The sequence below is a fragment of the Pteropus medius genome, unplaced genomic scaffold (assembly GCF_902729225.1).
Source record: "Pteropus medius unplaced genomic scaffold, Ma_sr-lr_union100, whole genome shotgun sequence".
Lineage (NCBI taxonomy): Eukaryota > Metazoa > Chordata > Mammalia > Chiroptera > Pteropodidae > Pteropus > Pteropus medius.
This window is the reverse complement of record NW_024342466.1, coordinates 393,598-464,311: the sequence shown is the minus strand read 5'-3', so window position 1 is coordinate 464,311 and position 70,714 is coordinate 393,598. Positions and strand designations below refer to the sequence as shown.

The 70,714-nt window shown below is 50.6% G+C and overlaps 1 protein-coding gene and 1 long non-coding RNA gene across 5 annotated transcripts; one reads left to right on the top strand and one right to left on the bottom strand.

The window, feature by feature from the left end:
• Positions 1 to 23,873: 23,873 nt before the first annotated feature.
• On the bottom strand, positions 23,874 to 35,641 carry LOC120600572 (uncharacterized). Of its 3 annotated transcripts, XR_005652221.1 has the most exons (6): positions 33,935 to 35,641; positions 31,756 to 31,863; positions 29,507 to 29,684; positions 26,190 to 29,394; positions 25,924 to 26,102; positions 23,874 to 25,451 (listed from the first exon to the last, which is right to left on the bottom strand). It is a non-coding gene; the product is annotated as an uncharacterized LOC120600572 (long non-coding RNA). The 3 variants fall into 3 exon arrangements; XR_005652219.1 differs by lacking the exon at positions 23,874 to 25,451 and having other exon boundaries at positions 25,834 to 26,102; XR_005652220.1 differs by lacking the exon at positions 23,874 to 25,451 and having other exon boundaries at positions 25,834 to 26,102; positions 29,228 to 29,394.
• Positions 35,642 to 35,925: 284 nt separating this feature from the next.
• Positions 35,926 to 40,861, top strand: ARL4C (ARF like GTPase 4C). 2 transcript variants are annotated; one of them, XM_039859972.1, is made up of 2 exons: positions 35,926 to 37,164; positions 40,497 to 40,861. In XM_039859972.1, the coding sequence occupies exon 1, from the start codon at positions 36,154 to 36,156 to the stop codon at positions 36,730 to 36,732; it is 579 nt and encodes a 192-aa protein (XP_039715906.1). In that variant the 5' UTR covers positions 35,926 to 36,153; the 3' UTR covers positions 36,733 to 37,164; positions 40,497 to 40,861. The 2 variants fall into 2 exon arrangements, with proteins under 2 accessions (XP_039715906.1, XP_039715901.1); XM_039859967.1 differs by lacking the exon at positions 40,497 to 40,861 and adding an exon at positions 39,278 to 39,635.
• Positions 40,862 to 70,714: the final 29,853 nt, after the last annotated feature.

Below are 70,714 nucleotides of genomic sequence, written 5' to 3'. Positions count from 1 at the left end.
TAAAATTTATTTTAAAGGGTTGACTCTCAAAGACTCCACTCAGGTTACTCTGAGAAACTGTTTTCCACTAAGACGTGGCAAAGAGACCTCCTCCATTCTTTCTAACAAAAAGTCTGCAAAACGCGACGCTGTGACGGGGTTTCAAATGCCTCTTGGCATCTGTTTCCTGCCGTCGTGTGTTTTGCCCGGGATCCCTTGAACGTTTTCAAGTGCGACATCTTGGCTCCCAAACACCCTTACATGGAAGCTCTGTAGGGTGATCTGGGAGATTGATGTCGGATTTGAAAATAGAGGTGCACGATGCTCAGCGGCCCCTCGCATTCCTAGGGAGCCGGATCGGGCCCCGATCGATTGCGTTAGTCACTGACACTCACGTGTGACCAAATCAGTCCATTGAAAAAAAACAGCCCTGTCGGCGGAACCGGAAGACCCCATTAAGTGGCGAGATTCTGGGGCAGAGTGAATGTCACTGCTCCGCTCTGTGACAAAATCATTTTTTTAAATCTCCATTATCATATCTCGCTCTGGCCTCTGACAGGAAAGTAAATTAAATGCTAATGGCTCTGACAGAAAGAATCTGTTTTAATAAAGAGCTACTTTGACGTTCATCGCCACTTAGAGCAGTCACGTGACTGTGGTAAAAACCGACCATGGTTGAGAGGACATTAGAACAGAAACAAAAACCTGATTTTTTTCACTCGGATGTGGCAGAACACTTCAGATAGATTTTGCCTTATGGATTACTGGAATAACTCATCTAAAAGGCAATAAGTGTAGGTCCAGATTCTTCCCGTGCCAAATAATGGCTAGAATAAGATCGTAGCTGTTGGTTTTAATTTAGTATATATCACATGCTACGTGACTCATGTGACGAGCCCAACGGTCACAGAAACTGAGGGCAGAGTTTCGCCTGAGAGGGGACGCCGAAGCTCACATCATGCGCGGGTCCCTCTGACCCCCGGGCTGCACCCTCTTCTGGCCCTTGCGACCCCTCCTGCAATGGCACATGGACAATCAATGGCGAGACGGGTCTAGAATTCATGGCAAATACGGGTGAGGCCAAAGCAAGTGCTATTTTGAAGAGGAAACTTCAGTTTCATGAGTCGTCAGCCCGTGTTTGACTCGAGTCATATTCACGACAGTTGCTTGCTCAGGAAGCCCAGCCTGCCGGGTTCAGACCCCAGCTGCGGTGCCCACGGCTGGGTGACCGCATTTGGGCCACACTACCTCCCCGAGACTCAGGTTCCCCACCTGCAGCATGGGGACATTCATGGATGTCCTGTGAATACCTTTAATTCGGGAAAGTGCGTTAGGTAATGCCGGGCACACAGCCATCATTAATTAATATTTCATTTCGATCAGTTATCGTTAGAGGATGTCATTCTCTGATCGAGGTCTGTGATGGCTTTCCTTCTCAGACTGGAGGCCGCCTCGAGGCCGCTGCTGGGTCTGGTCCCTCTCATCACTCTTGAGTCTTCTACTGCACGTCCCTGCTCTCCAGCCACATGGCCTGCTGAGTGTACTTGAACATGCTAAGGGCACCTCACCGCAGGGCCTTTGCACTCACTGCTGTTTCTGGTCCTGAAACGCTCTCCTCCCCCGCAGAGAGCCAGAGGGCTCACCAGCCCACCACCTCCAGGTCTCTCATCAACTGTCGTTTCTCTGTGAGTCTTTTCTTGATCATTCTATTTAAACTCTTATCACATGTTTTATCACCCTCTCTGAGCTTGATTTTCTCTGTCCCAGTGGGATACCAAGCCCGGGACTCTTGAGGGCTGAGTTTCGTATGAGGGTTGCAGAGTGTAATAGTTATCTATTGTGGTGTAACAAATCACCCCCAAACTTTATGTCTTCAAACAACATACATTTATTATCCCACAGTTTCTGTAGCTCAAGACTTTGTAGGAAGCTAGATGGTTCTGGACTTCAGTCAAGGGGTTGGCCAGGGCTGAGGTCATCTCAAGGCTTGAAGACCTGATTCCAGGACAGCTCACTCACATGGCGTGGAGGGCCTCAGCTCCCTGTTGGCCGTGGGCAGGGGACCGCCATTTCTCTGCAGACCTGCTTGAGCTTCCTCACAACGTGGCCTCCAGAGACAGTGACCCCGGAGACAGACCAAGGCAGAAGCCACAATGTCTTTTATGACCTATCCCTGGAAGCCACATGCTGTCACCTCTGCCATACTCTGTCAGCTGCACAGACCAGCCCCTCACAGTGTGGGAGGGGACTACGCGATGATGTGATTATTACAAGGCGCCATCCTGGAGGCTGGCTGCCAGAGCCACTATTCTTGAATCTAAAACCTGGTCTCAACAGAGGGAGGTTACTAAGTCTGGATTTCTGGCCCTCATCTACTAAGCTCTCGTACTAATAGTGGTATTTAATGGTGTTTCTGTGAGAAAAACTAATGCGCATATTATCTCAGGAACATGTCTGGAGCAGAGTAAGTGAGCAAAAAGTAATAGCTACACTTTTTCGCTCCACACTGCAGGTACAAAAGTGTTTTACACAGAATGCCCAGACTACGTTGTTCCGTAAAACACTCATTCTGGCTGCAGCATCGAGAGTGGCTTAGAGGGACCAGCCTAAAATAAAAAGAGCAGGGAGAGGTTCTGGTGACACGGACCAAGATGGGTACGTTAAAATAAATGGAAATTGGTAGATTTAAGAGCATTTCAGAAGTCACCTTAAATTTATAATATACATAGCATGTGTCATCCATTGGTCACTGACCCACTGGCTTGGGCAAGGGAGGGTGGACAACTCGATCTGCCTTTCTGTAGAGGAAGGGCATGCTCTGCTCTGCCCTGACGTGGCTTTGCCCCTGTGAGGGAGCAGGGCAGACGGCACTAAGTTCCCAGGTGTCTGTCTTCCTGTGAGACGACAGCTCCACCCCGAGGTGTTGAGCTTTGCCACGTGACTCGCTTTGATCAATGGTAGATGGAACATACGCATGCTTTTTGCCAGATCTCTTGAATTTTTTTTTTCCTTCTGCCAAGAAATCAACTTGAGGCTGCTTCCTTAGGCATCTCAGGAGGAGAAAGACATGTGGAATGTGCAGCCAACCAACATGTAACTTAATGAGAAATAAGATATAAGTCCTACAGTGTAAGGGGTTGTTCGTTACACAGCATCACCTAGTGATAGCTAACTAATACAAAGGAAACACATTTCTCTAGCTTCCTGTTTCTATGAGGAAACGTCCCTCTACTGGGTCGAAGGGAGCACACACACCCTCTATCTTACACACACACACACACACACATTCATGTCTTCTTCAGGAAGATCTCATGACCTGCCTGGATGATGAGTCCAGGGAAAGCCAGACAGCCCTCGGGAGTGTTGGTCATGGGACAGAATTACTCCATAAAACCAAAGGCATCACAGGCTTTAGTTTCTACACAGTAAACCGACCAGACAGCGCCTGCCTCTGTCCGGCTCCATCAGACCTCTGCTCTCTATTCGTTTTTCAGCCTGTTTTTGAGCCACTGGTCTGGGTGATGAGGTGTCCAGTTCTAGACTGAACAAGCGATATCAGATTCTTCTGACGCAGCCTTATCAGAAGGAACAACTCAATATTCTGGTTCCTTGCGTCCGTTCTCAATCAGTTTTGAAACTGGGGGAAAACCGAAAAAAGATTGTCAATTAATTCACACCTTTCAACAGCCCCCTGAAGAACAAAAGCCCAGATTTAATTGTTTCAAAAATTCTCTTCGTGGTCGAGTGGCCCTAACCTCCCCTCACCTCTGAGTCGCGCCATAAATCAACTTGCCCAAAATGTCATAGCAAGCTTCTGCTGATGTCTGTGCTTCTCACGGAGGGACGTCGTCTACTAAAACACACACACACGACGTAGTGAAATAGACTTTGGAGACTGAAGATGTGAGTCGGTTGTCGGCCTCGTGGGCAGCCGTGTGACCTGGAGCACATAACCACTGGTTATCTCGAGCCTCCGTTTGCACATCTGCAAACAGGGACAGAGGCAGTTTGTACACCCCTGGGGTGTTGTAAGTGTCATACAAGACGGTGTTCATGAATTTACTTGAGGGAGGCCCAGCCCGGGGCAGAGCAGCAAGGATGGGTGACATGAACCCTCTGCGGTGTGAAATTCCACAGACACGATTAAACCCAAGTCTGCCCCGTGGGCAATGGCCCCATAGCACTGCACTCCGACCCTGGGCTGCTCGTCTCTGAGACAGGAATGATAACTGGTGAATTGTCGAATTCAACGAAATGTCGCCTGTAGAACCCAGAACACGAGCAGGTGCTGTGTTAAGTCTCCACCCTTTTCTGACGAACAATGAGGATCCGAAATGAAGGATGTCTGCGGAAGTGACGGATGAAAGGTTGAAAGAGTCGCAGAGTGAAACTCGAAATTGTCCTTAAAAAATGGACACTCATAGAGACCAGTGTTGACCAACTACAGCCCATGGGCCCAATCCGGCCAACTGCCTGGTTTTGTAAATAAAGTTTTATTGAAACTCAGCCAAGCTCATTCATTTACACGTGGTCACTGGCTGTTTTTGTGCCACGATGGCAGAGTTGAGTCGCGACAGAGACTGTATAGCTCTCAAATATTTGCTGTCTGGCCTTTTTGGGAAAAGTCTGCTGCCCCTCGCTCTAGGTGAGAGAGGGAGATGCATGCTCTCGGGGCAGGGAAGATGGAAATGATACTGAGTGGACGTGGAGAATTTCAGTCAGACTGAAGCTCAGACAGGAGCCGAGTTGGGCCAGGAGAAAGGGCGGAGCAGGCACGGTGGGCCGCGGGGAGGGGAGGCTTCGAGATCCAGAACAACGAGGTAATTTGTGAGGTAATGGGAGCCATAGTAGATCTTGGAGCAACTCAGTGCAATGATCAGATGAATTTAATGGCGATCATCCATTTTTCGATCTAATGGTGGGGGTTTCGCTTGGACATAGACAAAACGAATGGGAAGCGAGCCGGGCAGTTGCTTCTTTGGAGGGGGCATTGGCTTAAAGAGGAGCAGCTGTGGCTTGTTTCCCTTCCTGTTGGCGTGGGGGTGGCCTCCCTAGGAAAGAGTAAGCAATTCAAGTGGAGAGGCAAACTCGCGGTTGGCTGGAGCCGCGCTTCTGAATGCACGCGCCCCAAAATGCAAGAAGGCGTTCCGCCGGGAATAAGCCTTCCCAGACCTGTCGCCTCCTGGGAACGCTGCATTAAATCGACCCAGGGGAGCCTGTTTCTGTTCCCAGGACCTCTCAGAATCCAGAATGCACCAACACGCATTTTGATTTTCCTAGAGGGGATATGAGATGCTATTGCTCTGAAATTCATTTCACTCTGTGTGTGTGTGTGTGTGTGTGTGTGTGTGTGTGTGTGTGTGTGTAGCACTTATTAACAACTATTTCTTGAAACATTTTCATTCAGAGAAACGCATTTAAAAGCCCTGGCCCAGAGGCTTTTCAGAAAGCTCAACAATAGGGCGCTTGGATAATTTGGGAGGAGTTTATCTGCATTAAGACATTGCTTGTTCTCTGTTCTATTTACACCGACTAGGAGATGCCATGTCTTTTACAGAGCTTTGCAGTTTTCCAAATAATTTATGTACACGTTGATTTCTATATTTGCAAGCGGATTCAGCTTGATTAGCAATTTAAATGGAAATTTTCTAAACGTTATGAATTGGCACCTAATTTGCATTTCTTGTCAATTATCTGCAGACCTAACTCACGGCCCCGAAAATATTCCAGCTGTGGTAAATATTCCTGGCTCTTCCCATGCTAGGGGGGCCTGACGCGGTCTGGGGGATGGAAGTGATCGATGGATATCTTAGTTACTCTAATCCGAAGGTCACGGAGGCTTCTTGGGTGTAAAACAAAATTGATAAGACTTTTTTTTGCAGTTGGCAACCATCCAACAGGAAATGGCCCTCTGGGCAGCCTCTCAAGTCAGAGCTCTCTCTGGATTAAGCGATGTCCCAGTTGTCTGCCGTACCGTGCTATGTGAGTTACAGGCCTTGTCAGCTTCTATTTTCTTATCTGCTCTGCAGAACCACGCGATGCTGGGCTGAATCCTCCCTGTCTGAGGACGTGGAGCCTGCACCTCCCCGCAGTTGTCAAGTAGAACCCCTGCGATCTGCATGTTTGCTGCTTCTATCCATACTAGGTATGGGCAGGCCCCGAGGATACAGCCAGCGCCCGGACATCTGGTAAACCTGCAGTGCCGCTGGGCTCGGAGGTTCTAAACGCTAAGAGAATGCAAGGCACACGCTCCCCAGCTGCAGGCAGGTCAAGTCCCAGCCTGACTCCTCTCTGATGGCGCCTCTGTCGCCTGGCTGAGGGCAGGCGGCCGAAACCGGAAGAGTCTGTGAATATTTCCGAGGGGGGAGGGACCTTTCGTAGGGGTCCCCAGAATGCCTGCCTTTAGAGCAAGGTCACAGACCTGCAGGTATCACTGGCCAGTGAAATCCCCTTAGTTCTGCGGGCCAGTGTGGTATCCACCTCCATGGAATTACCCCAGGCCGGCTGGAGGCCAGAGCTCCGTGTTATTACCCAGTTAGTCTGTCCGCGGGAGCAGAGCCGAGAGGAAACATGGACGGGCTTGTTCTTGGACGAAGAAGTTTATGATTGGGACACGAAAGCGGGGCCCGTGGTTCTGCAGGGCAGAGGATGGTGGCTGCCAGGAGCGAGGCCTGAGAGGCGGGGGCGGGGAGGGGCGGAGGGCGCGGGCGATGTGATGATGCTCTCCAGAGTCTTCCTCAGCCGCGGGTGCTGCTGGGTGCGAGCTCCCTGGCCACGGCAGGCTGCTGGCCAGCGGATTCAGGGCCTTCGGACTAAATAGTCTCGGTCATAGCCTCTCTCGTTGCTACCCGAAGCCCAGAGGCCCCTGGACGTGAGAGGGTTTGCTCACACCCCCACTGCGTGGTTAACATCCCTGAATAGAGTTTCTGCCTCTGTTCCTACCCCGTCCTCTGCTTCTCGGCCCCAAGCCGAGGCCCGGACGCCTCACTAGCCTTTCTGTCTGTCCTCTCGGCTCTCCTGGCCCTGTCGCCAGCCTAACCTACCGCACACATGTGCTCCGGGCCCGTGCAAAGCAGAGGCCCTCAGACACGCACAGCCACCTGGGCGCACCCCGTCCCGGCTCCGACCTGCGATAGGCCTCCTCCCTCGCTTCCTGCCCTTGGTCCTCACTGAACACCGTGGACTTGGTTTCACTGAGCTGTAAGTCTGGGGTCGCCTCCTGGCCTCTGCTTCCAGCACGTCTCCCACTCAACTTCTATCTCCACTTCCCCCCGCCCCACCCCCCAGCCCCCCGGGAACCGAAGCTCAACCCAGACAAATTGGCCATCAGTGAAGCCTGCCTAGGTCGGCCTCTGGGCTGGAACCTTTGATGGGCCGTCTTCTGCTTCCTGGTTTTAGGTGCCTTCCAGAAAGGTGCGGTCGTCAGACGTTGAGTCCCATAAAGGTGAGATTCTAACTGTGGTTTTCAATTCACCTGCCACAGGTCTGAGACGCAGCGTCGCAATGTGGTTGGAGCACCTTGGTGTCTCAGGTCGCGTGAACTGGATTCAATGCCTGCTACTTCTTACCGGCAGCATGGCCTCAAGAGAGTTATTTTTACCGGCTTTGAATTGCTACCCCAAAAAAGCCCAGTCGGCATACTTCATAAAGGTGTTCTAAGAGTAAAATTTAATCCTATGTCTGAATTGTAAAGCATGATATGAATGTTAATCACTCATTCAGATAAAGTTATTAATGGTAGTCACTAGGCAACACAGCCACCCCAGTGGCATAATGAAGTCATGACAAACCACGGGCCTTCTGGTTTACTTAAGTAAGGGAAATTTAGAAGGCTTTTGGGGAGCACAGCCAAAGGTAATATAGGCATCAGCACGGACTTGCCCACGGGGAGAGGGGCCCGGAGGGCCCTAGTGAATACCTGTGACAGCACGCCTTGGTAGTCCCAGCCTCGCTGGTGGTCCCTCTCATTGCCATAGTGCGAGGAAAATGCATAAGTGGCCTCAGAAGGGACCTGACATTAACAGCCAACCAAAGTCCCTCCGTTCCTGATCGGCCCAGAGAATGACTGCAAGAGACCCAGCTCCCACTCTGCTCTCGTGACAAGTCCCTGTGTGAGGGAAGCGGGGCGGTGGCCGCTGAGTAGACTGCGAGCAGGCAAGGTGTGCACGTTGCCCGAGATGCCAGGGGGCCCCATCCTGGGGAAGAGAAGACGTGGGTTCACCCAGCCCCCACGAAGAAACGGGCTCAGCCCCATCTGCGAAGGGCTTGTGAGAGGCTGTGTTGGAGCCAGACCCAGGCTCTGGCAAAGTGTCTTGGGGCTGTATGAAGACCGGGTCAGGGGTCATAGCGGGACAACACAGGGACAGGAGGCCAGTTAAGAGGCTGTAGCAGGTGACATGGACGAGAGGGTGGCAATGGAAATAGAGAAAAATGGACCAAGTACAGAAATATTTAGAGGCAGATTCAGCAGAGATGAGGAGTTGGTTGGACATGGAATACAAAGCCAAGCGGGGACCCGAGGATGCTTTTCGGTTTCTGGTTTAGGCATCAAATCGGTGAAGGGTGGTACCTCACGGAGGCCGGGGAGGGCGAGGGCTCTAGGCAAACGTGCTGAGTTTCATCTGGCGTGGGCTGAATTAAAGATACTCGCGGACATCGTGGGGGATGCTGAATAAGAAGTTAGGCATACGAAGAAGAAATCTGAGCTCAAGACCTATCCGGTGGCCATCAGCATGTGCATCCTAATTAAAACCAAGGGCGTGAATGAGATCTTTTTACGGAGAGCACAAAGAAAATAGCACAAGTCAAAGAGTGAATACTTATTTTTTTAGTTACTTTCTTATCGAAACGTAGGAAATCTGTATTTATAAATGTCACTTGTATTTCCAAGGGCCCAGACTCTGAACAAAGAGGTGTTTGGTTCCTTTGGTTCCGGCCGGAGCTCTAATCCTATCACTTCCTGTGTCTGTCTGTTCTCCCTGTGCCTTTCTCTGCCCTGGACTTTGTCACCCGCAGAGCGTCAGCTGAGTTAACATGGAGGAGACGGTCGAGGACCACAGCCTCTTCATTTCAGGAAGCTCCTGACACTGGCACTGGAGTGATCCTGACACTGCTTCAAACGGAGGAAAACATTCTTTCCTTCTGTGACCCGCACATAAGCAACGTCCCACGTCAGCCTGTCCGTGAGCATGCGGTACCGCAGGCAAGGACGCACAGGCCAGCCGCCGGACGGAACTCAAAGCAAGTGGTGTTTCCTGAACAATTTCCAATTTGTAAAACACAGCAGTTCTTCGGAAAGTTCTCTCTCTTCGTTTCTGCCGCTCTCAGCTCCTCGTCACCCCTGCAGCTGCCCGGACGCCTCCCCCTCCCTGCTCACTCCTGACCTCGCATCAGAATTCCTGCCCCATAACGCCCTTGATTCCCAAGGCCTGCCTCTCTCCCCCCGTGTGCCCGTTCCCTGTTATGTCCTTCCTTGCGAGTCGAATTTTCCCTCTTGCGTATCCATCCCACTGAGTGTCCTGATGATCCGTCGGAGGGACGAAGCCCAGGTAGATGGCTGGGCAAGTCTGAGTCTCACCTAGGAGTCGGGTGATATAAAGCTGGGGCAGAGGGGGAGGTGGGGGAGGGGTAGTGGGAGAAATCTAGAGGGCAAGATGATTTCCGTGGGGTAACGGGGAAGAAGGGGCAGGAAAGGACTGTAGGGAGTTACAGTTTAATACCTTTTCCAACTCCGTCATATCTCCCAGCGCGACTGCGGGGCCGCTGGTCTGGGCTGGGGCTCCCCCTCCTTCGGTCCATGTATTAGTTTCCTAGCGTGGCCAGAACAAAGGATCGCAAACTCTGTGGCTTAAAACAGTAGAATGTTACCCCCTCACAATTCCGGAGGCTGGAAGTCTGAAAGCGCGGTGTCTCCCAGGCCACGTTCTCTCTGAGACGGGTCCTCCTCCCACCTTCCGGGGATCACCAGCAACCCTTGGTGTCCTCGGCTTGGGAGGCGTCGCTCCAACCTCTGCCTCCATGTTCGCGTGGCCATCCTCCCTCTCTGTGTTTATATTTTTCTCTTCCTATAAGGACACCAGTCATTGGATGACTCATAATAAATAGACTAATCCAGTGTGACCTCATTTTAAATCAATGATGCCTTCAAAGACCCTACTTCCAGGGAAGGTCATAGCCACAGGTTTCGGTGGGACGCTGGTCAACCCAGCACAGACCCCCAGGTATCCTCGTCCTGACACCCCAGATCCTCCACGGGGATGGTGCTGCAGAGGGGGGTAAGCAGAGGAGAAAAGGGAAGAGGCGTCCCAAACAGATAAGCAAGGGACAAAGGTGGGGCTGCCTTAATTGCCACTCTATGGTCACCGTCTGGAAGTCGAAGGACCGAGGAACCTCAGGTGACAGGTTTACAGGCTGATTCACCACATTCTGTTTGTGCCCGATGCCTCCAGGATCTCTGGTCCCGGCCCCGACAGCCTCTGCAGCCCACATTCCAGGCATCGGCTGCACCCACTTCAGCCAAGCATCGCCCTGGGCCCTGGACACGTAAAGGTGGTTAAATGGCCACAGTCTCTGTCCCCACTGAACATGCATCCTAGAGGGAAACAAATAATGGTAAATAAGTAAACAATGATGAGCACACAGAAAGTGACATGGATGTGTGTGTGTGGGGGATCATCATCTAAGCTAAGAAATGAGGGGTGGGAGCGTGAGGGAGGAGGAAGGGGCGCGGTGGGCATCCCATGGAACAGCATGCCTTGAAAACGGGTTTCTCATTTGCGAGAGCTAAAACCGTCCGGCGGAGGCAGAGCGGAGCCGACCCAGGGAGAGACGGCCCTTGGGACTTCAGCACGGGGAGCTCCGGCATCCTGACAGGTCGGCGTGTGCGTGTGGTGCGGGGCTGGAGGGCAATGGAGCTGCTTCCTCCGTGCGAGCAGGTGAAACCCAGTGGGGTCTGTGGTAGGTTCACAGACTTAGGGACGAGGCAGAGTTGGTCCCTCAGGGGCTGTGTGCCTTGGGCAAGTGGCTTAAAATGACTAAATATGTGCTTCTTCACCTGGGAAGTGGCCACACGGCTGTGGGCAGGACTAACGGGTAAACGTGCCCCTAGCTCTGGGCATAGAGGAATTGCTCAATAAACAGCACGTAGTGGGATCTGCATTATACGAAATTCTCCCATATTCAAAATTTTGGAATTCAACCTGTCCCAGCCAGTCCGACCTCCCGGATCCGGAGGGGCAGGTGGCAGACTGAGAATGGCCTCTGCTTCTGTTCTCATTTTCACACACGTTTACCTACGAACTGCCTGTCTCTGTTTTAAATTCCCCGAGTAAAGAAAAGAAAAGATTTGTATTTATTTCACGTGTAGGATCAACAGACGTTGATCGGAATTGTTCTCTCGGGTTAAAAAAAAATGTTATCACAACATCTTAACCTGAGGCAAATTTCAACTGCACTAAGGAAGTTAGAATGAGCTTATTTGTCAGTAGAAAACAGAAAACCAGCTGAATCTTTAATAATTTAAGTGTGATGCGGCATTCATAGTTAATAACACGGATTTGACAAATTTTTGTTTTTATGCTACGGAAGAGTAAGCGAGGCAATGACATGTTAAAATAGCAAAGGACTGTAGGAAACCAACTTCACGGTCCCTTGTTGGCGGTAGGATTTTGTAGACAATGTTTTTAAACAGTGTTAGTTGATAGAGACCTTCGAACCCACTCGAAGATGCAGGAATGGAAAACGAGCTTTGATTCTGAGATTACGTGCTGATCGAGCAGGTGGACGTGGTCTCTGGCGAATGACGGCGGAACCAGAGAAAAGACGAGCAAGTGCTGGAAATCCCTCCTTCCCGTACGGGGAAGCGACGAGCTCGTTTATTACGCCCGCCCACAGCAGGCCTGTTGGTGGCGGTGAAAGCCTGCGACGTCTCCAATGCCTGTCAGTGGACGAGGGCCATATTCCGTATCACGGGGAGAAGGCGAACATAAATGTGAAGGAGCAAAGGGTACACGTATGAACGCGGAACAGTGTCCTTGGTATGGTCAGCGGATGCAAAGAATCATGGAATCCTGCGTGTCATTAGGAAAACAAGCCACACTGGGCACTGAACAGAGAGAATCCTATACGGGGAACTAAAGAGTTATCGGAGGACTAAGAAGGCACAGGGGAAACTGTGGTGACAGAGGAGGCAGCTACGACGCCTCAGGCTGCAGAAGCTAAGGGCAAACGTGGGGTTAGCAGGACCCAGGGGCTTAGAGCAGCAGCCCGCGCCTTGCAGTGGGACCCGGGCCTCCCAGCGAGAGGCACCAGGCTGCCGATAGGATCCAGTGCTCAGAGGAGGCCTCCCGGGGCTGGGACACGGTCCCCTGAAGGCTGGGGACTCTGGATCTGGTTGCAAAGCCATCTCAGGTGGAGGTGACGCCACCAGGCACAGAAAACATGGAGTGATGGCAGCCCTGGGGTCTGCAGAGCTCGGAGCTGAGCTCCGCGGAGCGGGGTCCAGAGCTGGACGTGGAGTGGGTGTCCAGAGCTGGAGCACCGGCCCACGTGTCATCTATGACGGGAAAGGGACCGGAGAGAGGCAGCTGCAGTCCAGGGATGCTGGCGCCGGGGGCAGCAAAAGCAGCTTTTACGTTTGCAGCCGATGCGTTTGCAGTCGATGTGTTTCTCCGTTCTTTCCCACGGCTAGTGTGCATTCATGAGTGCGTGGCTTCGATTTCACAGACATTTCCTTGAAAAAAACATTTGTCACCTAGCTGCCTACGAAAGAAAAACGTGACAGTCTGACCTAGCGAGAGAGCAGACTCTCGGGAGCTAGGTCTCCGTGGAAAAAGGGTCCGGTGAGAATTTTTCCCTCCTGCCGGGTCAGCCGCAGACGTGGAGCGAGCCGCGGCCGCGCTCAGCCCACGCACGCTCGCTCCTGGCCAGCGTGTGCCTGACCCTGCGACAAACCTCGCCGGAGCATCCCGTGGAATCGGTGGCCATCTCTCCCTCCAAATCGGCCTGCTCTGTTGCCATGGTAACTGCAGGCTGGGAATCTGAGCGCGTGGTCTCCATGAAAACACCCTGGAGGTCAGGTGCACAGGCCACAGGGATGCTCCCACCTCCCTCTCCCGAACGTCCAAACACGGACAGCCCCGCCCCGGGGCGGGGGCGGGAGGCTCAGAGGCTGCCTGAGAAATTGTGCTTCACCCTTTACCGATTTGCTTCCGCCGCTGGGGGTTGATTTTGCATCTGCCTTTGTCTTCTGCCTTAGCGTTTTTCTTCCTTCTTTCTTCCCTCCCTGCTTTTCTCTCTCTGGCTCTCTCTCTTTCTGTCTTTCTCTCTGTCTCTCTCTCTCTCTATCGCCCCTCCTCTCTTTTTACGAAAGAAGGAAAAGACCAGCTTGTCATCCACAGCCCTCCAAGCACGGCAGCCTTCGCGTTTTAATGCTCCTGGAGGTGTCTGCAGGATTATGGCCACCAGGCGTCTTTAGTACTGATTATTTTCTTTAATAGCGCTGAAACCACAAGTCCTAACACATTAAAGCTGGCAGCTGAACACGAACCCCGGGCTGTTTACTGCTCAGCAAATTCCTCTAGCCTCTGTTGTCGCCACCCCACCCCGCTGTGCCCCAGATCCAACACAGCCTTAGGAGTTTGAGTCAAGGCTGGTGGAGCTGGAAACACGTCCTGTTGACAGGCGCCAAGCCGGGAGACGTAGGGACCGTGCGAGCCCACCTCTCCCAGGAAGGCACGGGGGGCGGGGGACGAGTGTGAGGACGCACTAGGTGGGTGGAGGGCCTGCGTTCTGAGCAGGGAGGCCCTGGAAACACTTCCGATGGCCTGCACGTTTCCACGGTGCGTGTCTTTCCCGCACGTCAGCTCTCCGGTCGGCGGCCCTCTGGGGAAGGAGTACCAGAAAACGCCAGATAATTGAAAAAATGCCTTTGTCGCTTCTCTTCAGCGGAGTCTGGGACTTGCCCCCACACCCAGAATTCCCAGGGGGCCTAAGTGCTCCCCAGTGTCAGAGACAAGGTGACTCGGCCAGCCACAGGGAAGGCTAAGGGTGCTCGTCCACCTGCCCGACCCAGCCAAGCCCAGGCCCCGCAGAGTCCAGACGGGCCTTGGATCTGGAATACTGAAGAATGTCAAAAGTGCCAAAACAGGGACCACGCTTGTGGTATATTTTAAAAAATTTACATTGAACAAATTAATGCTTTTAATACCCCCAAATGCAATGAAATCATTTACATAGTAAATACAGAATTTACTTAAAAATATGAAACAGTCCACGCAATTGCATGACCAAGTGACAGGCTGCACACGGCTTGAGGTCACCCCCTCCACGACTGCATGTACATCTGGCAGAAAGGACAAGTGTCTGACGGTGAAGCCCTGAGGGGGCTGATGGCTCTGCTTCCTGCCCGCACCCCCAGAAGGCCCCTACTCACAGCCAGCATGTAAGGCTCTGGAGAGGAGCCAGCCTGTCAGGGGTGTCCCTCGTACTAGTGCATTCTGGCTGTGGCTGGCTGAATCCCTGGGGACTGCCTCGTGTGCCTTCCCCCGTGTAGAAATGCACAGAAGGAACAGACTTCGTAAATTCAAGTTCAATGCCCTGTGAAGCATAGAAGTGAGCGCTTCCTGCAAACCCCACTCCACACGGCCACCCCATCCACAGACACACAGCCTGGGGTGGCCGTCCGGCACTGCAGCTGTCAGCTCTGGGTCGCTGCTCCCTCCCGGGCCCCAGGGGCCACAGCGGGTCAGCTCTCTGACAGAGCCAGGGTGAGTCGCTGTAGGAAGTCTGGCGGAAGAGCCTGTGACAGTTCACGGGCAGCACTCCCTGCCCCGAGCCATTAGTCCCGTCGGGCCACATGCGAGGCGAGCATAGAACTGCTAGGGACACCATGTCTTCGTCCAGCTGGCAAGCGCCCCGCCCCGCGGTGGTTCTGGTGCCCTGCGCATCACTCAGTGACCCGGCTCCGCCTGACCCGGCTCCGCCTCTCGCCTGCAGCCCTCCCCCCCGCCCGCACTGTCCCCACGCTGCTGCAGACATCGGCCGGTTTCCCAGTGCCCACAGATGAACTCTTCTCCCTTGTCTGGGGGTTCTGCAGCAGGCCCGGTGCAGTTGGGGGTCCCCTAAGCTCTGGTCAGAGCCTGCAGGTCCCCTGAACCTTGTCTGAACTTCACCCGGCCTGGCGTCCAGCCATCTTCGGTTCTCCGAGCCCTCCCAGCAACCTTCCAGTCTGCTCCTCTTCTACCTGAGGCAGCCACGGTCACTGTCTGTCGTTTGCATCCAAGAACCCCGGCCGGAACCCCAGCACTCAGAACCCCGAACTGCTGGTCATCTCCTGCCCGAGGACTCCGCGCTCGCTCATCCCTCTGCCAGCTGCACTGTCCTCCCTCCTTGAGCCTGAGCATGGCTGTCACCTTCGCACCCTTCAGGGTTCAGCTTCATCTCACTCCGTCTGGGCCTTGCCTGACCCCACACCTCCCAGGGGAGCCCCCCGGGAATGCAGCAAACGCCGCGTCCGAATGTGCTGGGGAGACCTCTTTCGGGTCCTCTGGGCCCGGCACGTCCCCAGCACCGGGCAAATGTTGGCTCCTCGTGGCGTGCGAAGGCCGGGCAGTCTCCGGCAGTCTCTCTAGCAGCTTAGCCTAAGGACTTTCCTCCGAGCTTCCTCTGCAGCGTGGTTTTGGGGTGGTGTCTGTCCAGAGTCAATAGGGGTTTTCCTGAGGTGTGACCCTCCAAAAGGAGTGAGGAGGCAGCAGTTTGCTGCACTTTGACCCCAACTGGGAAAAGGCAAAAGTGTGCTCTGCTTGCAGCAATTAAAACACTGTGACTCCCCGGTCTCATCAGAATTTGCCTCATTCCTGCCAGGCTCCCCTCAAGTGGAGCCTGACTGGGGGATTCACCCGCCACGGGCTCAGGTGGCAAACATAAGAAAGTGGAGGGAAAAACAAGAAAGAGAGAAAATAAGTAGAAAACAGCAACGACCAAAAAAATAAAATAAAATAAAATAAGAGAGTTATGTACTGCCGTTAGTAATCAGTTGAATGGGTCTTTAACACCGTTTGGGTAAATTGTTAAATTATGAGTAATAGAATGTAAAAGCGGATGCCAAGCTTTAAACTACCGTAGAATATTAAAGTATGCAAAACATCATTTATATTGCAAAAGAAAATAAAAACGAACGCAAAACTTCTTCAAGGGTAGAAAGATAAAGATGACATATGCAGATCAGGTTTATTCCATATTACGGTAAGTGTCCGTGGATTAAATTCTCCTCGAAAGGAGAATTAATTTCTTTTTTTAATCTAAACCTATCCCGCTTATAAGACACACCTAAAAACAAAATGGCTTGGAAAGGTTAAAAATAAGGCAAAGAAATATTTAGCAAACGTGAGTGAAAAGGAAGCAGGAATAGAAATGTTCAAAAAGAGGCAAAAGCGGGGGATTTGGGGAAAAAATGTTAATTAGTTCAAAAGTTATAATTATATATTAGTAAAAGTTTCAGCATAAACGGGGCTCATGTCATGGCTCTTTCTTTTTTTGCTTTTCCGGTTTTTTTTTGTTTGTTTGTTTGTTTGTTTGTGTTTTTTGTCTTCTTGTGTCCTCGCGGACAATTCCTTGTTTGTCTCCCATCTCTACGTGGCAACTCTCCTTTCGGCACGTCATTCAACTTTCGACTTTAAAACATTTTGCTAGAGTTTTAAAAAGGAAGTCCGAGTGAGACTCTATTCTCCGAAGTCCTTTAGGGTTGCGTGATGCCGAGAAAGGCTTCATGGCAAGATTTCGAAGACAGACTCTTTGCTTTCTTCTAATTGTTCTAGGCGTTCACATTTCGCGCTTCGGTCTTTGGTGCGTCTAGCATTCCTTGTGGGATGAAGATTAAGGAAAGACACCGTTTCCCCCCGAACACGGATAAGCCGTCTCCCTGGCTTTTCCTCGCTGATGGGCGGATCCATGTTTCTCTCGTCCTAAACTCCCGTGTGAGTTTTTGCTCCACGTCTGGAATCTCTGCTGTGTTTGTTGACCGTGAATCTTGACATCTGAATAAGTCATACATACTTCATACAGCAAAGATTTTAACACCATAAAGAATATTTGAAGCAAGTCAGATCTGTAGTGAAAGCTTTTCACACACAACTGTCACTTTGTGTTAGGACAAGCAGAAAAAAACATCCATGAGAATGCAGTAGATTAAAAATTTTAAATAATAAATAAGCTATCTGTGTAGCTACATCTCAAACTCTTCACCTGCAAAGTATCTACAAAGGAGCCTGTGTAAAAAACACGGCTAGGTGCTAGCTACAGAGAGAGTGTCATTGAATTCCCAGAAACAGAAATCTCATAGGTCACATCCCTTACCACAGTGACAATTTCCTCGTATAAGGTGAGATCAGTAACAATGATTAAACAGAAAAGATCAACCAGTAAAAAAAAAAAATTATATCTATATGCTGCATTATTTAGAAAATTCACTGAGAATGCTGCATAGCTAAATTATTTTTTTCTGTATTTCTTCCTTCCCGATGAACTTTATAGCTATTTAAACAAATTCGAAAAGGTAATTCCAATGGGATGATAAGACTGCATGAATTCTAAAAATTAATTTTGAAAGACTTAACATTTAAAAATTTTTTTCTTCCCATCCAGCATAGAATATTTGTTTAAAAAACAAAACAAAACTTTTCTTTATATCGCTCAGCAAAGCCTTATAGTTTTCTTCATGTAAGTCAATGCATTTTACAATGCTAGCATAATCCCAATACCAAATGCCTACTAAGACAATGTAAAAAAGGAAACTCTACACTCATCACATTCACAAATACAGAAGCAAAAGTCCTGAATAAAATCCTGGCGAAAAGAATTAAGCGGTATATTAAAATAATAGTATATCTGAACCAAATAGGATTTATCATGGGAATTTTATCATAGGAAATTTACATGAAAAAAAGTTAACCGTAGCCTTTCCGCACTGCATCATGGGAAAACAGCCTTCATTTTTCTCACTAAACTTGGAGGATGCATTAGAACATCTTGTTGTGGGGCGTATGCATGACTTATTCTAGATTACCTGGGGGCACCTCAAGAAAACAGACAGTTATTCTCTCCAGAGTCACTGGAAAGAAGGTAAAAATAAGACTGTGGGTCAGAGAAATCTGCTGTGTAGTCAAGAAACCATGAAGAATTCAGACAACACTTTCAGATCGAAGCCGCAAGTCAGAAGAGAGGCAGTTCCGAGCCACTGGCTGAGGTCCCGGAGGGCAGCAGAGAGAGGGTGGTGTGTGTCTGGACCTTGGGAGCTTGGGAGCTCATGCCCCAAGGCCATACACCCTACCAGACCCCTTCCTTAGCTTCACATCATCCTGGGGTCCCTGTGTTCCCCCATTGCCTTCAGCCTGCTCACTTTTGTGTGGATAGTCCCTTCGCCCACAGACCACGTGCAGAGGTGCTGGCCCTCAGAAGGCTCACCTGCTGCCTCCACCTCCCTTTCGGGGCCCTGGTGGACTCGAACCCGTGGCATGAGCAGCGGGAAGCCCGGCCCTAGAGAAGGAGAGCGTCAGGAAGCTTGTCCCCTAGCTGTGCATCTCTAGCCCTGGAACATTGTACCCCCCGCTCTGTCGAGCACAGGCAGGGGACCAAGGGGAAGTCAAAGCCTTCCCATCAAAATCTCAAGTCAGTGGAGGTCCGGGGCTCTTACTCCAGGGGTCAGGTGAACACTGTGGCCCCTTCCTGCGGGTGAGGAACCATGGGGACAGAAATTCACACCTCAAGCTGGCCTTGCTCTGGAACGTCAAACCCACAAGGAAGGAACGCAGAGATAGTGAAGGGCTTGGGACGAGGGCTTGGGAGTGGAGGATGCCCCTCCAATGCACAAGTCACGCTCCTTGCCGGGATGGGAGTGCGTCTCTTTACTCCTCATCCCGCCGCCCTTCCCCAGGATGCTTGTCTGTGCCTAGCAACCTCATAGCAACACTGATAGGCAGCTCGACTTGCAGTGTCCGATCGGGTCGATAAACCATTTCTTGGTATGAGAAATCCATTTTGCAGGAATGTGAGCACTTTCCCCTCCCTTCCGTCCTCTTTCCATTTCTCGATTCTTCTTGTTGTTGTTGTTCTGATTAAATTTCGTCTCTGCCCCTCCTTTAACCTTTCTTTGACATCTATTTGGATAGCACTTGAGAAAAATCTGGAACTCAAACCTGATCGCTCTTCCCTTAATTAGGATCACTCCAGCGTTCTGGACCTCTTGGCCAGACTTCCAGGGAGGTTAAAAATAATGTGTAAGTCTGGGGACACGTTTCACTCGCTCGTAACAGTTCCAGCAACGGCCACACATGCCTCCTTCGCTGTCATAACAACGGAACATCTGTCGACAAGGAGATAGATCAAAGATCCTGAAGATACAGCTTGCCTATACCCTGCGACATCCATAAAACATCTTCTCTCCTCTTTTAAATCTAATGTTTTAATTTATTCGAAGGTCAAGACTTATTTCTTTATATCCATGAGCTAAACAGCCATGCTAATTTCTATAGGTCTTTTTTTTTTTCCTACCTCCTTCCTTTGTCTTGCTAACTGCAGAATCCAACTTCGGGATCTCCTCCCTACATCTCAGAAATGTTACTGTGTCAGAAGCCCTTTGAGAATCTGAAGAAAGATGTGGGTCCTCTGTCAGGAATGTGAACACACTTCATCTCAGGGTCTCGTGGAGTTACCATGAGGTCTGTCCATGGGCTGCCTGGGGCCAGGTTGAGTCGGTTGATAACCTGTACCATCACGAGTACCCTGAGGTGCTCGTGAAAAGAGGCATGTTCCCCAAACCACCTGAAGGCCTGATGGCATCAGCATCTTTGGGATGGAGGCCAGAAGTCTGCGTGTTTCATAAGCACCTGGACAGTCTCTATTCACAATGACTTTGAGAAGCATGGCTAGGGGTCCATTTACCCCTGGCCCCTGAGCTAATCTGGTTATTCCCCAAACTACTCAAAATTACTCTCAACTCATCTCTGCAGGCCAATACCATGTCTTGGTGGTCAATATAGTCATTGTTCGCTGGACCATAGCTATAGATAGAGAACTAGAATCATCCAACAACCTGTCTTCATTATTCTCCAAATCGACGAGGTCTGTGTATTCTAACGTCAGCTCTTATTTAGGAGGTTTTCGCTTTTTCAAAGCAGCATGCCATGTGGGCAGCTTTCCTTGGAGCAGCCTTTGATGTTCAAGCTACAACAGTAAAAAACGACAGTCAAGGTCCCCTCTGAGTGTGGAGCGACCAAGTCTTCATCTTCGTGAACGCCGAAAGCTCTTACCTGCTGGACCATACTCATTCTATTGCAAAAAGGAGTACTCGAGGATTACTTTAAAAAAAAAAATTAACCAGAATATTTTGGAAAAGAGAAAACACGCCGAAAGAGGACTTCTCAAATTTTTTCCATCGAAAAACCTGAGAAGTCTTCTCAGTAGCTGAGGAGAAAAAACACAAGCAAGGTTGAAGGCTAGGATCTGAAGGTGTTGTTACAAGTGGAGAACGTCTTTCCATTTTTGTGTTTCTCCAGGAAAATTATTGAAAATTTTGCGTTCCGATAATTTATCTGTATTCAGAAGTCTTTGGATCCCCCCCGACCCAGATTTTCAAGGGAAAGTCAACGCTCCATGAAGACACTCTGTATTTATTCTGACTTTACACACTTCCCATGTTCCAGTTTAAGAAATCTGCCCAAGTTCATTAGATCTGTGTACATTAAAAAGTACTATTTCTCTATGCTCCTCCTTATGTGTTCACCATTATATTGACTTCCGCCCAAATTCTGGTCGGAACACAACCCAATACCAGCAGCCACCTCTCACCATGCTCTCAGGCGATGGAACGAGGCAGGCGAGACGCAGCCAACTTCACTCTCCGTGGCAGCCCCAGCTCCGAGAACAGAGCCAGACACGTCGTTGGTGCTCGGGAAATACTTGCTGGCGGATAACAAAATGAATAAACGAATCACCAATTTCCTTTCAAACCATCTGAGTGCTGGCTTGCGTTCGTCCTCAAACTCAGCATGATTCAGGAGTTTTGTCTTAAGGAAATCTGGAGTGTGTCGTTAACAAGGGCATCGCTCAGGGGAGCTTCAGTTCTCGGTCCACTTTGCTTCGTCCACAGCATGGATGGCCCTCGTCTCTGTTCTCTCACTTATGATTCAGTGAGTGACTCAGTTGTGAACTCCGTTAATATCGCTCTCTGATGTTATACTCTATGTAAGCTACACGCTTCAGGGATGCGATAAATTTCTACCAAGAAATCTTTTATACACCAGGGCACAGTCGATGCTCGATGCAGATTGGCTAGTGACCTGTTCACGAGGGATGTTTCTAGGGCAACTGGAAATTGCCTGATAAATCCCTGAGTCCTTCTGCCTTGGACCCTGCTGGTTGATATGAAGCAAATCTGTCGATACTATTCCCCTATGGGTCCTTTTTGATACGGGGGAAGCAATTTGCAAGTTGCTCGTTCAGCACGCATCCCTCAGCCAAGTCTCTGGGGGCAGGGACTCTAGACGAAGGTGATGTACTATCTGGTAGGCGAGCCCACTTTGACCATCAACACAAGGTGCTTTCAGAACATCACCTGTGTGTTTATAATCACAGAAGAATTTCCTCTCCTCGGCCTTGCGGCGAACATCTTTGGGATGGTTCGTCACACCGCCATCCAAACACTGTCTCCCTCGGCATCTCTAGACTGCTACACTCTCTTCATTCATTTTTATTTTATTTTATTTTTTTTAATTTGCAATCTGTTTGGCACGAAGGAAACAGATTGGATGCAAGGAGCGTGGAGAGCAAGATGGAGAGAACCAGGGCTCTGAGATATTTTTGGATACTACTAATGATGGTGGAGCGTTTATTGAGCTCTGAGCAGGGCCAGGCGTCCTTCTAAGTCTCCACGTGGATTAATTCATGCAGGTCTCCAGGGGCCATGTGAGGTAGACAGTATGGTGACGCCAATGTTATAGCCGAGGAAACTGAGTCACGGAGAAGCTAAGTAACTCAGCGCCGTCCATGGCTGAGAGAGCCCCCTCACTACTGATGCGAAGCCACGGTCTACCTGTAAAGCCCTTCCTGGCACCCCGCAGGGCCACTGAGCCACCTGTCCCTCTCCTGTGGCTGTAGTGCCCCCTGAATACTTCATTCATTGACTCCTCAGAGCACCTACGGGATGCGGAAATGACGGTGCCCTTTTTACAGATGAGAATGAGGCTGAGAATAGTTAGAAATGTTCTCTATGATCAGGGTCCAGTGGAAGAAAAGCCAGGATGCCAACTCAGGTGTGTCTGTCTCTAGAGCCCACGCTCTCGACCACTGTGGCCCGGGATTGACGTGTGTGTGCGTGTGTGTGTGTGTGCGTGCGTGTGTGTGCGCGCACGTGCATGCGCACACGTGCTGACATGGAACACGTGTGTCTGAGGACACATCGGGGCTTCGTTCCTGCTGGCTGAGTAAAGGACTGAAGTTCTCTGGATTCAGCCATCCATCTGCACTGCTCACCCGCAAGGTTTAATCCATTCAGAAGGAGAAAGAAAGCCGGCATCTGTCTCTTCTCCAATGTTCGGGCTGATTTTACGAGTGGATGGTAGTTCTCGGGCAGCGGTAGAGGCTCTATATTATTTCAAAACGGTACAAGCTTTAACTTGAAGCCTGACTTTTTAAGTGATTGCTTCAAATTTCCACATTTTTGTGTTTGAATTATAGAGGTAATAAATTATCATTGTAAGAACTTTTAGGGTTTTTTTATATTAAAAAATAATAAAATCTTATATATTCAAATGTTGGAAAAATGAATTCGCTGAGGCTTTAGTGGCCCGGGGCAGCTTTGCAGCTCATCCGTCATCAGCCAGAATCTCTTTTCTGTCTTCTCCATGTTGCTGCTTCGAGAATGAGACATTCGTGTACAGAGGGACATATTTTTTCTGAGACAACTGCGATCGATGGTAATTGTAAGGCTAGGCTGGAATGTGGGGGAGGGGGCAGATCTTTGCATCCCACCGTATCTGGCCCCTGCCCTCACGCCCAGCTTAAAGTCCAGGGTCTGACGGTGACCAGCGCACCTGGCTCCCCACCTTCGCCTCGGCCTGTCACCCTCCAGGCTGCCTCGTGGAGAAGGCCGTTTCAGAGTGGTCTCCTCGGCCAAGAGGCAGCAGGCTCTGACCACCTGGGGGCAGGGACGATGCCATCGAGCTCGCTCCCAGCTAAGCGGGAGAGAGGCCGGGCTTGTGCTTAGGTGGCGCAGCCAACGGTGGGCGGCAGCTCCGCCAGTGTCCTGCTCTGCTGGGTTCTAGTTGTGAGGCAGGCCGACTGTGGTCCGAGAGGAGAGCTATGGTAAAGTCATCAGGGACCGTGTAGGGGTGTCCATGGGACACCCCAGGGAAACCCCGAGCCGGGGGTTGAGTGTCGGAGGGCGCGCCCTAGAGGCGGACACCTGGCCGTGATGAGATGTGGGACATGGACACTGGGTGGAAGACGTCGCCGGAGCCGTGAGACTGTCCGTGGAAGGGGGTGCGGTGTGGGAAGAGGGCCAAGCAGAGGACCCGGGAAACACGCGCGGTTCTGGGGCAGATGCAGGAAAAGGCCTGCATCAGGGCCCCTGGAAGGCGGAAAGGAGGGGGCCGGGCTGCGACGAGGTACCACAGAGAGCTTCGGCAAAAAAGAACATGGTCGGCAGTGCCGGATGCCACCAGGACAAGGGAGATGAGGGCCGAAGGAGATCGGTGTGCGCGGCAGTCAGGCTCTGGGAAGGGGACCACTATCAGCCAGATGTGTCAGCAGACCCAGGGTGGGAAGTAGCTGCCAGCCTGTGGGAGGGAAGGGTGGGACTGTGAATAGGCCAGGGACGCCAAGTTGGGGGGGAGGGGGGAGGAGGACAGGGAGGGCAGGAGAGGGACAGAGGACGAGAACAGGGAGGTAGGAGATAGAGAAGCCAGAGGCAGAGGCAGAGAGGGCAGAAGGGACACAGAGGGCGGACAGGGCCGTTGTGCGGCAGGGGAGGCTAGACTGCGGGTGGCGCTTTAAGAGGATTTGTAAATCTGTGTGTCCTTGTGGCCAAGAGAGTCCCCAGCCCACAGCGGAAGCCAGCACGTGCTGAACGGAAGGTAAGGGACATGCGGATTAGCATGCGGGTGGCGGCGGGGGGCAAGGTAAGGCGTTACCTCCTGTGGGCCCGGCGGGGCCTGCAGTGTGTACCAAGGGGCCACGTCAGCCTTCCGTGTCACACGCGGCTTCTCCTGTGATCGACGAGACCGGAGCGAATCTCCTCGCCATTCTCCTGACTTCCTTTTCAATACGAATCCACTTAACATTAAAATTGTATTATCGAAATAAATCTTTGAACTATGAAGTGCTAAATCTTCGAGGTTACGACACACTCGCTGAAAGGCGTGATCGATCAGCTAGCGCGTAAGAGTCACCGAAGGCCTGGAAGCCTTTTCCGTTGCTGTCGTGATCACCGTCACCCTCCGACACAGCGGCCCTCAGGGCTGGCCTACTAAATGGCAGGTGTGACTTCAAGACTATGAGTGTGACTTTTTATGATGCACCCGAAGTCGGGGCGCAGAGGCCTCTGGGGCTCCAAGAGGAAACTCCCAGTACAGTCGTCGCCCGGACTTGTCAGGGCTCTTGTGCTTGACTCTGTGCCATTCCCCGGTGGCCTGTCCCCGAGATGCTGCGTTGTCCCTTCTCAAGCAAACTTCTTTGTCTTCTCACTTTGGCCCATGATCGAGCCACCTCAAGGCCATCAGGGGCCACTGTGCATTCGGGAGGACACGGGGACAGAACTGCGCACACCGGAGAGCTGACGGAACGCCTGTCAGTTGCGTTTCTTGTTGAGATGTCACCCGACGGTTCTCCTCCCTCCTTTCCACCCCCAGCCCCACGTGTCACACTCTGGGCCGCCTCTCGCTCAGAACGTACGCACGGCTGCTCTCGCCTGCGGTCTCGTCCGCATTTGTCACTAGTCTGTCAACTCCTTGAGGATCAGCACTGCGCCTTAGCGTTCCATCACTGGACACAAAATACAAGTTCACACACTGTGTCTTGAATGAATATTGAATTATTTCCCCCAAAGAATGTATGGTTTTTGAAACGATGGTTGGTTCGTTTCCCGTATGTCATCTGGGCTCTGGTGCAGACATGGACTGTGACTCGTGACTCGCACATACGTGTCTCCTGCATGTCCGTGAACGGTCTTCCGGCCTCACGCGGCAGTGACGGTGGGCTGCCACATGTGACCCTGGGCCGTCGCTGGGTACTCTTCCCACTCGCCTGTCTGAGAGTGTTCCTTCTCTTTGTTGAGTGGGAAAAGGAGTTGCGATGACCAGTGTTGCCATGTCCCATGGCCCAGGCTGGCTACGGGGGGCCACGGCTGGACGAGACGGTAGGCAGACAGCCTTGCAAGAGAAAAAAGAGGATGAGGAAGGAAGGAAAGACAGGAAATTGGAAATCTGAAAAGAGGAAAGAGTGAGGTGGGAGTAAAAGAATTAGAAGAAAGAAAAACAATCTGAAGAGAAATGAAGGAGATGCGTTTTCCGAACGTGTAATTACTTAACTCGCCAACCAGATAACACATTTCCTGAGTAGACGTGTCACGCCTCGGACGTAAACAGATTTCCCCTCAAATGCTCCAATGGTGTGGACACACTCAAATCTTAATAAATGTTACGGAGTGACTTGTGTAATCACCTCCACGCACACGTAATATAAAGAAAATATCGTATGCTCGGCAATTCATGTAACAACTTAGGGAGCTTTCTTCAGCAGACGTAATCTGAGGAGTAGAAAAATAAAGATCCAGAGCATTGAGAGAAACAGAATTAACCACGGAGGTGATATTCTTTGGCTACTTATATCGGTATATTGTTTCCTGCTAGGTACTCGCTTCCAATGCTGACTGCTCAGAGACTATAAAAAACCCACCTCAAGCCATCCGAACACAGGATTTTTAAAAAATTAATGTTTCGTTGCAGAGAGCGTTTATCAGGAGAGTGACTTCGACAAAAGAAAACAGAAAAAAAAAAAGTCAGAAGAAATGGTGATTTCGGCCATTTGACTGTAAGAAGGCACGAGGCTCAGGTGGCTTGGGTCTTTCTGGTAGCCTGAAAAGAAATAAAAAGCAGGGAGTTTACAAAAATTATTGTGGAGAGGGCAAAAGCCAGATCAACACGAGCAGACGTGATCAATACCGGGGATGATGACACGGTCAATGACCCTGGTCAGACTCGGTTGCTCCCTGCGTGGCGATGTTTCATTCTAAACGTTTCCGTTCCTCATACAACTGCATTAAGAAGTCAAAAGTAAAAATGGTCTGGAAGGATGGTTTTTGTTTTTGTTTTTGTTTTTTCAGAAAAACGTTACTTCCACAAGAAGCGTTGACGCTTGAAGGGGAGACCATCGGCACGGCGCACATTAGCAACATGGAGAATGTCTATCTACCTCGTGGGCGGCCAGGACCCATACGTAAATAACACACGTCCTTTAAAAAGGAAAGGCGTCCTCTGTTCCCGCAGGAAGCTCCGCCTACATGTCCATGAGCCACCTCTTCCTCTCGACTCGCTCTTCGCTGAGCATCGCCGGGCTCTGCTCTGCCTGGCCCATTCCAGGCAGCGCACGCGCGCGTATGGGTGTGCGTGGTGGAGGGGAAGTGTGCAAAGTCAGTTCTCCAATACCTACCCGAACTGCTGGAGGCTACTTCTCCTCTGCTTTCCTGTGATAAGGTGGTAACGATATGCAGGTTAAGCGACATAATGAAAGAGCATTTGCATGCACGCACGGCAGAAGGGAGAAATTTTAGTTTTTAAGTAACGGCTCACAATGTCTCCATGGGCATAGTTCAGCCCATCGTTTTCTATTCAAGGTCAGCCCTGGAGAAGATCTTTTGAAAACCTGCAAAGAGCTTGGGATGTTGGCAGGATGACACCTTCCCCAAAGGTTAAGGGTTTTGGAAGGGTTAACCCTCTTCCCCACTTCCGCCCCCAGGGGAAAGCACTTCTAAATGTTAATGTTACATTTACCCTTGTCGGCCTGACCTTGAGGTAGCAGAATAGCAGCTCTCAAGGTGAAGGGTGCTGTCCATCAGTTCGCCCGGGGAAATGCTTCTCAAGCCCCGTCTAGGTCATACCCGAAGGTCGCTTTCACGGTTCTATGCAGCTGGACGTGAATCACTTATTTATGGATATTTGACGTCGGTTGCTGCGGTAATTCAGTCTCTGGATGTGTGTTATATTTAATTCTTTCTTGAATGCAGGGCAGAATTTAGAGCTTTTGAAATTTGAACATGCATGCAGGCATTTTTTTTCTTTTTTGTGCATGCATTCTTTGTTATTATGAAAATATTTTCATGCACGTGAAAAGCAAATTCAAACAGTGCGGGAGGTATATGGTAAAACACGTCTCTTTTCCATCCACATACTCAGTTCCATTGTCCAGAGATAACGTCTACTAGTCGTCTCTTGTCTTCCTGCATTTCTTTTTGGAAAATTCCCACGTGTACCATATAGCTACATATCCATCTACTAGGATACACGCACATTCAAACATATATGTGTACATATATGTGTGTATGTACATAGATACACACTATTTTTCATCAAGAAGGAAGTATTTGTGTATTGCACTTTTCTGATTTATCAATATCTGAGTGATCGTAACCATGACAACACACACAGATTCATCCCATTCCTTTTGAAGCTCTGAAGTCTTTCATTGCACGGGAGTATCTTAGATTATTTAATACTTTTGCCACAGTTTCTGGCCAGTGCAAACAGCCTCTCATGGACCATGCCTGTCTGCAGCCAATTCTGACCTTTTGGCTGCATGTGATTTGAACCCTGGTTTCTCAAATCATCATTCTGCCCCAAAGTCTAGGCTTAATTTTTATATTCGATTTCATGACTTCTTTGGCAAAGAAAAACCTCGAGTTGTTTTTATTTAGTTATTTTGCCCACTTAGCACTAGATAAAATCATAACAAAGACATGGCCCATGAGCAGCAGGCTGGAAATTAAGTTAAGAAACACTAGATAAATAAGCTAGGATTCAATAAGAGCTAGTGAGCTTCTTCGACCACAGAAATTAAATTTACTCTCATTTCTTTGCTTTTGTTTTTCTTTATCTTTTCATCCTGGGTCGTAACAGGCTGGAAAGCTGGAGGATTTATGGTTTCTGTCAGTCTTGCTTTTCCCATCTATATCAGTCCATCACAGATCAGAAAAACTGGGGCTGCATCCAGGCCGGACGAGACTCGACCAGCAGCCAAAGGTCCAGACGCAGGAGACAGGGAGAGGAGCTTCTAGATGTCCAGCCGGTTGTTGGGACAGCAGCAGATGAGGAGGGCACAGAGGCCCAGAATTCTGGACCGTGGGCGTCCATGGGCACCATGGGAAGCCTGCAGCCCAGTATTCTGGGCAGTGGGCATCCATTGACACCATAGGATGCCCTAGGAGTGCCACCAAGTGAACTCAGCGCTCAGCAGCTCTTGGGGATAGAGGTCCCTCTGGGCTCAGGGCGTGGGCGGGGCGGGGCTGGTGGTCTTCAGTGACTGCTGCAGAATGGCGCTGATAGTTTAGTCCCTTCTCCTAAAAGTTCACACTTTCTCTCCAGAGTTCTTTGTCCTGATGTTTCATGGCCATATTTTAGCTCTTCCGGACTACCTGCTACCCGATTAATTTGTGATACTGTTTTCTATTTTGCTTCCTGTGCTTAGCATTTTTCGAGAGAAGCATAAATACACTTTCTCTAAGGTTTAGCTTTGAAAAAGACTCATTCAGTATCTGGAAGGAGACACAAGCCCTTGATGCCTGCGTCACCTCCAAGGAGGGCAGCTGTGGATAGAGGGGGTGGGGGAGACAGGAAAAGGGACTTCCTTTCTACCGAGGACACTTGTCTACCCTCTGAACATTACACTGTGTACTGTACCTAATCAAAAACCACTTTAAAATGATCGATTTAATCAAGTCTATCTTAATTCTCTTGAACGTCAGTTTCTCAAGAGAGAAAAACTCGTTCTACTGTGAGCAAATTATGGGCTGGACCCTCCATTAAGCTTGCGATGTCTTTGGGATGAAAATATCAGACATAAGAAAAAGGAGAGGGAGAGAAGAAGGAGGAACTAAACTCACCTTCCTGCGCCTTCATTTTTTTGTCCACATGTCCTTTCATTTTATCTTGGTCTCTTTTCCCCTTAGAATTTTCTCTATTGTTGGGTAGAGGTCACGTCTCCTTACCTTCCATTTTAGGTGTCACTTTACTGGAATGTTCTTCTGGGTCATGTGAGGGGTGGAGACTTGGGATTGGGGCCTAAATTCCTTCACTCGTCATCTCCTTTGTATAGACCAGGCGGCGTTGCTTTATGCCGCTGGGCAAACACTAGTATCCGACGTCCCACCTATTTCTAGAACATTGAGGCAGAAGCTAGATTGAAGAAAGCAGCCGAGGCCAAGGATCTAAGTCGACTTGCCCTTGTCTACCCATGAATGTAAGAAGGCCGGTCCCACAGAGCTTACCTGTCCTTGGAGAAGGGGATAGACACTGAAGCCACTCTTGGATGCATGTCCCTTCACTGATCACAATGAAATGTGACCAGTGATGGACTGGGCTTGAGCCTGTCAGATTAGCCACCGTTTTCCCCTGGGAAGTAAGCAGAGTGGACAGTGTCCTGTGCCTGGGTAAAGTTGGCTCCTTCTGCGTGCAAAAAAAAAGGAAATACCACATTCATCAAAGACGTAAATAAAGGCAACCATCTTATATAGAAGAAAAACCAAAACGTGTGATTTTAAAGGGCTCGTGGTATTAATTCCTAGAACCATTTCTGAAATAGGATGCTCTGGGCTCTGTTTGACTGGGTGTGAGGAGCACGTTTGTCTACTGTCTGGCGCTGTTTGATGCCCTTGTCAGTAATCCTGGAGGAGACGCATCTAGAGAGATCAGTCCTCTGTGGCGAGCTCTCTGGCTCTTGGCAGTGACAATGAGTGAGAAATCGTGAGAAGCACGTGGGATCGACTACTGAGAGCCGAGAGGAGGAGAAAGTCCACGCCCCATCATGAGGGGCCACCAACATGCTGTGGACTGATGACCAAGGAGACAGTCTAGTGGCCGTGATCAGAGACAGGGAGGAGAGTGTGATTTTATAGCTGTGCGTTTGGGGGTCGTGGGCAGTGATGTATCCCTGAACCTCTGACTATTCCCGATGGTCGTCGGCATGACGCTCGCCTGCATCGTAGGGGCAGCACATGGAGCAGCAAAGGTAAGAGAAGGTACTACCAGTTAGCCCGGCCAGTCACTTTTCCTAGGGGAAAAAATCTTAAAAAGCTGGAGCGATCAACATGGTCAATTGAAAGTCCAGGCAAGAAGGGAGCCAGGAGGCCTCTGAGTTTTTCCTTTGGTCACCCATGGCCTTTGGAAAGCAGATTGAGGAGATCGGAGGGGATGGGAGCCAGGAAGTAAAAGGGATTTTTCTATGATTGATGAAGCAAGGTATTCGACTCCATAAGCGCCGTATAACTCATGAGAGAATAACAATCTTAAGCGGCTGTATCTCGAACGAGAGCAGCAGTCGAGAGCCCTCTTCAGAGGCTTGGACCATATCCACGTAGGGGACAGTTCCACGAGAAGCCAACTGCTGTCTTAAAAGGGAAGCGTCATCCTCAGTGACCACACAGTGGACAAAGGGAGAGCTGGCAAACACGACCTGTCCTCCTCCACCCAGTAAGGAGGACCGACAGGGCTCCGCAGAAGCACAAAAGCGCAATTGTTTTCCTCTCTCTTGGGTCCAGGTTTTAATTAAATGAAAATAATAGGCATTGCAGTCCACCTGGGGAGGAGGGAGGAGAGATGAAAGTAATCTGTCTCCATCAAATATTTTTCAGTTCAGGGCTCCAGTCACCAGTATGTATTATCCATCTTTTTTTCTTCTCTCTCTCTTTCTTCGCTAGAGCTTTTAGAGTAGAAATTTAATTACAGTGATTGAATTATTAAAGGAATCAGGAAGAACTTTTGCATACCAATCTTTTTCTTCTCTTTCAGCTGAAAAGGCGCTAGCGTTGATAGTTTTGTCATTTTAGTAGACCCGAGTTCAGCGTTCCAAAGTGTCGAATCTTAACGTCTTTGATAAAAGTTCACTCAAGAGATGAAATTTAAGTTGTATGGAGAGGTTTAAAACCATCTTACACAAGACTCTTATCCAAAAATAACAGCAATAGGAAAGATAATGACTTCTAAATTATCATACCTATTTCGGGCACATAATCAAGATTGACAATTGATAATGAAGACTTGGATGGGGGAAAAAATCTTTTAGCTATTTTTTTTTTTTAAACCAAAAATAGCAACAACTACAAAATGATCTTAGTAACGACACTTGGGAACACGAGGTCCTACATCGTCTCAACGCTGTTGCTTCACAAAATAGAAAAATAAGGTGCTCTGAACTGTTTTGTTTCGTTAAAACCATGAACTTGAACGGTTAATAGAAGAGTGGGTCCTTTTTATGTCCAGGCTTTGGGCGACTCGAATGAAGCGAAAGGCCATGACAAGCATCGCAGGTGCCTATTTGCCTCCACCGAAACCTACCGCCCCATCCACGAAACCCCCCTTTGGAACCAGTGCCGTTCAGTCCCTTCCTCGTGCAGTCTGAGGCTGGCACTGCCCCTTGAGTTAAGAAAGCGTCTCTCCAGTGACAAAGACATTCTCTGTCTGGGACTCCTCATGACTTCCGGGAGTGTGGGCGGCAGCTTCGTTCCAGAAACATTCTCACCTGACAAAACCTCGATCCTGGATCACCTGGCTCCGGCTGCTTCAGGCCTCATTGCTTCCTCTGTCCAGCTGGCCTCCTTTATTCTCGAAGAAATCTAGTCCCGCAGCCCTAGACAGAGAACCAGGTTAGGGAGTCACTCGTTTGTTCGTTCGTTCATTCATTCATTCATTCATTCATTCGGTAAATATGGAGTGAACATTTACTAGGCACTAGGCAAATCTGCCTCTGTAGAGGCCTCCCTCTATTATACGAGAAGCTCAGTAGAGGGCACTCCTGTATTATAAGCTAATCCTAGGGGGCAGTGAACCCGAACCCAGCAAACCAATCAGAAAACGCAAATGATCACATCATATGCGCACTCGTGGGTGGGCACACCCACGTTCCTGTCTTTATCCCTATGCACACTGTGGCTGGAATGCTCACCTCTGCATTTTGTGTCATTAACTTGCTAAAGCAAAGGTAGCAGCGATGGACTAGAATACATTGCTCTCTATTCACTGGATCGACTCAAAAGCCATCCTAATCGGTGGTCCGCTTTATTTCTAAGCCCTTAAGGAAATGAAGAGGTAATATTTTAGCATCCAATTTCAGAATTACTACCAAGTTATTGCATTCTGTTTAACTTGAACTGATTGAGCTCTTTTCTGGGTGTAAAGTCATCTCGATGCAGAAGAGATGGAGTAAGGAGCTGAAACGCTGCGGCCGCTGGAGTGAAATTCATCTCGAGCCAGACACGAGTGCACGTGTCTTCTGATTGACTAAAATGAAGAAAGTAGCACAATGGGAGCGAGTGTTTTCCATTCAGTGGAACACGAGCCGAGTGAGGGGGCCGTCACCGCTCAGATGACTATGTACTGCATTATAAAACTGGTTTCTTTACAGTTACCAAAGCTAACGTTTAGGAAGCACCTACTACGTGCCGGGCATGGCGCCACTTTACGTGGATTACGTCGCTTATTCTTCCCTGCATGTGTTAGATGCATTTTATAGCTGGGAGGCTTGAGGCACGGTGAGCTGGTGTTGCCGCGTGGCTGGGACGTGGTGGGAAACGCACAGCCCCCTCCCCGTCTGGCGAGGTAGCCTGGGCCGTCAGCCAGGACGCCACGTCCAGGTAGAAGTGGCCCTAAGTCGGCCTTGCGTTCTTTTCCTTTCCTTTCATCATTAGTGTGTTTTTCAATGGAAATTCGTATTTGAAAGAAAGTTGACTCAGCCAAATGACATTTTTATGTGATAGAAGTTAAATTATCAACTGTAAAATCAACTTATCACCTGGTGAGTGAAATTAGAATGTAGCGCAGTTGCTATTCAATTATGGCGAGTCGCTGGTTAATGGCTCTGTTCTGGAAGGCTCTATTAACGTCTATTAATCTGCTTTTTCTGCTGGACAGCAGACAGCCCTTTAATGCTCAGCCCTACTGTGGGGGGTACAAAATGCGGGGGCTGCAGACAAAACCACTCTTGGCAGTAATTAGTACAGCACCAAGAAAACACATTGGATGTTTTACTAAAATATTTCCATCTTACTATCCTTAAAATAAAAGCTAGACCCGACTGCGGGTAGACGCAAATGAGAGAGAGGGTTACATATTAAGATCATCGTGGGAGCCATCGAGAGGGTTCCGGTCTAGTCTGTCCCTTCCCAACGCTTAGGTCCCGAGCTGCCAATCAAAGTCTCATTTCAGGCTGGCACCCAGCTTAGGCCCGGCCCGTGGCAGAAAGGAACGAGAGAGAAGAAACAGTCTCGTGAGACAATGGCTACCTGTGAGGCAGATCTTGAAGAGAGGGAAGAAAATCACTCCCCAAATACAAAGCCCTGTCTGCCCAGGGTTCCCAATAACTGACATGACCTCAGTATAATTTATGCCTGTATCTCTCCTTCTTGCTTGCTCGCTACCATTTGCCCTTTTGGGAAAAGAAGTCTATTCTTCTTTGGGAACCGCTGGGCCAGTTTTAGTCCCTGGGCCTCATCCATCAGTGTGTTCCATCCTTCTGAACAAGGATGCTTGCTTCAGGGGTGGGCCAGACAGGCCAAAGGGATGTGTCCTCCACGCTTTTGTCCCAGTTATTGGGGAAAAGATACATCTTTTTTCCTCTAGGATCTAAACCAAGGATGTAAGCCCGAGGCTGCCAGTAGGAAAACAAATGCATACAGAAGGAAACAGAAGAAATGAAGACATACCTGGGTCTTAATTATGAACTTGTCAATTACGCCAGTGAATATATTTTCATTTTTGTCCAACTCAACTCAAGATGAATTTCCGTCTTTCGCAACTGACTTCAGGCTGCTTACGACTTCGTGCCCCCATTCAATTACAACAGTGTGTGAGTGGAGTGAGAGGGAGCAGACAGGCCTTCCGCCCCGGGCACGGATACCACAGGGCTTGGGACAGGCTGCCTGCACCTAGGTTCCACCTTGACAAAATTGCAAGCATCTGGGCGGTGGTGCCATCTGGCAGGTGGACAGAATCATCTGCAAGGCCATTTCCGGTCTCTGGACCCACTGTGGAGGGCAGATGACTGTGATGGCTGTTACCGCCATGGGAATTCAAAAGATTCTCATGGTCTTCTCACATGGTTCGGTACCAACAAAACCACATAGCATAGCTCCCGACAGGAAGGCGGGAAGGAAAGCATTGTTAGAAACTTGTGATTTTTATCCCCAAATGCTTATCATTTTCATTTCCGTCCCCCTCGACACCACTTCCGTCTTTTCTGCTCCTAAGCGGGAGTCGAACGACTGACGTGACGGTGCATTCATTCCCTGCTGGCTGTCTCTCCTCTCCAGCGGCTCTGTGCGTTTCCCACAATGCACTGTTTCCTCCGCACCCAGAGAAGATGCGCGCTTGCTACGTGTCCGCAAACCCCGGAATAAAACCACTGGGTGGGGTGGGGGGAGCTGGAAACCAGGGACTCGCACTGGTGTTTGTTCCCTCTGGTGCCACCAACTTCAAGCTATGGACACGTTTTGTTTCAGCCCCCAAGTGCCTCGGAAGCCCCAGGTGCTCTTAGAGTAGTTCACCTGCGGGCAGGTGGTTCTCGGTTCTCAGAGTGGGTGGCAGAGGTGCTCTCCTGGGATGCTAGCGTTTCACCTGGGATGTCAGCATAGTTGGTGGGAACGAAACACGGGAGCCGAAGGGCTTGTCTGGGAATGGTGAGCCGTCCGAGCTATCTGCGGATGAGGTGTCTTTATCCCCCAGACTGCAGCCTAAGATGCAAATGCCGGACCCAGCACTCGTGGGCAGCCATCAGGCGGGAACAGCTCGGGCTCTGGGGCACCCTGGGCACAAACCCGGGCACCCAGTGTGGTGGTCCGCGGAGTCCCCAGGAGCTCGGGGAGGAACGCGAGCCAGGGTATTCCGGAGGGCCTGGGCCCAGGCAAGGCAAAGGGTGCCTGGGTGGGCACGCACCGGGGCTGGCGGTTCACCGAAGTCAGCACTCCCCTTTTCCTTCTTGGGGGGGTCCAGTGACATGACCCCACCGCCCTCATTCCCAAGTAGGGCACTCTCACCTCGCCCCGCCCTGGGCAAACGCTGCCCCTGCCCGCTTCTCTCCGGACTCCGGGCCGCGCCACCGCCCGCGGAGCGGAGCGGGGACCCCCGAACCGGCTCCTCCAGAACGGCTGCACCGCCCCCAGCTACGATCCGGCCGGGCCGAGCGCCGACCGGGACTGGGGGGGGCGGGCGGGAGTTCCGGGAGCCGGGAGCTATTTTTATAAGATGCATCAGCCGACAACAAGGGGGAGCAGGCTCCCGGGCCCATTGTCTGGGCGCGGCGCGGGAGGGGACACCGAGGGCGAGTCCCCACGCCCCAAAGGGCGCGAAAACGGCCCGCGGGGCGGGGAGGTGCGCGCCCGGCCGGGGCCGCGGGGGCGTGGTCGGCGGGGCGGGGCCCGCGGGGGGCGGAGCCGGGTCCCTCCGGCCGCTGCAGGCTGGTGGCGGCGGCGGCGGCGTTGGCGGCGGCGGCGCGGCGCGGGGACTGCGCGGACAGGCAGGCGGCAGAGACGCCCGGGGAAGCCCGCGCCCCGCCTGCGCCTCCGCGGCGCGCCCCGGGAGCGGGAGCGGCCCCGAGCGCTGGGAGCCCCGAGCCGCCCGCCGCGGAGAGCGGGGCCCGCGGCCGGAGCTCGCGGGGGAGGGCGCCGGGCGCCCGCATCCTGCGCCGCGGCGGCGGCGGCGGCTTCGCGGGACACAAAAGCCGGCGAGACGCGATGCCCGGCGGGCGCGGGGACCCCGGCGTCTGAGCCCGCCGAGCCGCGCGCCCCTGGGCGACCGAGGCCGGCCGGGTCGCGGCCGAGGGGGGCAGGCGGGGCCCAGGTGCGCCCGGCCGCGTCGCGCCCGTGACCGCTCGGGGGGCGGCGCCCTCCCGCCGCAGCCGCAGTGGCCGGCGCCGCAGCGAGGAGCCATGGGCAACATCTCCTCCAACATCTCGGCCTTCCAGTCTCTGCACATCGTCATGCTGGGCTTGGACTCGGCCGGCAAGACCACGGTGCTCTACCGGCTCAAGTTCAACGAGTTCGTGAACACGGTGCCCACCATCGGCTTCAACACGGAGAAGATCAAGCTGAGCAACGGCACGGCCAAGGGCATCAGCTGCCACTTCTGGGACGTGGGCGGCCAGGAGAAGCTGCGGCCGCTGTGGAAGTCGTATAGCCGCTGCACGGACGGCATCATCTACGTGGTGGACTCGGTGGACGTGGACCGGCTGGAGGAGGCCAAGACGGAGCTGCACAAGGTGACCAAGTTCGCCGAGAACCAGGGCACGCCGCTGCTGGTCATCGCCAACAAGCAGGACCTGCCCAAATCGCTGCCGGTGGCCGAGATCGAGAAGCAGCTGGCGCTGCACGAGCTCATCCCGGCCACCACCTACCACGTCCAGCCCGCGTGCGCCATCATCGGGGAGGGCCTCACCGAGGGCATGGACAAGCTCTATGAGATGATCCTGAAACGCAGGAAGTCCCTCAAGCAGAAAAAGAAGCGGTAATGCGCCCGGCTGCGTTCCGGAGCGAGGGGGGAGCGGCGAGTGAGTCAGGAATGAATGAGTGGATGACTGGGGGGTGGGTGTGCGAGGCCTCGCCCCCCACGAACAAAGACAGCGAACCAAAGCGATGCTTCCGATTTTTACAACGGAATCTCTGCGCCCCAAAGCAGGACTAGTGACTTAACCCGGGTGCGTAGGCTGACTTGCCAGCCCGCCCGCGACCCGCCCCCACCCCCAGCCCCGGGGACCTTTTGTCTGAAGGCCAGAGCGCCCTAATGGGGTGGGAGGCCACCCGGGAGAGTGGAAGTGCAGAAGCCGCCGCTGCCCTCCTGGCCCAGGTGGAAGGCTCAGACGACAGACACAAAAGCGATTTCTTCCTACTCCAGCAGGGCCAGAAGTTCAGGCTGCCCCGCCCTCACCTGTGAGTTACCTGAGGTACGCAACCTCCGGAACCCTGGGGGGGGGGTCCCCATCTGGAGGCATGTTGGCTGTGGGAGGTGCTGGAGCGACAGCCACTCCTTGCATTCATGGGTGGTGGAAGCTGGATAATTTTATGTCACAGGGCAGGCCCCTGTTGAAATTTCATTCGTCCTGCTCTCGGCCTAAGCGAGGCTGGTGGTTTGGGCCATCAGAGGACTGCCTGGAACAATACACAGCCTGAGGGCACGGGGCGTTGCGTTGGCCTTGGCCTTGGCTGGGGAACGGCCCGGGAAGACGCCCCTTTCCTGGTGCTTTGTGGTGGCTACGGAAGACCAGTTTCGTTGAGAACTGCTTTTCAGCCTGGAATCAAACATCGTCCAGATGGTTTGGACCCTGTCCATGGGTAGGTCATTATCACAGAAAGAGACCAATAAAAAAAAAACAACTTGGAGGTGGTGGCAAATGATGCATTTACTGTTTGCAGGATAGTTAAAGGTGTCTGAAGGGTAAGGCTCTGGGTGTAAATGCTGGATGGGTGTGTGTGTGGACACAGGGACCTCCTTCTGTACTGTGTAATCGGCATCAATACCTAGACCCGTATGCGTGGAATCTCAAATTCTCCTAGCCTGCTCATTGGTTTGTGTGAGCACACCAGCTGCAGATGTGTGCTGAATTGCAAGATGGTTTTTGCAAGGGATGTCTCATAATACTAACCGCTTAATGATGGGTTTTGGTTTTCAGACATGTTAAAAAAAAGTTCTACGAATGAATACTCACCTTAGAAATATTCACCGCAGGAAAAAAGACTTTGCCCTTCTTTATCCTTTTAGCTGCAAGTGGCGACATGCTCACACTTCTAATTGGGTTCATCGTGGCCTTTCTGGTTTTAGTAGTCCATTAAAAAATTCTTCATTCGAGTATTTGGTGTCATGCGCCAAAAAAATAAAAAATAAAAAATGAAACCCCACCTTGTTGCGAAAGCTGACCTCGTTGAATGGATTTAAAAGGGAAGGGAAAGCAGCAGGATGGGCTCCTTCTTCATTCGTCCCTGTGGGAACTGGCCTGCGTGGCAAATGCAAACCACAGTGAGCGCTTGAGATACAAGCAAGCGTGTGACGTCACGGTCACCTGCGCTCGGGCACTTCACGGTGTACTTGAAAGAGGCTTTGGAACATAAAGTGAAAGAAGAATAAATACATATTTTTAATAATGTAATTTTAAAAATTTCTTTATAATCAGGACTGAGTCTTGGTTTGCAGAAGCTGTCATTTGCCCTGAAACATAGTATCAGAAGGGAAACTTACTCTTTGATTTCTATTTCCTCTTTGAATCCATGTTTACAGGTAGAATTATGTTTTTTTTTCCCCCACCGTTATCAATTAATTTACGATGGAGGCCTATAGAAATTGGACATGGTCATGCGTGAGCATGTGAGTTAGTCAATTACAAATATATGCCTATTGTCCACTGCACTCACAAAGTTAATTTAAGAACCAGAGGTAGAATTCCTGGCTTCCTGCTTGAAACCCAATTCTTCGATGAGATATTTTAAAGAAGGAACCTAGCAGCCCATCTTCCTTTTTTCTCGGTGTATTTGGTACCTTCCAATGCTGGTCTTTTTGTAGAAACTCAGTAGAGAAAATATAGCTGAGCAGTGTTGAAAAGCCTGCAAGATTTTGGTTTACATATCGACAGCATATTATTCACTGATTTCTAAATGGGCTGGTCCCATCATCTGAAGATTCTGTATAGAATTATTAAAAAAAAAAATCCATCTTCTTTATTTTCTTCACATGAGACGATTTCTTAAGCACTTTGACATTTTGGTAGTTCCTCACTCTTGAGAGAATAATATATTTATTTTGTGACATTGCAGATGCCAAACACTGTAACCTTCTCGTGCTAACAATTCTTAGGTTCAAGATCACTGTTCAGATCCTGCCATGCTTCACAACGGATGCGAAACGATTTTGGTTTTTTGCGTTATCGATACTTAAAGGGTGCAGTCAGCTGTTAGTAATTGTGCAGTAAAGTAAAACCCTGTGGTGTCTCGGCTCATAGCTAAGAGTCTCAGTTGATTTCTGTAACGTTCGACTAGTAAAAGCCCATTTTGTCTCTGACCAAACAGGAAGCACAGGTCACAATCGCCTTGGAGTGGTCGGTGGGGGTGTCCCCTCCAGCATGGCAGTCGGTGATGTATGATGCCTCCTGCCCTCGGAGAATGAATGGGTGTCACACAGAGGAAGTGGGCCTCCCCACGTGAGCTTCTGAAATGTTTTTCTCATAGGCACAGGGAGGCCAGCCCTGTTTCAGAACAATGTTCTTCACAAGTTCTCTGTCATGGTGTTGGGACTATGTCTCCCGGTTTCAGTTTTCATTTCTACTGCTGTAATTCTCTGTCCTGACCATCCTCCTCGTCTGTTCCCGCTCCCTTTTATATGCATATACGATGCTGTGAACAGAAATAAATTATTTATACAATCAAACGTTTGGGGACATTGTCTGCGGACGGTTTCTGCTCCTGTTCCTTTCTAGGCCTGCCGAGTGGAGGGACGGGTCACAAGGTGATCTCTCGACCTGGATGAATCGTCTCTGCTTTTTTGATTTAAGTGTCTGCTCCGCCCTCAGTGGCGGATGGAGAGGTACCTGTCCCCCTTCCCGTGCCTGTCAGTGGTCTTCACAAATCCTGTAGGAGGGTGACCTCAATGCCCGGCCCGGCCCCAGCCTCTCAGTTATTAAAACTATGATGGTTAGCCACTTCAAAGATATTATCTGATTACGCAAAATCGGGAGTTCCCGTGTGCTCACCGGTAGTGATCACGGAGCTGCTCAGGGTCTTGGCTGCCGCTCACCTGGCCCCATCCGAAGGAGTCCTCTTAGATAGTACATGTGGTTAGACCATCGTGACCTACACGTGACCTTGGGACAAGTTCCACTTTCTAAAGAAAAAGCAATGGGGCCAGAAGCAGTAGAACCTCTGACAGGTTCTACACGTCGCTCATGGGGGCGGATATTAAGCAACACGATTAAATAATAGTGGGGAGCCATTAACTCTGGAGCCGAAAAAAGCCAGCTTCAGATCTGACTCGAATGGGCAGGGCCCCGCGATTTTGCTGAAGCCTCGAGCCTCACTTTCCCCACACTTAAAATGGAATCGTGGTGGTTGTCGGGAGGGCGAAACACACGAATGAATGTGAGGTGCTCATCGCCCGGCACCCAGCAAGGGCTCGAGAGCTTTTTGCTTCGGTTGTGGCGGGCTGCTGGCAACATGCAGAAAGCGTAATCAGTTAACCTTACCACAGGCCTTTAGATTAGGTCACTGAATCTCCCTTTTTTGTTCCTACTAGTTTGGTGTCATCGTGTCAAAGCAGGCTGCTGACTTCAGACCCAGGCCGGAATGGAGTCAAACAAACAGCTATAGAATCTGACCATCCCAGGGGTGCCTCTCATCCAGAGCTGTGAGAGGCCGAATTAGGAGCAAAACGGGTCTCCAGACTCTCGAATTCTCGCTGCCCATTCGGCCGGTCTCGCTGGGCTTCAAGCCTGCAGAACCACAGCGAACGCCCAGCGTAACACGGAGCACACAGCACGTGCTCAGTATATGCCGGTCGGACGTCTTAATTCACGTTGGCTGGTTGGGGTTGTAAACTTTCAAGGGGGCGTTATGTAAAATAAATGCTTACTTCCCATTAAATCTTTTCATGAAGATGGACATACACAAAGTAACATTTTTCAAGACCATCATTGTGAGATGAGTCATTCGTAGAAGGACCGTGAAACTTTTACACACGAGTGAAACATTTATGAGCTTAGTGATTTTTCTTTAAGAAATGAGCAGAGCTTGACTATGTAAGTCACGCTGCTACAGAAGCCGATGTTTCAGAGTCAGGTGCCATTAAAAGTGCTCACATGCCATTTCTAAGCCCTGAAAACTGAAAAACGCTTTCAGCACTGAAAACTGAAACCTCACTTAGAAAAACCATTGTCCTTCCTCCATACAAGTAAAAATACTAAAAAGAAACAAAAATTGAAGCTTGTTTTTTTGATACAACCTTCATTTAACTTGGTTTAACAATTGAATCCTAGAGGAGCCAGGTGACACTTGGACAGTATTGTTCGTTCTACGTTTTCCAGTAAAGTGACCAGGAATGACCCCATCACTGTGACCTCTCACCCCTGAGGAGGCTCATTTTAATCCTAAGCGACTGCTGTGTTTTCCCCATCTGAACTCCCCCGCCCCCACCCCGAGGTTTCAGTTCCTCATTTGTAAGTTTCTGTCGCATGATTAAGGGAGGGCATCTTGCCTTAACATTCGGTGCCTTCGCGTTTGTCTTCAGTGCTCTAGAAACCGGTCTCGTACCAACATCACAGACTGTTCGATGCCACGTTCAGGTGGCACCAAGGAAGGACAAGTTCCGTGCACAGAGCAGAAGATAAAAGGCCCGAGATGATGGAGGGGGTGAGGGGAGCCTAGACAGGAACTGGATGCTCCGCGATGTCACAGCTGTCACAGCTGTCGCCTGCCCCGCTCACCTTCCCCTCCCCTCCCCTCCTCTGCTCCCTCGTGCATCCGATGCCCACAGTTTGGCATTCGCCTGCCAGGACCCGAATTCTCCACCTCAGCTGCTGTGCAGGCCTTTGTGCTCTGTCCGCAAACCTACGCTTATCCTTAGCCCGGCCTCTGCTTCTGCTCTTCCTGGCTCGGCCAAAGCCTGTTTCAAATAGAATTCACACGACCCTGGAGCACTTTACACATTGGTTTTGCACAAGGTCTGATCGAGAATGGGGCTGAGAGGAAATTGAGAACGGGGCTTTCTGAGAAGGTGGCATGTCGTGTCTTCAGCGAGGTTAGAAGTGAGAACGAAGGAAGGTGTGGGTTAGCCCCGCCTGAGTTTCTGGAACCTGCGATGGCTTTCTTTGAATGGTGTGGCCTTACGTGCCACTCCGGGCCTTAACGTCTCCTCGTGAAAGTCTCCCAGTGAGTACATTCTGAGAGTGTGACAGCCTGGAGTGAAAGGAATAAGCAGAGCAGTTTTCAAAGTTGTTTCATAGCATGGGTTTGAGTGGGCGAGCCTCCCTTCTTCACGTACTAATTAAAATCACGGGACACAGTGATGCTAAGGACGGCTCTACGTATTTCTATCTCGACTTCGTGTTGTGTAATTACAATAGAAGTCGCTACTCATCTTCATCGAGCACTCAGTGTGTGCTGGGCGCCATGCTACGTGGTTCATCTGCTTGATCTCTTCCTGCCAAGGGCCCCAAGAGATCAATTCGTTAATCAAATAAATTAATCAGTTGACGTGTCCGCACTTGCGGAAGAGGAAACTGAGGTGAAGAGACATCAGGTCACCTCCCCGAGGCCAGTCCTTTTTTGAGGAGGAGCCCAGTGAAACGCACCCCACCCTCCGCCCCCGGTCCCTGAGACCCAGAGGCTGAGCTCCGGGAGGGGCCCCCAGCCCGCTGCCCGTGGAGATGAAGGAATCCGGGACTGGGAACCCACGGAGAAGAGTATGGGGGCTCGTGTCGCCGCTGGGCAGCGCCACCCCCGGCCACAGAGAGCCACCGTCTCTCACCCCAAGAACTCACGCTCACCATCGCCCACACGCCTGACCCCGAGCCCCGGGCCCTACCTTGACTGCTTAGAGGACAGACGCATTGGAGTCTGGGGAAACGCAGTCCCTCAGCACCGACTTCCTCCTTGAAGCTCTGTCGTCAGTGTCCTTTCCGAGGCCCGTATGGGGTGGGGCAGTGCCTTTCCGATGCGGACAGGGCATGTAAACAGCCTGCAGCAGGCACTGCGAGGTGTCAGCGGGCCTGCCTTGGGGTGCAATCTCGACAGAGCCATCTTACCTCGCGCAGCCTAGACCCCCGAACTCCACAGAGGAGCCGAGAACCCCTGCCCTGCCCACCCCCTACCCTGACTTTAAAGATAAAATGAGGTAACGGATGGGACACCTCCATGCAACCAGCCAGTCAGGTCCCTAGACACGGCGTGCAGGTGGCAGACTGTGCTTGGGCTGTGGCCCCTGCGCTCTGCGATGCCAGCTTTCACTGGCGGGGACGATCTGCTTCCCCTCTTGTCACGGACGAGCCCCGCAGCCTCGCTGCTCCCCTTCATTTTCACCGAGAACACCTGCACGTCACAAAGAGTAAACAAAAGGAGACTTTGCAGAAGGAAACCCCTCTCCCGTGCCAGTCTGGGGGGGACCTAGGCTGTCAGCGGGCATTTCTCTTTAGCGACTGTTGGGAGAAATAAGGCTTCTCGTTTCTGTCGTTTGCAGAATGCTCATTCTTCTAATGGCGAACTCACGCTTTCAAGTCCTCAAACTCTAAGCCCCTGTGCGATTAACTTCGACTGCCCGCGTCTCGTACAAACGGGCACCGTTTCCGTGTGTGATGATGTACGAGTCGTCACAGTAAGGCATGACGATCGCAACAGCTTATTCCACAAATACGTGTCTGGATCTGTGATGACATGGATGATGTTTTGCATTGCTAGGCAATGTGAGATGTGCTTGGGTGCCATGGTCATCATGCAAAAAAATGCTGTTAAAAACATTACCCACCAACAGTTACGACGCCCATTATCCTGGGCATACTCTGCTTCGCACAAGTGCCAGGGAGATGTGCGACACGGTTCTGGTCTTCGGCGGGCCGATGTTCCAGCTGCCGAGTCAGGGCTAAAGCATCAGGTGATGCTGTGAAACATCCCTCAGCGTCACCCAGGGGAAAGGCATTAATTCGACTCACTTCGTCTTTTCCATAATATGCTAGCCTTGAGGTAAAACCAGGAGTAAAACCGTATTACTCTGTGTCCTGGCGCGTCCAATTTGGAGACCTCCAGCCCTCCCTCGATGGCCATCTTCGGCCCTTTTTTGGGGTTTCCTTGAGGCATTCACTGGGCTAATGTCCACTGCCTCACCCACTTTCTCCTTTTCCTGCCGTGACTCTTTGTGGAGGCGTCCGTTTCGAAGTCCTTCTGGAAGCTAGGATCAGCACGGCGACCACTGTTGGTCCCCCCGGTGTCGCCCCCATTCTCAATGGCATCTCCTCCCACGTGTAAGGGACCTGGACGTCCGAAAGTCTAGGGACTACCTGAGCGTCTGACCCTGTGCCCTCTCAGAATCTCCTTTGTATCTGACACTTTCTTTTTGAGCCTTTCTTTGGGTGTCTCAGCCCCTAAGTTCCCTTCATAGGGTTCTTCCCAGGAGACATCTCAGCTGGTTAGAAATCCTGAGATGAATATGAATCCTAGTGTAGACTCCCACGAACATAAAGGGGGTACACGATCAGCTTGCTCCCACAGAGTCAGGAATTTCCCACAGAAGCATTAAAACTCGCCACCACCTCCCGAAATTCCCTCTGTGCTATAATTCTGCTCTCCTGTCTCTGCTTGAGTAGGTAATTGGGATGACGGGATCGGGGTTGGAAGAGTTTGATTCAGGCTAAAGCCTTCCGAAGCAGACATTGTGGATAATCCACACAAATCCATGCCTGTCATCTTTCTCGCTGGCAGAACCCCACTTTTGCTTGAGGGGTGCCCTCTGCCTCACGGCTATGTGCTGAGGGAAAGTGACCCTATACCCAGCTTAAGGGGAGATCGGTCTGAGCCATGAAATTAATCCATTCTTCTTGCCAGCGATTCGCCTAGGAAGGGTCATGTGACATGATTCTGACCCATGAGACTAGAAGGGAAAGCTTATTGGAGAGAAGTAAGTGGATAGACTTCGGAAATTTTTCCTTATGTTTTAAAATTAGACACGGGACCATAACGCTCACCTGTGCGTCTCTGAATGTCAGAGGATAAAGATGCGATGCCTGGAGTGGCAGCAGCCATATTGACAGCATGAGGAGAGCCAGCTCACACCCTGAAGACGGCAGAGGGAAATACCCGAGCAAACTGGGTCTTGGATGATGTCATCGAACTGCTGTAATAATTAACTCTAGGGCTGCCCAGCCTCAGAACCTGTGTTCACGGTGAGAAAATAAATCATTCTTTACTTGGGATTTCAGCTACTTCCTGCTAGAAATCCTCAACCGATGAGGTCCCTTAGACACCGTAACCAGCGCTTGATGGTACAGGACACTTAGGGCTCCCCCATGGGAGCTGCCATGTGAGAGAGACCATCCCATCTCCTCTCTGCCAAGAGATCACAGGCAGAAGAAACCTGCCTGACTGGCCCTGGCCAGCAAGGGCTGACCGCTTGGCTCCTGGTTTAACAAGTACCTCTAGGGAGCCAAGGACATTCTGGACACGAGTGTGTGGCACACCTTGAGTGTAACTCAGAGATAAGAGCTGAGAATGTCATTAAATGTTCAGCCTGTTACCGGCATGCATTTTCTCAAAAGAAGTAATGAAGATAATATTAATTGCTGCTATTCATGGAGTGTTTGTTTTATGCAAGACAATGAATTAAACAGTCATTTCATTTAATCCTCTCTGAAAGGCTATGAGGTAGGTACGTTCTTCCTGCCCGCACCTTCAATAAACGGACAGGTAAACAGGTAGTTGGATAATCATAACAGCAGTTGGTGACCGCTTACGGAGAGCCAAGCACTGAACTAAATACGTTAGGTCGATATCTTATTTACACCTCGTAATAAACATTATGGGACTCTTTTTTTTTTATCATTACCCGCATTTCACAGATGCAAAAACAGGCTTGGAAATGCTGGGTGTCTTGCCAGGGTCACAGAGCAGCTAAGCAGAGTGAGGACTTGAGTTCAGGCAGTTTGACTGCAGGACCTGTGCCCTGCACAGCCCGGAGCCGGGGTCTGGCGTGTCGTAGGTGGTCCAGATTGTGAGTTCATAATGGGTGCAGTGTCCCCCACCACTGCGGCTCCCCAGACCAGCCTCTCTCAAATCTAAAGTGTGCATCACTTACCTGGGGGCCTGATTTGGTGGGGCTGGGGGCGTCCCGAGAGCTTGCTTTTCTAGTAAGTTCCCGGCGATGCCATGCTGCCGCTCCCTGAACACGAGCGTCGACGGCGCTCAGTCCTGCGGAGCTGCCAGACACTGGCTTTGCATGGCGCCATGTCCCCAGAACGCCTCGTGTCCGAGCAACATCACTCTGATCCCTCTGGGACAGTGGCTCTCAACTGGGGGCCAGGCCAGCCAAGAAGGCAGACAGGAGTCCCCCAGGAAGATGCTGGCTGTGGTCCTGACGCATGCTGCGGCATAGCGGAACCCTGGAAACAGTCTGCTGGTGAAAGGAGCCAGTTGCAAAAGGACATATATCATAAGGTTCTTTTCATATGTCACATCCAGAGTGAGCCTGTCCATGAAGGCAGGAAGTAGATTAGTGTTTGGGGGGCGGGGCGTGGAAGGGGAGTGACCGCCAGCGGGTATGGGGTTACTTTTTTAGGCAATAGAAATGTTTTAAAGTTAGATAATGGTCATTGTCACATAACACTGTGAATATACTGAAAACCACAGAGCTGTCCACTTTAAAACCATGAATTTTACATTAGAAGACATATCTCAATTTTAAAATGGCAAAAAAGTAAACACAATTAAGAGGCAGATGGAGCCATCCCCAAGGACCCTTATTAAGGCACTGATTTCGATTCAGCTGATAAAATAATAAGTTGTAGCAGTTTACTTTTTCGGACCCAGCAGAGTGCTATCCTTATTCCACTAAATTTGAACAGTCCAGGAAAACGGTCCCCCAAGCATGTTTAATTAAGTTATTAGTGACGGCGATGTTTGAACTGCTGTTATCCGCTTTAACTGCCACAGCTGGGCTCTCAAGTACTAAATCACGTTCGAGGTTTGCTTTGGTAAAACTCGAGGGTCGAACGGGTCTGGGAGGAAAGAGCCAGCTCGATGCTGCTGACCGTGGTTTCCGATCATCATTCTTTCCTTGAAGTTCAGATCTCAGCTGGTCACACTCTCGGGAACACATACTGACTGCAGTACAGCGTTTCAGTGTCACCATCTGTGGCCTTGCCCCGAGCCTGACAGCAAACGCAGCGCCCTTATCCCAATTTCGGGCTTTTGCTCGGATGAAGGTGTTTGAACATCCACATGTAAGTACCTCGTCACTCTCATACTCCTGTAAGGGACCCACTCGAGAGGCTGTGAAGGGATCCTGACCCTTGAGTTTGCAAGCTGCTCTTCCTCGCATGCACAGAGCGTTCGTACGTCGACCGTCCTAAGGTCGTAGTGAGTCGTGTCTGCCTGACATTTCATTAAGATTACGATCAAGATCATTCAAATCAGACATTAATCTAATTTTATCAATGTACTCTGGAATCAACAAGCTCTATAGATCACTGCTTCTCGAACCATAACGTGTATGGACTCGCCTGGTGACTTGCCAAAATGCGAAATCTCACTCGTTAGGTCCAGGTAGGGCCCAGACGTCTGCACTGCAAACAGCTACCTGGTGATGCCGATGCCACTGGTCTGGGGACCATGCTTCGAGCGTCAAAGAGAGGCGCACGGTTTCAGCATTGTCAGAGATGGAATGTAATGCACACTGCAGAGGGAAATGCATGCTCGTGCCAGGCGAGGACCAGAAAATGCACAGAGCTGCCACCGTGAAGTGAATGCTGCCGCCATGGCCTCTGCCAGCACATGGTGCCAGGCAGGGCACAGTGGTACTAGCTGCTTGCTGGTGTGGCCCCAGGTGTCTAGGAGACTTAACGTGGGGCCTGAAAATCAATCCGTCACATTTCTAGGACATCCCTCAGTAGCCATGACCTTCCTGGGGTCTAGGAAGATCCGTATAATTTACAGAGCCTTAAGACATGTGGCTGGTCTTGCGACAGCTGTTGACCACAAGGCAGTGAGTGATGCAACCTCTTGAGGGTGGGCGACAGCCGTGCCTGCTCCATACTGCACACCCCGTCCTGGTTCCTCCCATTCCCACCGAGCCTTTCCCGATGCACCCTCACACTCGCGTGCACGGATGGACCCGGGGCCATGCCACCAACAGTCCCCAGTGTAACCTGAGCGAAAATGGAGTTGATCTGAGAAGACGTCCCTTCCCTGGCTCTCGCTCCCCTCTGTGGGACTGAAGGCAATGACTCCAAGATGACTGAGGAGCCGAGGGGAGCCGCCGGGACACCTGAGTCACCGCGACCAGGAGAACTGAGCTGCTCAGCCGGCTCCGGCGGCAACGTGAGCCGGAGAGAAATCTCTGTCACGTCACGCGCTGGGACTTCAGAGTTTAGTTACTGACGTAGCGAAGTTGGTTGTTACTGCCACGTACCTCTCAAAACGCATGACGAGCGTCGGGAATGTCAATGACAGTGAGCCCACACATTTGTTCTCAAGAGTCTTGTCCAATCATCTTTTATTTCTTGCCCTTTAAACCAGAGCGCAGGTGCCCAGGCTCTCCTCATCTTTTGGCATTGAGGGCAATGCGTCTCAAAGGTCAGCATCAAGTGAACATCGAGTTTGTTGAAATCTTACGTGTCGCTGGCAGGTATACATAATTATACCCCAGCAGCAAAATGAGACCAAGATTAAAGAGGGTGTTGGATGCCAGTGGGCAGTAAAGCTCGTCTCAGGAGGGGTATAAGCTTCCTGTGGCTGCCGTGACAGCTGGCCACAAACAGCGTGGCTTAAAACAGCAAGAATTTATCCTCTCACGGTTCTAGAGGCCAGAGTCTGAAATCTAGGTGTTGAAAAGTTTGGTTCCTCCTGGAGTTCTGTGGGACACTCTGTCCCAGGCCCCCCTCCTAGCTTCCGATGGCTGCCGACAATCCCGATGTTCCTTGGCTTGTAGACACATCACCCCAATCTCTACCTGGCTCTTCACCTGGACTTCTTTGTCCTTCACCTCTCTCTTCCCTTCTAAGGACACTTGCCATCGCCAATAGAGAGCACCAATATTTGAAAGAAAGGCAGAGAACATATCCCCAAAAGGAGAAAAACAAGGCAGACTGCCCTGACCCTCCGGGGGTGGCAAACGTGTGGCCCACCTGAGACTCTTGTCAAGACTTTTTTTGCCCAAAGTAGCTAAATCCCCAAGAGCAGGAGGCAAGAGGGTCCCGCACGCTTTGGGGTGCCAGCTCCAGCCCCCTCTCAGTTCCTACTTGTGGAAATCAGAGCGGAATGGACTTCATTAGATCCCTGTGTGAGTTTCTTCAACGAAGTTCCGCTTACGTCACGTCGTGGCACGGAGGTGTTATGAAGGGCTGACGAAGGGACGTGTGTGTGTGAAGATGCCGTGCGATCGTGACTGGATTCGCTTCCTTCTAAGATCTGAATGTTGAGCGCGGGCTCTGCTAATGGGTCCCGTGCAGCTGTGGGCCTCCATCCGGAGAGCCGAGTGCCTGGCGCTGCGCTCCAGGCCGATGCCCAGCACTGGGAGTGGCGTCGTTTGTTACGTAAAAGGTAAACGTGACCCACTTTCTTTTCAGAAGTGAGAGCAGGAAAAACTCTCTGTGTGAGAGCCAGTTTTCAGAATGACCGATCTGCTGTTCATCTGAACTTGGTTCCTGAATACGGTGGCTTTGCCTGAGCTCTGTCCAGGAAATCGCCGTGACCAGTGGCCTATGTCACTACCAAATCAGTTTCTCTGCCTCTCCCTGTCTTGGTCGCATGTGGTCACTGAGGTGAAGCTGCAGTGCCCTCGAAGGTTAAGGCTCCCGCAGAGAAGGACCCCTCATGGCTCCCGATGCCACCGATGGAAAGAGAGCGAGTATGATCAGCGCTTGGCTGAGACGCAGGCCCCAGATGACGTAGGAGGCCACAGGCAGGCCGTGCCTGGCCAACTTGGGGCAGCCTTGTTTGGTGCGTCTCACGCCCTGTGTGTGTCAGTGCACCTGCTACGTCAAGAGAGATTCTTCCCGACCCACGCATCCGGCATCTAGGAGAAGCTCGGATGATCTTGGTGTAGACGCTGCACCTGCGTCTTCCTCAAAGCTCTATTTTTGGGAAGAGGGAGACCTAGAAGATGGAACATTTTCCTCTAGGCCAGAGGTCCCCAACCCCTGGGCCACAGACAGGTACCAGTCCATGGCCTGTTAAGGACAAGGCCGCACAGCAGGAGGTGAGCGGCAGGGGAGCGAGCGAAGTTTCATCTGTATTTGCAGCTGCTCCCCCGGACTAGCGTCACTGCCTCAGCTCCGCCTCAGGTCATCAGGCCTTAGATTCTCATAGGATCACCGGTCCCTGGTGCCAGAAAGGTTGAGGACCACTGCTCTAGACCCACGACTTAAGTGTTAGTCCTGAAGTCTCCTGGATAAATGTCCTATGCGGAGCCATTTCACAGGCTGTATCACCATGGTGCGCACGGCGGTGCTTTACTTGTGAGACTGTTATCTGAAGGGACATGGGGATGGAGGAGGGTCACAGGGATGGCGAGGCCCCCAGACCGAGAGGTCTAATCCCGAGAAGTGCGTGTTCACACTCTGCCTTCCGTCGTCCAGTACAGGTGGAAGTATTCGAGTGGGTGACCTTTGCCGGGGGTTAGGAAATGACACAATCTGGCCGAGGCCAGATTGGATTGACTCGCCCAAGGAACCTGCCAGCCTACACTTTTGTGCTTCTGTGCAGCTGTGAGACCCATTTGTCAGACTCTCCACCGTGTGGCGAATTTGTGAGCTCACGACCTTTGATGCTGACTTGCACGGCAACCCTGCTTACCCTGAGTTTTGAAACAAAATGAGCAAACCCTCTAACGCTCTGACCCGAGTAATTTCTACCCTCGTGTGGAGCACAGGATCCCTCAGTCCTTAAACCACCAGTTATGTGTCCTGACTCCAGACTAGAATGTAATCAATACTTTTAGGGCAAGTGCCTACCCGCAGCCTGCTGAGCCGAGCAAGTGAAAATATTTATGACCCGACAAACCTGTTTTAACTATTCTGTATCATTGCTTTATTACAGCCAACCTTCGAAGGCTCAGATCTAAAGATAATTTGTTTTGAGCCCAACGTGCAGAATTTATGTTCCAAGAAGTCTGAGCATACTTACAACCGAGGAGTCAAAAATGCACATTAAAAGAGGCACATCCTCTCCCAAGGGTTAATTTTTAGCTGTCTCGGATAAGTGCCACATTTAATGGGAGTTTCTTCGGCATCGACTTTGGGCACAGGGATTGGCCCCCGTGCTGAGGGAGGGAGGGTGACGAATGACCAGCGTTCTGTCCTGCAGGACCGCCCTCCTAGGGGAGAAGCCAAGACAGACGCCCCGCGCGGCCCCCTTGCGGCGCCCATCGGGGCCCTGACCGCGGCTCCCGGGCTTCTCGGTCCGTGCCCCTCTCTTGCCCTCCAGCCCGTGACCTTCACGATGGAACTTCTCCGGTCTTTGCCTTCTCCACGCCTTCCTCTCGCCTCTGCAAAGAGCCGGCCCTCGCTCCGTTTCGCTGCCTTCGGATGAAGTTCAGAATCACCGAGGAGCATCGGTGACGGCGTCCCCTAGAGACGTCAGCTTCAGACCCTCTGGTCTTCCCGATGTCGTCCCGTCCAAACGGCGCCAACGGTTCCTACGCGCACCTGGCCCTGTGTCACTCCGCTAACAGTGGAGACCGTCACATGGAGTGACAGCTGGCGGCTGCCTCTCCTGGAGCTGCAGGGGGCCAGGGCGTGGCACCTGTTCCTCTTGGTTTGCTCAGAGCCCAGAAGATGGTCAGTGTTTGCCATCAAACAGTGGTGTTGGTGGCGGAGCAAATCCACTGGGGGGTAGGAGGCGGTGAGAAGAAGCGGGACCAAACCCTCCACCAGGATGGCCAGATGGTGGGGACCCGTGGGGCCACAGGCAGAGCTGGGGTTCCCTCGGCTCCTGGGGAGCGCAGACGTCGTGGGTGGTGGTTTCCTGCAGAGGTAGCACCTCGGGAGCTGGGGCGTTAGGACCGGGCTTCAGACCCGGGGTCTCCGGTCTGCTGTGAGTGGGGTACAGAGGAGTTTTACAAGAAATTTTCCAAGACACGCCATGTTGGCATGGGGGTGCTGCAGGTCAGTGCTCCCCGACTGTCCTGCTTACCGGAACTCTCCAGAAGCTTCTTAAACATGCCAATTCATGGGTCTGGGCAGCTGGTCCAGGCTGGGGCCGGAGAGCAGGGGTCATCTTGATGTTTGTTCCCCATGGGTTCATTTCCCTGTGAGACCCAGCCCGGATCTGTGGCAGGTGCCACTCTGGCCCACTCACGCTCGGTCCCCTGGTGACTGTGGTCGGGACGCCAGGACTGCGCTGGGCCCTCACGGGTGGCACAGACGGAAAGGGGTCCTGGAGGGCTCTGGCCTCGTCATCCAGCACAGTTCATATCACTCACTGCCCCATCGGCCATCGCTCCTCCTCAGACCGGTGTCTTTGATCAGTATAATAAGAGGCCGAAGGCCCCCTGTGCCCAGACCCCGAGGGGGCAGTGTGGCTCTCGGGATGCTTCAGCTGGGGGTCGCACGTGCCGGGGCCCTGTCTGATGAGTTTGGGGGGTCGCTTCTGCTCGTTCTGCTCACGCACAGAAACCGCAGCGGGATCGCTGCCCTGATGCCCTGCGTAGATCCTAAACCTCCCCGGCCAGAGGCGGCTCCACCTGTGCCTCCGCGAACATTCCGGACGCTGCAGCAATTATGAGAAAGGGAAGGAAAAGGCAGCGGCTGCTCGTCAAGAAAGAGATTTTTAATAAACCTTTAGGAGACTTTTTCCCAGAGGATAGTGGCTAAGGTGAGCACATGGTCGCCCAGCCATTTGGGGACCCAGAAAGGGATGCGTTTGAGGAGTAAAATTTAGAAATTCAGTCCAAATGGAGAACACCTCACCTACATGCCGGAACCTAAGAAAGGTAAAGTTAGGGCCGAGGGCTGAGGCCGAGGGCGCTGTCTCAGGGGGACACCTGGGCGGCGCGTTCGGGCTCGCCGGTTTTAGGACGCTGAGGAGAGTGGGCAGAGTCGAGTGCCCGTCCCCAAGCCCCTTCCAGGAGAACGGAAAATCAGAGGCAGTTTGGGGAGCGTGTCGTATGGGGAATGGGGTGGGAGAGAGTCTAATGGAAGAAACGGGAGATTCTCACCGGGATGTCGTGCTTGGAAACAGCTTCCATTCAATTAAGCAGAATTTTAATGAGCGACTACTGTATCCTAGACATTATACGTGGTGTTTGAGATGGAAGGAGGCACCAGGCACAGGCCCCACCGCCCCGATGGCCTACAGGAGGCTACAGGCAGCAGACCGAGTCAACAGCACAATGACGCCCGTCGGCACAGGGATGTGGGAGGAGCCCAGAGGGTGACACGCCTAGATTTGGGCGCCCTGGGGAGCCCTCTGCAGGAGGTGCTCCTGGAGCTGCTGGCCGGAGGAAACCACCGATCGATGGCCAGAGCCGGCCGGCAGCCCCATCTCCCGTCACGCACCTGTTCTCTCTGTGGCATTATTCACGCCGTCCCTTTCCTAAAGCCTATTTCTCACTGCACCCTGGGAGATACGTCTCCATTCACCCTGTCTGGGTCATCAGGTCACCTGCCAGTAGAGGTTTCGCGCCCTACCGTGGGCATCCAGGCTGATGCCCGTGCGGCATTCTCAGGGTGGAAGGTTGGGTGGAATCAGGCAGTGGTCCCAAGGGTATAGCAGAAGGACCAGTTAGAAAGGGCGACTACTCAGAGATAGGAACTAGCACGGGGCAGCGGTGGAAATCTGGCGGCCGCCCAGAGCCGGGGAAGCAAGCTCCGTAATCGTCGTGAACGGTCGTGCCGGGGGCTGTGGGCGAGGGCCTCTCCGTGAGGCCCAGGTTCATGCCCACTGTGGGCCTGAGGATATCACAGTCTGTCCTCGTCAGCTCGGGCTGCCATGACAAAGTGCCATAGACTGGAGGGCTTAAACAACAGAATTGTATTCCTCGTAGTTCTGGAAGCCGGGAGCCTGAGATCAGGGTGCCAGCGAGGTCGGCGCTGCTGAGAGCTTCTTCCTTGCCTTCTCACTGTGTCCTCGCATGGTGGAGAGACAGAGACCACGAGGTCTGTGGGGCCTATTCCTACAAGGCCACCGATCCCATCGTGAGCACCCCACCCCGCACTCATGACCTTATGTAAACCTCATCGCTCACCAAAGGCCCCGCCCCCTAATGCCATTGCACTGGGAGTCAGGGCTCCAACATATGAATTTGGCGACACAGTTCAGTCTACAGCACAGTCCAGAGCGGTCCGGACTGCCAGCACAGGTGTTCTAATTATCGACTTCAGAGAGGAAACGGGATCACCAGGTGGCTGGCCAGTGGCACACCTGGGGAGGTGCCTGATAGATGTTTGGGGACCATCCCCTTAACTGGAGTCAAGACTTTTGGACCTACAGGCTCAGGAACTCTGTTTCGTCAGGGACCCAGGACTGATCAGAACCATAATCCACGATGCCAGAGAAGTCTCTGAGATGACCCACACCTGTCGCGTGGATCGGAGTGAGCAGTCTAGGCAAGGTGCTCGGTGGACGCCTTACTCAGAAACGTTCATCTCTCCTGGAAAGGACCGTGATTCCTTACTGGTTTGGCCTTCAAGGTGACTATGTTTCTCCACTGATCCATCAGTGTTGATTTTAAAGTTTAACTCTAAATAGAAAAAAACGTTGTCTAAGTTCTAGAAAAGCCTATAAGGAAATTCGACCCTTGACTATTAGCTCTAACATATACACTCATCTAGGAGTTAGGTATTGTTTCTGTTATTATAAATTTAAAATCACCATTAGAGATGATGCCTCATAAGTAACTATATTAAATCTATTTATTTTTTAAAGAAACAAAAAGCTCAAATCATAAGTTTTCTAAAAGGTAGAATTTCCTTCAAAATTTGGTAGGAATTTAGGGTTTCTAAATAAGTTTCAAAAAAAAAAAAAAGCCCAAGTGTGTGTGGTTTCACATATACAGTGGTTCTAGGAAGTATTTGTAAGTGGCAAGTTCATAATAACAGCTGGCACTTAAAATGTGCTTATACATGACTCACTGAAACTTTGCAGGAACATAACACCGTCTCACAAGACTGAGCTTTTCTGCAGTTGAAGTTGCTAAGGTGTTTTTCCCTCATATTTTATAACTAAAGGGTTCTTGGACCATTTGTTCTTTATAAAAGGTTTTGGGAGAGGCCTAGCCAGTATTGCAGATTGAAAAGATTTGCATCAGAGTAAGGTAGGATCTGAATTGTGAGCGACTCCAAATCTGAACTCTTTAAGATTCACCCACCCTCAGTTCCTTCTAGAAAGGCCAATCCAGCTATAGAAAGTGTCCTATTGCACGGAGAGGCACTGGCTGACAGTGCTCACTGATGCGGTTCAGAAGGCAGGACTGATTTATTCATGATGAAACCTGGAGAGGCAGGTTGCTTCAGGCTGTGCTCAGAGAGAAGCCACGGAACTGGTTTGTCCTGGTGAACTCTCAGAGGAACTTAGCCGATTACAGGGAAGAAAAAAGCGTGAGGGAATTTACGATGTACCGAGGCTCACACTTGTGGATAAACAAGCCAATCAGGTTTCCAGCGTCTTTGATGCAGACTTAGGAAGAGGAGCACATGGGTTTGTGAGGAAGAATCTCCCCACTTCCCCCCACCACCTGTCCCCAGCCGAGGGTTTAGCGTGCTCCCTGGATGGATTAGTAAATGATGAGTCAACAACACGAGATTAGCAAACTGGAGGCTCGTCCTGCAAACCCCTGTAGACCAGTGACACAGGATGAAAGTGGCATTGGACTTAAAACCGGTTCTAAGGGAGCCTGCTATGGCCAGGGTAGTATTCAACGGCTAAAACCGAGACTGAAAATTTCGTAGATTAATTTTTAGCTCCTCGCGACGAACAACCGGGGTTTCTGTATAGAATTTTACCGTGTGCTTTCCCACGTATGTCCTTTTATGAGTCTCACAGATTTCAAGTGAAGAGGTTGAGGCAAGAATTCCCCTCAGCTTTACGAACGAGAAACTAAGATGCTCGTCCAAGGTTACAAAGCTGGAAAGCGTGGGAGCCGGATGCTTTCGCACACTACGTGCTCGCTCCCCAAAACAACACAGCTCACGGACACCTCGTATTTCAGAAGTTCCTCCGAATGGTGTGAGGAGGAAGCAACAAGCTCCCAAATTTATTTTATCCAATCTGAGCAAATATGTCGTTTAACCACGGAGGTACCTTTGTTCACATTACTGATATATTTGCAGGAGTTTCTAATGACTTATTTGTGTTTTTTCGTTTATCAGGCTTTTGCTTTGCTTCTACGTTTGTCTCTTTTTCACCTTCCCTTGAAGTGATGGGTTTTTTAAATTTCCTTTTTCCTCTTCCCAACTGGTTTGGAACTAATATCTTTTATTCTTTCACTGGTTTTGCTTGAAGTTTAAATACACATTCTTGCTTAACAAATTGCAGAATAAATGAGTGTCTCTGCCGTCGTGAATAAAACGAGGATCTTGGACATTAATTCTAGGCACTTACGAGTGTCTTTCATGTTAGTGTCGCATAGTTTTTTAGTGACATCTTACTTCTGCTGCTCCATAATTAGTCACCACTATGGCTATCGTATTAGTTATTTATTGCTGCATGACAAACCACCCTAAAATGTCGTAGCTTAAAATAACAGCTATTTATTGTCTCACGCGTAGGTCAGGGGCTGGGAGCAGCTCAGCTGGCTGGTTCTGGATCAGGGGCTGCATCTGGAGTCTCGACTGGGGCTGAAGCACCTGATTCTGAGCTCACTGTCCTGGGGTGTCGGACTTCCGCTTGTCATGAGCTATTGGAGTGAGTGCTCGCTTTTTCCCCATACCACGTGGGTGTCTTTGTCAGACTACTCAAACACAGCAGCTTTCCCCAGCATGAGTGATCCAAGAGAGAGAAAGAGATTGAGAGAGAGAGAGAGAGAGAGAGAGAGCAAGCAGCCAAGACAGGCACCACAGTCCTTTTATGACCTAACCTTGGCAGTCAGATTTCATTACTACTGCTCACTATATTTATTAGAAGCCAAGCCACCAAGTCCAGCCCACGCTCAAAGAAAGGAGATTGTACATGACCATGAATATCAAGCTGAGATCACTATCTATGGGGGTTGTCCTAAGGGGTGCCCGTCTCTATATTGAAATGTAACCACTCGCTCAAACACTGACCGTTACTTCTTAGTACACCAGTTAATAATCTTTCAGGTGAAGATCTGTGAACAGAAAATACTCTCCATTTGTCATAACATATTTATTTTGTGCTCACTCTTGAATGATAATTTATCTAAATTTATTTAAGCCGACAGTTCTTCCTTGGCCCTCTGAATATCTAATTCCATCATTTTTGATTTCTATTGTAGCTAAAAAGAAGCCTGCTGTTGTCTCATTGTTTTGACTATAGGGCTGTTTTTGAGATGTTTCTCTTTGTTACTGGTGCTTGGCAGTTTCACTGTGATTCATTTGGGCATAAATTGATTTTTACTTATTCTATTCAGAATGTTCTGTGAATTCCCAATTTGAGTAGAGTTGCCAGATAAAATACAGGAAGCTCAGTTAAATTCTAATTTCAGGTAAGTATGACCCAAATATTTCACGAGACATACTTCTACTAAAAAAAATACCTTTTGCTTATCTAAGTGTCACATTTAACTAGGAATCTTGTATTTATTTTTTAGGAATCTTGTATTTTTATTTGCTAAATTTAGCGACTTAACGTTTGAGATCTAATCTGGAAAATTCTCAGTCATAAGCTTTTCCAATACTGCCTTTCCTCCAATCTCTCTATTGCTTCCTTCTGAATTCTTATCAAATATATGTTTGTATTAGTTTTCCAGAGCCACCGTAACAAAAACTGGGTGGCTTAAAACAACAGAAATGTATGCTGTCACAGTTTCGGAGGCCAGGAGCCTAAAGGCAAGGTGCAGTGGGGCAATCCTCTCTCCGAAGCTTCTGGGGAAGAACACTTCCTGCCTCTTCCGGCTTCTGGTGGCTGCCGGCGACCCTCCCTGTGCCTTTCCTGTAGCCACAGCTCACCACTGCCTGCCTCTGTCACCACATGGCCTTCTCCTCTGTCTCTCTGTGTTTCTACTCCTCTGCGCCTTCACACGGCCTTCTCATGAGGACACCAGTCCTTAGACGAAGGCCTGCAGTCATCTGTATGACCCCGTCTTAGCTAATTACACCTGAAACAAAAAAAAAGCCTATTTCTAAATAAGGTCACGTTCTAGGTTCCAGGTAGACACAGATTAGGGGAGAACATTATTCAACCCAGTACAATGTTGAGCCTTTGAATAATTTTTTAAGTGAAAGTTCTGATGAAGCTAAAAGACCAAAGGCACATTTAGTCATAAATTAAAAATAGAGAGCTTCACTGCATCTACTTTTTTCCTACCCTTAGTTTAAACTATGCTTCATGTTTCTCCTTGGTTTTTTGTTTTTAATCAACCTGCTTGTCCTGTTTTCATTATTAATTGTTCTTCCTCACATTTTCTGTTCCTTTTTCAAAAGTATTTCTATGGTTTTGAATACATGAATATTTTGGTCTTTATAGAGAATTCTAGTATCTCAAGATCTTGAATCGCGATGGGGTATATTATCGATGCAGGGCTCATTTACACATTACAGCGTTCACTTGGAGGTTGCTGCACCACACCGATACTATAAGTTCAGACTGCTCTTCTCCTTTTCGAAGCTGTGGACAGAGGCACTTTGGTAGGTGGACTGTTTTGTGTCCTCTTCATTGGGGATACTGAGTTTTAAGAATCTCAGCTTTCTGCAGAGGCTCAGTTCCAACTCTCAGTTCCAAACCCCATCGCTCGTCTTCACGTGGTGTTGGGAAAGGTTCTAGCTTCGGGTATATTTCTGGGTCAGGTGACTCCCTGCTCCCACCCCTGTCAAATGCAACTACGATTCACACTATATCACTCCCGTTTATGGTTCCCTCTCTTGCCAGCATCTGCTGGTCTCTCTTTTTTGTTTGTTAAATCAATTTTGTAATTTAAATAAACTTGGTCATATTTTATCTAACATTTTTAGATATTTGTAGCTGGGGGACATTTTATATTGGTGGACTCTGCCAAGTAGCCACTACTGAAAGCCCGGTCTCTGGGGTTTATTAAAACCAAGGTAATTAGCTCACCGGGATGTCACTGTCGAAGTTGGATTCAGTGTAAATCATGCAGAAAAGGTCCTGTTTTGCACGTGTGATATCTAATTATCGTTTGTGAACCGGTTTAGGTCCTTCGCTCAGCATAGTGGATTTCTCAAAACGTGGTTCCAATATCGAAATAATTGCATGTCATTCTGTTTTCATTATTTCCTCTCCCCAGAGATTGCTAGGAAATCAGAGAGGAATGAATCCAACAGACATTAGACAGATGTTTAGCATATTCAAACGATGGCTGTTTTAACTCAAAGTTTAAGAATATGGGGAGGGAGTCCCGGTTGTGGAGGCACCTCTGTCTCTAACCAGGTGATCATCTCTACCAGAGTCAGGTTGTAGGTAGCCCCACCTCTTCCATGAACCAGGTGGCATGTCTATCAGAGTCAGACTGTAAACTCACCTCTGCCACGAAGTGGGTACCATTCGTATGTCACAAGTCTTCTTCTTCGAAGAGCATTGGACCTAGCGCCTTACGAGCTCCTTCTAGCGCTTGCATAATCTGTCACGGTTTAGGAGTCTTCGTGGCTCGGTGGCCACGCAGAGGCTCTACTGGGCTTACGTGCTGAGGGGCAGGAGGGTAGGCATGTCTCTGTTTTTGAAACAGAGAAGATGCACGACGTCTCCCAGGCCTTGGTCCTTACCTCTGGGAGTTCACCTGCCCTCTTGGTTGTCTCTATTGATTTTCACCCTCTGGCCCTGTGAAATGCACCTGCTCTCATGGCTCAGCCAACGCTTCTCTCCATCCTGCCTGTCTTCTCTCTCTTCTTGCCCTTTTTACCGGGTTGTTTCTGTTGACTGTCCACTACGCCGGCAGAGATGCCACAGAGCCATAAAGAGTTCCTCACGTTTCCGCATAAACCCCCTCAATCCCCAACTGCCCTGTCTTCCTGACACCACCATGCTCAGTGAGAACTTAAGTCATCTGAGCTCTTCATTTTCCAAGCCCTGGCCACTTTTCTTATGAGACGTCTCATATGCAAGTTGGGTGCATTCAATAAATAGTTTTTGGGATAGGCCAGGCACTATACTGGGCATGGGGGAAGGTGAAGACGTAAGAAGGCAGACCCCTGAGGCCTGAGGTAGAAAAGAAGCAGGTAAACAAGATCATCACGGCTTGGGCTAGGTGATAAGTGCTCTGGGAGGAAACAAGCAGGGAGGCGAGGTAGTGAATGGCAGGGTGGATGCTTTGGGCCAGGTCCCTCAGGGGCCCTGTCTGAGGGATGAGAAAGAGCCATCTCCGTGAAGAGCCCGTGGGAGGCAGTTCCAGCAGCACGTGCAGACTCGAGGACGGACAGTCTGGTGTGTCACGGGGCCTGTGTGCAGGTCCCCTACCTACCATGTGCTGGGGGTGGGAGGGGCCTGGGCAGAGTGGGCGAAGGGAGTCCAGGCCAGACAGCCCCTCTCCATCCCGCTGTCAAACCTACCCAGTCTCTTATCAGAATCTGTTCTAGAATCATCCAGCTAACGTCTCTGACCTCAAGCTTCCCCCATTCTAACTCATCTTCCATAACTCTGCCAGTTTATCTTCCTTAAACACTACTTTTTAATGTTATTTTTCCCTTCAAGGTACTTTTCATTTTCTGCTGAGATGTAATTGACATATAACATTAGTTTCCGGTGTATAATATAATCATTTGATATTTGTATATATTGCAAAATGATCACCATAGATCGTATGATTCCATTTACATTAAATGTCCAAAAAAACGCAAATCTATAGGGACAGAAAGCAAAAACTGAATTGTGAGGGTAGCTGCACAAGTTTGTAAATTTACTAAATTCCATTGAATCGTATACTTGTATATATGTAAAATAACAAATATTTTATGATATGTAAATTATACATCAATAAAGGTGTGCACGCACGCACACACAGACACACATTTTCTGGCTTATAAACTGAAATAAGCAACAGTGGACTTGAGTCTAAAGAAAAAGGTAAGTAATGGCAAGCCTTTGCAACCAGCTTTGCCGAAGGGAGAGAGCCTTCAGATTCTGGCGCAAGAACGGATGTGGTTTTTGGTGTAGGAAAACCCCTCCAGGAGAATAAGCACCATCGAGCCATCTTAGGGAATGAAAATGTCCCTTTGGAATGTGAAGGTCCATTCGCCTTGACCTAATAATCACCTGACGAGCTTTAATCTGTAACTCGGTGTCTGAAGGACATCTACCAACCACGATAAATAAATTCAAACTCGACCTGATACAAATCATTTCCTCGTGAATCTGGATTCGATGAGCTAGTTTTCTTAAGTCTTCTATATTCGAAAGTTCTGAGTTTGGATTTTAAACTCTCTAATTACATTTCCCAATCTATTCCTTTGGAATGAACACCTGTCCCCAGACAGCCGAAGACAGAGTACATCACTTAATGGTCTTCATCCTCAGTCCCCACCCGCCTCTGCTCCCGCTTCTGGATACCTGGGAACAGAAACAGAGCCCCCAGGAAGGGGGAGCCGAAAACCTTTCTTCCGGGCTCCTGGTCTAGGATTTAGAGTTCAGTCCTGGTAACGAACTAATCACCGGGGACACCCGAACCCACACAAGGCGCTCGATGAGGCAGGAAGGAGACCAGCACAAGACAGGCACCCTGCCCTCCAGGAGGTTTCCAGAAGCCAGTGCATTTCATGAACCATTCAAGGATTTCAACGGCCACCTTCCCTGGGAGCTCTCAGCAGGTTAACCCAATCCAGGGACAACCAGGCCTCCGCCATCTTGCTGTTGATGGTACCATTGCTGCCTCCTTAGAGCTAAGTAGATTTGGCTTCCCCCATGGTTGGTATTATCTACAGGAAGTGAACAGGTCACTGGAGCTCATGCAGTTCATCCCATCACGAGCCCCATGGTTTGGCCACAGATAGGGGTGGCGGGTATGACATGAAGAAAGCTAGCGTCAGGAGCCTGAGGCTCCGTGAGACTGCCTTCTGCTGGGTCACCCACGGGACTGATACTAGGGGAGGCTTGTGGAGGAAAGGAAGGCAGAAGTTGGAAGGCCATAAGGCGCCCAGGTCTGTATAACGTGAAGGCACAAACACATTTTAGCAGACAGGGTCACCGAGCCAGCCAGCAGGGCTGTGGCAGAGCTGGACATCACACCACCCAACAACGGGATCCTGAGGACAACCGCATAGGGAGAAAATGCCTTTGGTGTTAGTCACACCCCAGAGGAGAGTTTGTATAATTAAGAGGCCAAGAAGCACTCTGGGGACCTTCTCTACTGACATATTTGTGATACATTACCGTAAAGCCAATTAGCATAATAAATCAGATGGGAAGGCACAATGAGGTCAAATGCCTTCATGTTTGTCAGAGAAAAAGATGGATGATGATCAGACATCAACGTGTCTTTTATCTTTCTTGCAGTTCCATCCAGATCTTGGGAAAGTGAAACGTCAACTAAGGAAATTTTTAGAAATATTTAGAAATAAAAATGTATATATGCATTAGAAAGATAAAAGTATAAATCCTGTGAAATACAATTTTTACCCAGTCTATTACAACAGTTACACTCATCAAATATCAAACCAGGTTTTGTTTTGTTTTTGTTTTTTAATTTTTGCTTTCAGAATATAAGTAAACACCAGGATATAAAGAACGCTTTTTCATTCCTCCCCCCAAAGTGGATGGACTTTTCCCCCTGGCCCACCTCCTTCTTAACCAGGACTCAAGAGGATTAGGCCACCAGGCCCTCCCTGGGGGTATTTGAAGTGCCTGCAGAGCACCCTTCCCGGGTTTATCAATCATTCCTCCTAACCCGAGCTTGAGCCAACTCATCCATTCCAAACCAGCTTCATTCTCTTCTACCCTCCCCTCTCTGCATTTGAGATTAACACGGCCCCATCCTTCACGCCCTGTCATTCAAACCCGCAGAGGTTTGGGCTGAAGACTGGTTCAAAGACTGAGATGTTTATCTCTACTTACAAACCTACCGGCTGGGCTGTTAAGATGTCGAGCCAGCAAAATTTTGCAAACCCCAAATTTTCTCTTCATTATTTACCGTTAAAATGCTTATCTTACTGATTTTTGGCTGCTTTAAAGAGAGTGAGTATGTCTCTGCAGCTGGGGTCTCTAGGCAGGGACACATATTTGTAGATGAAAAGGCCATCGCAGCACCCAGATGAGTCCCCAACATGCTCTATTATGCATCGATTAAACGAACTTTTTGCCTTTGGACTGTGATCTCGAGCTCTGTCCCGTTTTTTCTGTTGGGTGCCCCTGCTGAGTCCTGGTTGCTACAGGTGTTCATTGTGTTAGGCCAGCGAAAATCCAGAGCCTTTCACTTGCCCACCTCTTTTCAGATGCCCAGCTGGAACTCTGCAGCAGCCTCTCCCACTGGAGCTTGTCCCTGGCCCTTTTGGGGTCGTGCGGCATCTCATGGGACTTGCGTTCGTTCAAGGCGTCTGCAAATTAGAACCTCAAAAGCCATTAGAACCTGAAAGGGGGTGTTCCATTCAAAAATATTATGAATGAGCTAGTTTATCATTTTTATTGCACTAAATCTTTCAAACCTGGTATCGACTCTACGTTTATAGAACAACTGGATTCACATCAGCCGCATTTCAGTTGCTCAGACTTCACGTGCTGCCAGTGACTAGGCGGAGCTGGCCGCTCAGATGAAAACACATTCAGGTTAAGCCCCTTTAGCCCGGTAGGAGGTAGAGAGAACTCGCTGGCGGGTAGGGGGCGGGGGAGGGGGCTTGGTGACCTTTTAATGAAATGCAAAAAGGGTTCCTGAGGCTTTCCTGCCCTAGGGCCCCTTCCCCACTAATCCTCTTCAACTAGCTTGTTTCCCCAGTGAGCTCAGGGAGAAAAATGTTTACCCTTAACTTGCCTCAAAGGAATTTTGAGAAGGGTTTCTTTTTGGGGGGGCGGGGGAAGGGGGAAGGCTGGCTTCAGCATCCTGGGCCCGCTGCCCCTGGGAGGTGGTCGGGTGAGAAGCAGTCTGTCAACCGCATTTGCTGGTGAAAGGATGCATTGGATTCCAGCAGGCAGCGCAGTCTGCTCTGGAGACTTCGGCGGATAAAGCAAACACGGGAGAGAAGGGAAGGAGGGTCCGGGCTGGTCTTCAGGACGCCCTCGGTTGTCGGTTGTCGAGGGGAGAAGCTCCCCCTTTCCGGACAAATAAAAGTCAATTGTTAATCCTCTTGTGAAATGAGAAAACCAGCGTGAGAAACAATGATAGGTTTTAATGGGCCAAAAAAAAAAAAAAGACTGCTCCTTTTCTCCATTTAAAGAAATAAACCTCATGATCAGCTTTCAATGGAAGATGAACAGGTGAACAGGCTGGGGAGCTTCTGGAAGGCGGGCACCCCAGAGATGCTCGTCTGGTTTTTGGGAGGAAGCGTTGCAACCCCACGGAACCCCCACCCGCTCGTCCACACCACAGGAAAAGCTGCACACGCAGGTCTGTCTGCTCCGGTCTGTATTTGCAAAGGGATGAATATGGAGGACCGGAGATTGCGGGGTGGGCCGCAGGGCGACGGGGAGCAGACTGAAAGACTTAACCGCTGGGCGTAGGTTAAGTCGCCTTGTGCCCCACACTGTTCTTTTCCTTGCAGCCAACCGAAAGACTGGCTGAGAGGTGACCGGGGTGGGGCGATGTGGCTCCTGGACAAAGCTTATCCCACTGTTAGCTCTTCAGCTCAGCAGGTGGAGACTGTTTGGGGGGGGCACCCCGACATTGGGAAAATGAAACGGTCAAGCTGCCACCTAAATTTCCTGCTGCAAAGGAATTTTCGACCACCGGATGGGATGGTTGGAATGAGGGCGAAGGCCCTTCACTACCCTGTGGTCCGGTCACAGAAACGGGAGCCGGTTCGTCATTCAGACCAGAAGGAGTCTCGGGCCGAGAGGTCTGGGCAGAGGCGGCCGCCCCGGCCCCGCTTTCCGATGCTCGGGCCCAAAGGCGCTGGGCGGCCCGGTGGTCTGTGCTCTGCCGTGACGTGAGGTGAAGGAAGTAAGTCGCCGTGCTCTGAGATGTAGCCCAAGCCTCTGACTGCCCCGCGTGGGTGTCCCGGGGCTGCCCTGACGGGTGACCACAAACTGGGTGTCGCTCACACTGCTGGAGGCCAGAAGTCTAAAAGCGAGGTGTCAGCAGGCTTGGGCCCTTCCGGAGCCTCTGGGGAGGAATCTACTCCAGGCCGCTCGCAGCTTCCGGGGCTTACAGTGACCCTCACTTCCACCTCTGCTCCGTGTCACACGGTGTTCTGTTTGTGTGCCTCTGTCCTCACACGGTCTTCCTAAATCCAGGATGACCTCACCCCCAACGAATGACACCTGCAAAGACCCTGTTGCCAAATAAGGCACATTTGAGGTCCCTGTGGGACAGGGATTTTGCTGGGTGAGGGTGGGGGACAGAGCTCGGGGGGGAAGGTGACTCTTCAGCCCAGTACTCCTGATTCCTCTACTCCAAGATGGAATTTCCCCAGACTTCTAATTGCTGTTTTTATCACCGCAAAAGTTGTCACCTTGACGAGCAAACTGCTCTAACTCCGCGCTGCATTTGGAAGGTGTTGCCTGCGGCTCAGAGATGAACCTGGGAGAGAATGTGACATGTCCACAGGACTGAGCGCTGAGTAAGAGCCGGGGACCAGACGGGGAGAGAGAGCTGACCTCTGCCCCGTGCCTGTGCAAGGAGGAGGCGGGGAGGAGGGACAGCCAGCTGGGGCAGCGGGGGACCAGGTGGCCTGGGCTCAGAGCTCCTGGGGAATACGAGGAGGTGGGGACAACCAGAAAATCTTTCGGGGACCAGACCCTGATCGACCAGCCAGAAGACCCCCACGGGCACAGGCCCACAGTAACCGTGCCGTCTTCCAAGAACGATGGCTTCTGCTCTGCGGGGCTTCCATTTTGCCGATTGGGTGCATGGGTTTCGGTGGAGAGAGGAACCCCCCAAGACAGTGGTAGAGACTCCACGCCACAGACCGCCCTCCGCCTCCCCCGGGAGGGGCCCGTGTCACTTCCTCTTAACCTCGGTCTGAAGGGTGTCACGTGGTAGCCGTTGCGGGCCACCAGCGCACCTCGCTGTGGCTTTGCAGCTGCATGAAGCCCACCGGAAGCCGCAGTGAATGGCAACTTAAATGCAAGACGGAAGGGGTGGGAGGTGGGCTTGGTCCAGCATCCCCGCCCCCCATCTCCTTCGGGGGGCATTTTAGTTCAGATCCTAGGGCTCGCTTTTGGACAAGGCTTTGTTACAGTGAATTCCTGTTCTTGGCCACATTCCAGCGAGTTCTGTGCCTCCTGCCCCCACCTGCTCCACCCCACCGCCCCCCCGGCCCAGACCCCCCGCTGTCCTGGAAAGCCCCTGCTTGGAAGCTGTCACGCGGGCAGTCTTGAAGGAAGTCGGTCAGGCCCATCAAGCATGGTGGACCAAGATTTCACTTCCTCTTGATTCTCTTTCTAGTGCGCGTTTCAAAATGATCTCTCTCCTTTACAGCACAGCTGCTTTTTTTACCCCTCAGGCTAACGTGGAAAGAATTCGTTTAGTTTACAGCGGTGCCGTGGCATAAACCACTGGTGGAATGATTCATGCGCCCCGGGCTGCTGACTTGCACGGGGGAGGGGCGGGCACGTTCGCTGTGAGTGCTAATTGTCATGAAATAAGTCTGGGGCTGATACGTCAGGATATAAACTCTCCAAATCAGTCTTTCATTTAGACGTGCGCTTTTCTATAATGATATATTTTATGTTTGTTGACAGGAGGAAGAGATGGTAACACAGGAAAGCACACGCGGGTAAAGCATTGAATTACCGGTCGAGCTCTATTCATAGAGAAATTAACCCTAAACGTCTCAAGGGTGCCCGAGGTAGTGAGTGAATGACTCACGCAATGCCTCAAGCTCCTGGGTTTAAGGTCATCCTTCATGGTTTGGGGGCATCTTAACATGGAGAACTGACCTTAAGAAATTCCACGAGGTCTGGGTTCACTCTTCTCTGTCTCAAAGTTCAGCATCAAACAGATCTTATGTGCACTTCTAAAAGGAGGCAGCTCGACTTGATGGGAACAGTGAGAATCGGAGTCTTAGGTCCTGCAGCCATGAAATACTTTACCTTAGTGGAGTGCGTTAGCCAGGCTGCCCCAGGCTTCGGGGAGGATCGAAAGGCATGTGAAGGTCTTCTCATGGTGCCTGGTACTTGGGATGCGTCTGATAAGCAGTGCGGGAGGTAAAATAAATAACGTTTTCCCCCCTCGCCTTCTAAGTTCTTCTAGCTGGGTTGGTAAATTAAGAGAGAGAGATTAATAGGAGCAAAATCACAATTTTGATACAGGAGCACAGGGAATTCGCATAAGCCTGAGAACTTCCAAACACAATGAGCAACCTGGGGTGTATATGGGTCATTTCGGACAAAGGAGAAACGGGGTGGGAACAGGTTTTGGATTTCAGAAGTGAGAATGGCTGATTTACAGGTAGCTGAGGAAGAGCGAACCCCCTGGCGGGCAGACTCTCGCTAGGCACCTTGGAAACAGTGGGACGCGAGGAAGCGGGTACCAGGTAAGCAGGCCCCTGTCTGAGGCCCTCCCATCCACCATACTCTGCCAGAGTAGGAGAGATTTTTTTCTAGAGCAGGTCTTTCTCTCTGAAACTCTTAGCAGATAAGAGGAGGGGTCAAAAGTTCCTTCTGAGTCTTGTTTCTTAATGACCAGCTTAAAATCGATACCCTAAAAGGCAAGACTTTGGTCCCTTTTGGGAGAGAAATCATTGCTGGAGCTTTATCATCCAGGCTGGACTCCTAACAACCCATGGACAGGACCTCTGCTCAGACGCCCGGACTCGCCCCACCAAACATCCCAATGGGACCTCTGCCCAGACACCCAGACTTGCCCCACCAAACAATCCAGTTCTTGGAGCTCCAACGGACACCCCATGAGTCGCTTTCCTGGTGGAGTCAGCCAGAGGGAGTTTTCCTGCCTGAGAAAGTTATATTTTTTTCCTGTGGCTGCTATGACAAATTACCCATATATTGAGTGGCTTAAAACAACAGAAATTCATTCTTTCACAGTTGTGGAGGCCTGACGTCCGAAATCAGTTTCACTGGGCCAAATTCAAGTCTGCGGGGCTGTGATCGCCCGGAAGGTCTGGGGGAGCCTCTATTCCTTACCCACCTCAGCTTCTGGGGCAGGCGGCATCACCTGGTGTGTGGCTTCTGTCTCTGCCTCCATGGTCACATGGCCTTCTCCTCGTCTGTGGGTCAAATCTCTATCCAGGTCATCCAGGATAATCTGCCCATCTCAAGATCCTCAAGTTAACCATGTGTCAGAAGGCCCTTTTTCCAAATAAAGTCACCTTCACAGGTGACCGAGATCAGGGCCTGATATCTCTAGGCGCCATTATTGAGCCTACTCCAGTTGTCATCGATGAGGTTTGTTTTTTTCAGGCTACCTACGGTGATTTTTATCACGATGAAGCTTAAAATGCTCGTCGTAGCCATCGGGGAGTGTAGCCACCTACACACATCAGTGGCCTTACCGGAAACAATAACGAGACATTATGGGAACCTGGGTGATTGGCATCTGCTTGACTTCGCTTTTTGTGTTGCTGTTACCGGGTCCCCACCTCACTGAAGCTGTCACTAGAGGAACAGAGCCATTCGTATGCTTTTGATGAGAAAAGCTACTGGGCTCGTGAAGGGGAAACACCCCAGAGAATGTGTGGTTTTTCTTTACAGCGACATTAAATGCAGTAGGTTAAGAAATAGTGCCCCAAACCTTTCCTATCAAAAGCATTTGTCATTCTCCACTGGTTTTGACAATGGCATATGTGACCTTGGAGCCAGAACTGTGCATTATTTAGCGCACATTGCTGCCGAAGTCCGCCCCCCACACAAATGCGGGGAACGTATTCAGCATTTAAGAACGCGTGCATGCACGTCAGCCACGGGGGCACCTGTTCAACCTGCTCTGTAAAGCGCTGCCATTATCTACAGGTGTGCTTCAGAGTTATAAACAGTCTTCATTTCTTTCAGTGCTGCTGCAGATACCTAGTAATAATGCCTTTTGTTATTCACCTTTGTTAAGGAACGGCAGCGTTTGTTTCTATCTGTAAAAACACTACTATTTCTGTGTAATGTTTTTTCCATAAAAATGGAACAGCGCTGATAATTTGCAATTCCTCTACTTCCTGCTGGCTCTCCCCTTAGAAAGCTATCTGGAAGAGATATATATTTTTGTCAGTGGAATTCGTAATTTGTTTTTCAAAGAATGAACCCGAAAAAAAAATAAGAGTTGTTTATTTTTTTTGTTCGTTTGAATTTGAATCAGCCCCCAAAGCTGCGGGACTAACAGCAGATTTGAGGGCAGGGAGGGGAAGGATACCAACCAATAGCCAAACTCAAAAGGCAGCTGAGTGGAAACTAAAACGCTGTAGGCACGCGATAGTGCGTGTTCTCGGTGGAAAGCAAATTGGAGCTACAGATAAGGGCAATTTTAATCAGAAAGTGTTACAGGTGTACTCATCAGGCAGCCTTTTTCATCAGAGTAGGGACTGTGGGCCCAGGAAATCTCATTAATTCATTCGACTGATATTTAACAAGCACCTAGTATGTAGCAGGTGCCAACGGTAAAATGATGAGCAAGCAGTCAGCATCCTTGTCTTCACTGGGAGACATCCTTGTGGAAGAAACAGACATTGAGAAAGCTCAGGTTCTTCCGATTTTACTCTAAGAGCAAAGAGGATTCTTAGGAGCATCCTGAAGAATGGACTGTCATTACTAGATTTGCCTCTGGAACGAACGCTTGGCTAGAGACTGTTCTGAGTGTGGGTGGACCATAGTCTAGGAAGGAGATCATGGTGTTGGGGCCGGGCTGGTGGCCGTGGTGGAGGAAGGTAAATATCTGAGAGATATTTACAAGGTAAAGTCCTCACAGCCAGGTGGTGGGCTCTGAGCTGGGTGGTCGTAAGTCTTGATTTGCTGGGATGGTCCTGGGGTATGCCTTTTGCTTTAGCATAATGATAAACGGTCCCCTTTTTTTTGCTACATGAAGTAACCTGGTTTGAATACTAACCATTCTGGTCATCCTATCTGTGAGTCATGAGTGGGAGGGTGATGTCAGAGTGAGCTCTGTGTCTGGCTTGTGCAGAGAGCCATAGCCTGAGTTAGTGAACGGGACAAAATCACGAGACCATGGGCTGCACTGTCACGAGCACCTCCACTGGGAATTAAGTCACGCGCTTTTGCAGGCTGAATGGCATCCACATTTGTCTGGCCGGTCTCCTGAGCAACCATTGCCCGGCAGTGCCAGTGAAGACGGGTACCATCCACCACCTCGGGTTGTCCTACCGTCCTTACTATGTCCCACGCTCACTGAGGCTTCCTGGTGACTGTGGTCACAGCTCCCTGGCCATCTAATCGCATAGGAAACCCACGCCAGGCTCATGGGTACCACTCAGCCCCCAGTGCCATTTACTCTTTGGGTTAAGGGGACGACCACACGCATCCCTCCAAGGCCGGCGAAGCCAGTTCCGGCGCGTACGGGTGAGGGAGCCGGTGGCCGTCACCGAGCTGCAGTGGCTGGGGCTGTGGAAGGAGAACAGGGGGCAGAGAGAGTCACAACTGCAGACG

What these genes read in the sequence shown, in the direction of transcription:
- ARL4C (XM_039859972.1), top strand. Translation starts at nt 36,154, where the DNA reads ATGGGCAACATCTCCTCCAACATCTCGGCCTTCCAGTCTCTGCACATC.